Raw genomic sequence first — 72,089 nt, forward strand, 5'->3', positions numbered from 1 at the left:
ATTGACACCAAAACTAGCTGACTGCTGTCACAATCATGCACACAGGGAGAGGTGCGGTTTCTCCATTTTGCTCCAAACTTCTGCATTTTGGTATTTCTTTTAAACTACTATGCTATCACTTGAGGGGGGGGGGGGGTGTAGCAGCCGTGGACAGTAGAGCCAGGCACGGCTCTCACTGTGTTAAGTCTTAATGTTATCCCCTCATTCCCCCTCCCTCAGGAATGCAATCAGTGTATGATGCTGAGCCCCTGCCTAACAGTCCTCTGCCCAAATAAGGCTTGGCTTGTCCGTTGTAGGAAGATACCAGTTGATTTTGGGTAGAAAAAGAAGCTGTTATGCTTTGTGTGTAAACAGAGAAGTGAGGACCATCTGCGTTTCAACATCTAGCAGACAGAGAGAAAGCAAAGTCTCCTGCGATGAACCAACGAAACTAGAAGTCGAGACCAGAAATCCTTTTCAAGCTCAGACTTGAAATTGCTTAACCCCAGGCATCTTTGTGGTCAAGTACTTATTTACCTAAACTTCATTCTGTTATCTGTTTGCTGTGCTGTTGTGCTCTGTATATATATATATATATATATATATATATATATATATACACAGTATATATATATATATATATATATAGGGTACATCTTTTTTCTGTAAATATTTCTACCGCACCCTTATGACCTTTTAGTAATAAATCTTACTTTCTGAAAGTGTTGAACTGTTTCTATAGCTCTTGAATGTAACTTACGAATCCCTGCCACTAAAGAGCGCTACTATGAGTGTTTAACCCTCTGTATAACCTGTCTGTGGAGATAGCGGTATACCGACGAGTAACCAATCATCCTAGTGTAATGTTGAGTTTCATCTTTCTCTGTACAAAACGGAGGTGGTGGCAGTGTGAAGGGTTAATTAAGTAATTAACCTGACCCAGTAACAAACACTCCCAGGCTGCAGGCACGTCGATTGGGGTCCAATTAGCTGGAAAATTGGTGTGCAGGGTGCAGCTGGGTGTGGCATTGTTACACACGTGACAATTTTAGATTGGCTAGTCCTTAGGTCAGGAGTTTGGTGAGAAGGGTTGGGGTCTGACGCCACGCCCGTCACAACTGCAAGTAGAGTATATTGTCACAGGTTAAGGATAAGCAACTGTGCAAGAGAAAGGGTTATTACTCACACTGAATTAACAGTTATTAGTTTTTTATTAGCCTTAGGTTATAGTGATTCCCACTTGGCAGTTATACCACATAATACATCAAACAAACAATAATATCAGCAATAAAACAGTATCAAGAATGATAAATTAATAACGAAACAGTTAATCTGTCTGGTAGCAATTAGTGAATGTCCCCAAAGTGCACCCAATATTTAACCTGCAAAGGATGTCTCTAGCTATAAGGAAACTCTGTGGATGATCTCCATGACAGCTGTTAGCAGTTAATCAACTCCTTGCTCTCAACCTTCTGCTGGCTATGTGGTGAGGCCCAGCCTTTATGGTGGTGCACTTAAGTATCATCCCATTAAGGATTCTTCATGCAGTAGTATAGTGTTCCCAAGTGAAAGTTAGTCTCCCTCTGCTAGCAGCGGTAATGTAAAAAATAACAAGCGGTCACTCACCAGTCTTGTACAGTGAATGCCGGTCTAGGAGCTTGGCAACAGACAGTATCCTCAGTGTGAGTCTCCTCTGCTTAACTGGCTTCCAACAGGCTAGGTTGTGGTCTCTTGCATAGAGATGATGACCCTATGCTCTTTTAACACCTTCTACTACACAAAAGCTTTACTTACATTATTAATCATACAATGAAACACATAATAATGACCAGAAAAAATAAAACTAAAATTGAAGTGTCCATTTGTGCCCCTCACATTAGTAGTCAGTGGTGTTACTCTGTACATTGGTTACGTTGTATAAAAATGTCCCCTTATATAAGTAGTCAGTGGAGTGCCTCTTTACATTGGAAGTCAGTGGAAAAGTGCCCCTATAAATTGGTGGTCGACATAAAAGTGCCTCTTTTCGTTGGTGGTGCACATAAAAGTGCCCCTATAGAATTTGAATCCCTAAGTTTTACCACTGCATTGTCGATCAGTAAGCTAATGCCTTTGTGTAACATATACCAATGTGTTTTTTGTCTGGTTTTTATTTTTAAGGTACTTTTATTGTAATGTTATTTCCTCAATGAAAATTTCTTTTACCGTAACCTGAAGACCTTTAATAAAAAGAGATTATACATAAAAAAGCCACTATACATTGGTGGTCCACATAAAAGTGCCTCTATTTGGTGGTGGTGCACATAAAAGTGCCCCTATACATTGGTGGCCCATAGACTGTAAATGTGCCTCCTTACACTAGAGGTCAGAGGAAAAGACATTTACATTGGTGGTCATTAGAATAGGTGATCTTCTACAGTGAAAGTAATGACCCATTAATCTGTTAGCAATTGGAGGGAATGTTAGGTTACATTGCTCATGAAACCCTTAGCAATCTCTGGGGGAACCCCAGAGTTTCACAAAATACTGTCTGGGAAAGGTTGATCTAGACAGTGGAGGTCAATTATTAGCTACTCTATAATGAAAAATCTACTTTATACTGTTATTATTAAGGGTTAACAAAGGATGTATAATCAGTATCTCACAATTCTACAGCTGAGCAAAACTAATATATATTTGTTTCAAACTAACTATAGCTACATATCAGGTTTTCTGAAACCTTAGTTCTTGGTGCTGAACTGATAATATCTACAGATCTGAGTAATATTTAACTAAATAAAAAAGTGAAAGATAGAAGACTGTTGTAAAACAATCAAGCAATACTATTGGCCAGTTGTCAGCCATAGGTCTCACCCGAGAACTTGTGAAGACACGATTTATAGTCTGATAGCATCTCGATAAATCTTTTTGCACTTTGGGGCCGCTACGGCTGTATACACAATATACAATATCTACCAGTCCCCTTATGCTGCCAGCTTATATTGATTGAAATCTGTGCTTACTAAATGGATGCAATATAGAAATTGTACATATTTAAATAACTGGAAAAGAAAGCAACAAGGCAGACAAGATGACGATGTTTGAAAAACCTTATATCAGTAACTTTTCCGTGTGGGACTATGTTGTGTTTGGTGCCCTCTTAGTTGTTTCGGCAAGCATTGGAGTCTTCTTTGCAATTAAAGAAAGGAGAAAAAAGACATCCAATGAATTCTTGGTCGGTGGGAGACAGATGACCTGTGGACCTGTGGCTCTATCACTAACTGCTAGTTTTATGTCTGCAATTACCGTTCTGGGGGCTCCATCAGAAGTTGTCCGATATGGAGCACACTACCTCTGGTTCCTTATTGCCTATACTTTTGTGATCACAATTTCTGCTGAACTCTTTGTACCAGTATTCTACAGGTCTGGGATTACTAGCACTTATGAAGTAAGTAACAAGCAAATAAACATGATTCATCAAAATGAAATCTAAAACTATACAATAAACCCTAAATGAAGCAACATATTAAGTTTCCTTAGGGCACCTTCTAGTGTGGCTTACAAAGTATTGTCTTTATTTGATGAAGTTGAGACAGTTGAGTTCATTTAGATGCAACCAGAGTGGAAGTGGCCAGAAAGTGGAGCCCGTCCCTTGGTTACTCAGCTATTTAGAAGCTCACTAAACTAATGGGATCCATTGATGAGCAAATATTACATTTACACATTAGAGCATTAAGACCCTATTCATTTTAACAATCTTACACAAATACTACCAATTTTTTCTTACATGGTGCATGTGAACTATCCTAGCATACTTCTTTAATTTAAATTCTAGTTGTCTATGGATGAGTAGTTTCGAAATTATCAACTAGGAACAAGCTTGCAGATTAGAGAGTCAGAATGATGTATGACGTATGAACTCCCAATGTGCATGCTTGTTTGGGCCAATGACACTGAAAGTTTTGAAGCCTGTAGAATTTCATGATGGCCAAGAAATTTGTATTTTCAGAACAAGGATAAACATATATTTTTTTTAGAAAACAGGGATTTTGCAAGCACCAAAATATTAAAAAAAAAAGGAATTTGTGTAAAACACCATTTTATTAAATCCAATCTTAAAAACAAGAAGAAAGATATATTATACACAATATTATACAAAGATGGTGATGATTTGGCTGCATTTTACCAAATTTGTATTTTTATGGAACCAATGGCAGCCTTCATATTTTCTCTGAATGTTTCCTTTACAACAAATGTGATCTTTTGAAATGTATTTTTAGGATTAATATTATTTTAGTTATTAGTTTCATTATCTAGACATCCATGTTTACAGAATATAACATATGCAAATTGACCTGACCTTACCTTGACATTAGATTATTGCTTTGCTACAAGCAAGTTAATTATGATTAACCCCTTCCCGCCACTGCCTCCCGACCCTTTAACAGGATCTAAATACAGGGAGAGGAAGGCAGGAATTCCAATCATGTGACTACTGTGATTGGCAGTCACAGCAGTCACATGATCAGAAAGCGACCGATTGCTAGTATGCATTGGAGCTTGTTACTGTGCTGGGAGCATGTAAGGAGTGTGCTCTCAGCACAGAAAGGTGTTTACCTAGAGATGCATATACGCAGCCACTCGACGTTAAATCGCACATGCGGAGAGGCCATATATATGCACCAGGTGGACGGGAAGTGGTTAAAAGATCTCCATCTGACCTACATTTGACCTGGTAATTATATGGAAATGCAAATGCTGCTGGAAAATAACTTTGCAAAGAACATTTACTTACAGTAAACGTTTACTGACACAGGTTTTTACTGTAATTAAATTCTCTTTTACAAAGTGCACAAGTGCTCATTATTCCTTGCTAACTATTTCTACATAAAGTTTATGTATAAAAAAATTCACAGTGCGAATGCCTGAAGCATTTGCACATCTACCACATATAAATACTGTATTGTGTCTAAAATGTTTATTTCTCATAATAGTCAACTCCATCTAGTGGCCACAATGTGGTACTTTTCTGAAATGCCTCAATCAGGAAAATGCTGCATTATGGCCACAAGGTGTAGCTGACGATCTTAGGAAACAAACACATTAAACACAATATAGAGATTATTTGTGGCATGATGGCTGTGGGAATGCTTAAAGCGGAGCTCCACTCAAAAGGGGAAGTTCTGCTTTAAGCCTTTGCCCCCCGATCCCCATTAAGGATTGGCACCTTTGGGGAGCGGGTACCCGAATTTGACAGGTACCCGCTCCCACTTCCACTGCAATTGCTTAGGCAATTGGAAGATGTTGTCCTCCCCCCCCTCTCTTCCAGTAGTCTTCTGGGACACATGATAGGTCCCAGAAGACTACGGGGCCATTCACAAAGTACAGCGCTTCTCGCGCATGCACAGTGGGCATTGGGCTGTGAAGCAGCAAGATGTCACAGCCAGGTGCCCACACTAAAGATGCTGGTGCCAGGGAGAGAAGATGGCTGGTGAAACCAGCCATAGTGAGGATACCGCTGGACCAAGGAACAGGTAAGTGTCTGTATTTTAAAAGTCATCAGCTGTAGTTTTTGTAGCTGCTGACTTAAATGTTTTGTTTTTAGCTGGAACTCCGCTTAAAGCTAGGTTCACATATGTGGTATAGCTGTGGATCTACACCAAAATCCTTGCAGCCGCACCACCCGCACAGAGGAATGCGGACCCGCGGGCGGGTGCCATTAGTTCTAATAGCACGCCGCCCGCACTGGAAAACGCAACCATACTGGGAACCAAGGTTCCCTGTGCAGTCTGAGTTTTCTGAAGAAGTGTAGGGACTTCTTCCCTACATGTCACAGGGCACGGGAGTCCATTCAAATCAATGGGCTCTCGTGCCCGTGCAAAACATGGCCCGCACGACCACATATATGTGAATCAGGGGTAAGGCATTTGCACAGCGAATTGTTGTATAAATATATTCCATAAATTGACATAAAATACCAATGTCAAATTAAATGTGTTATATTGTTGATTTTGTATAGTCTAATATTTTTCATTAAAGTAGAATTCCAAGCTAACTAATCTTAAAAATGTTCCCTCCCCCCCCTCCTAACACCTATGTTGACGAACCTGAAAGATGAATATACTTAACTATTTTCAGGCCGCTCTGGTCCAGTCACATAATCTGGCTCTCCTGTGTCAGTCAACAGTGGCTTCAGGGGAGAGGAGGGAGCACCAACACTGGAAGGACCATAGGAGTTTATGGGGGATGTCACAACTCCCAGGCATTCCAGCCATTGTCAAGTGCTCTCTCATGCAGACACTGCTGGCTGACATAGGGGCGATCTTGTAACTGGACTGGAGTGCCCTGAAAATAGGCAAACATGTAGATTTTCTTCTTATAAAGGTTAGTCAGCATAGGTGTTAGGAGGGGGGAGGAGGCAGTTTTAGAAATAGGGATAGCCTGGAATTCAGATCCAGCATTGTATGCAATTCCAAGTTATGTATTTATTCACAGTAATCTAACATAAGATATTTTTGTTTCCTTCAGTACCTGGAATTTCGGTTTAGCAGAGCTGTCCGTTATTTTGCTACTATTATGTATATTTTACAAACGGTAAGATTCTCATATATTGAAGGGAACACTATCAGAGAAAGTAATGCTTAATGGAAACAATACAATTCTGAATCCACAAGTTATAAAAATAGGTTCACAGTAACCACAAATACAAGTTCTAAAAAAATAACTGAAGTTATTCACGAGTTGCAGGAAAGAAAATCACTAGATTCCCCCATCAACACAGTCAGTATTGATGGAGGAATCCCTCCATCAGTATTGATGTCAGTCAGTATTGGTGGGGGAATCCTGGAGCCATTGTGTTCTCCCGGCAGGGGGGCGGGGAAGCTGTCCCTGCCGGAAAAAGACAGTAATTACTGCTAGCGGCTGTAATAGCCACTAGCAATATTTGCATGTAAAATCTGACAGGCTGGTTGTACCCAAGTTGATCGATCGATCAACTTGGGTACATTCAGCCTGCCCATACATGGTTCGAATCCTGGCCGGTCCCTGCTGAACTGGCTGAAATTTGAACCATCTATGGCCGGCTGAACTCAAAGGTTGTGCTTTAATGTAGTCTTGTATCCATGCCTCATCATTTTGAAAGATATAGTTGATGTGATTCTTTCCTTTTTCCTAAAATGCCAGTTATTTTCCTTGCTTATCTACCTTAAATAAAGCATATATACATCCAGAGATGTATTTTTGAGTATGGAACCTTGGTCAGGTTGATAATTTTCATCATATTGTGGAGATTTACTTTTACTTTTATCCCATTTGAAGATTTCTCCTCAGCTCCTGTTTTGGTGACAACTAAAATTGTGCATTTCAAATTACTTTCTGTCCCAGGAATACTGATCACCTGGGCCAACAGAGAGGAGCAGCAATAAATATTTGATGAGGTTTTCAACACTTCCATGCTCCATTCAAAACTAGACATGTAGGGGTCGTGTTTTCAGCTGATACTTTTAGAGGACAGGTATGGGACATCTGATCAAAAAGGCATAGAAGAGTAAGCAATAACATTCTATCATCAGAATCCTACTTTCCTACATGAGAAGGCACACTTCTTAAACAAAACAGGACTCCAATAGAACATGTTGGTGGTACATAATGTTCTCGTGCAGTACTGACTTTATTAGGATCTATCAGAAGGGAGACTTTTCCCAAAAGGCTCTATTTTCTGTTGATACAAATAAAAATAAAAACTGGTTCTATAGCATTTTGGAACTTTTCAGATCATCGCATCCTAGGTTTGTTTAGCTTCATAAAAGAACATTTTGAGGCCAGTATGAAAAGGTCTGATAACTGCCCCTTGGTAATCACCGAGGCCTCAAATATAAAATAAAGAATTGAGGTAAATCGTCTCCAAAGTTGTGTTGTGCAAAATTTGCAGTTGTGCTCCAAAGCACAACTTTTCCCTTTTCAATTTGAACAGACTAAAGAGTGTTTAGAACTCCTTTCTTAATTTGATTGTGTTCCTGCTGAGAGCTTCACAATTTCTGTCTGTCCCGGTGACTACTGCTGGATTTTAAGTGACAACTCTTTAAGAGAGGATTTTCCTCCCTTGGGAGGAATTTTCAGACTTCAGAGGACAAAAAAAAATCTCTAAAACAGGGATTCTCATCAAAGGGACAAATCTAAATTAAAAAAAGAACTTTTGACTTTATATGTAGTTTAGCACCTAACCTATCCTATAAGGCAATCCCCTAATATTTACTCCACACTCCAACACTACACACCTAAAACTAGACCAAAAATCACTGTAGCCTTTGAGTTATCACTGGCCTCCCTAGCGCTTAACCCTTGACCCTATTCGGGGTTCAGCAAACCCAACCCCTAAAGAGAGCAGTAGTGATTAGCAAGCCAAAAAAAGTTCAGTTTGATGGACATTCCCTAAGCACTGGAAAAAAATCTTGTAATGTCTAAGTCTAAAGCTGCGCATAGATGGATTGAATGTCAGTCTGCATGTGGTTCTTCCTATTTGACAGATGTCATTCATTAGATCAACTTCTGTTGAATGGACATGCTGTAAAAATGGTCTTGATCAGTGGCTGCAGCCACAGATCATTGTACAGTGGTACCTCGGTTTACGAATGCCTCGGTTAACGTAATTTTCGGTTTGCAAATTAAAATCCATTGAAAATGATGCCTCGGTTTACAAATTGTTTTCGCAATACGAAGCAAGTTTCCCCAGGATGCATTGCACCTGGGAAGTTTATAGTACTGCCCCCCATGCATGCTGGATTCTGTGGGTAGTCTGTGGGTAGCACGTGGCATCGAGTGTGGAGGTGTTTTTCAATGCATTCCTTTGGGAAACCGCTTTTTGAATTTTTCACAATACGAACGTCCCGGAGAACACATAAAATTTTTAAACCGAGGTACCACTGTATTTTGACAGCAGCGGGAGCCACTATTAGCATTCAATATCCCAGGGGGACATCCATCCATTTGCTGGTGTGCATGGAGGTATCTGTTAATTTTTTTCTTGTTCAACTGACCGCTTATGCCCAGCTTAAGTCTATCTTAACTTTTAGCTTCTCCTAACATAGGACCCAAGCTGAATACTAACCTAACCCCTAAACTAAGCCTTAACACTAGCTAATCCATATTCTGGCCACTCAACAAGGGTTCCATTCAGACAATGCTTTGTATTTTTTCAATAAATATAAAGCATTGCCTGAGTGGAAAAAGTGGACAGTGGAAAGCTAATTCAGGCCTCTTCACCTGTATTCCCTACCCGTTTTAACTGTTGGACTGCAGATTCCCCATCCGAAAGTTAAATGAAAACTAAGGGGCTTGGGATAGTGGTGATGCCATGATCCATATATGGCAATGCCCATATTTGGGAAATGACTTGTCAATAGGTGGGAGGAGTCTGATGGAGAACTGAAAGAATTGTTCTACATCAGGTCCGCTTTACGTTTGATTGGCAGTGCACGGTAGTGGGTGGATTCAAAAACTGCTATTGTAATAAATAGCAGCCATGGATCCACCCACTGCCATGTGCTGTCAATCAAAGTAAAGAGGACCTGATAAGCTATTCTGTTAGTTACCCATCAGGCTCCACTCACCTCTTCTACAAAATGTCTTGGACATATGCCTGTGACAGCACAGTGGCTGGGAGGGAGTGTTGGGCATCGCTAGATTTTTATACCTGTCAGGTACATGAATTGGGTGCAAGCACTGAAACTTTCAGTGCTGCGCCCCAATGTAGCTCTAACGATTATCTTTTTGAATTCTCTAGAATATGTTTTAAAAACTTCTGGTTTTTTTTGAAGAGTTTGCACACAATCTTATAGGAAAACTCCACTTTTGTTAGAAAAAAAAGTAATATAGCATATAAAATTGGTTCACAATTCATTTTGTAATTTAATGTAATAAAATTACCATTCCATATCAATCTACAGCTGCTGTTATGTTTTAAACTTTAACAAAAATTCAGTGGCAACCTGGAAGGGTTCTGTATGCTGTTGGAGTTCAAAATAAAATTAGCAACTTTAAAGTGTTACTAAACCCACAACCGTAAAATCAGTCTGTATATACAGTAAAGCATGCTTGTTATACTTACTGTGGAACCTAAGGAGTTAATCATCTGCACTGTGTAAAAAACACTGTTTTATCCTGTCTTCTCTGATCCTCCTCTTCTTCCAGTGTCCCCCTCTTTTCTCCTGATAAGAAATATGTGTGGAGTAACTCATGCTCAGTTTGGTGTGTATTGCAAGAGAGTGTTTTTTTTTCTTGGGAGAGTGCGCATGTGATCAGCACAGGGCCAATCAGTACTGTCCAGAAATGAGGTCAGGGGTTTTGCATCCTCCTAGAGCAGAAAGAAAACTCCTCCTACAACCTTTAACCAGTACTCTGCTGAAATCACGAGACTGCTCTAACTGCTAATGAGAAAAGGTATTTAGCAGTTTATATTTACTAAAATAATTGAATTTCCATGTTGTGTGCACTGTGGGAGACCAGGTATAGTGAATGCAGGGTCCTGGGTTTAGTGACACTTTAAGTACAGAATGCCCCAGAATTCTAATTTCCTGCTTGATTGGCTCACTGATTTTCTCATATGTCTGCACTATTATAAAAGTAAAATATTTGGTATCCTCTCCAATTTTATTTTTGGTGAGGTACTGCTAAAGGGATACAGACATGGCAACTTTCATCTTTAGTACACTGAGAGTATACTAGGTCAGTGGTCACCAAAGTGCAACCCGGGGGCCGAATGTGGCCCTTTGCTTGTCTTTATTTGGCCCTTGGGGCACTATTCTATCCACTGACACCAGAAATGGGGCATAATTTCTGTTGCTGATACTAACACTGGGTCAGTATTCCTCCCACTGACACCAACAATGGGGCATAATTCCTTCCAGTGATACCAACGATGGGCCAATATTACTCCCACGGAAACCAATAATGAGGCACTATTCCTCCCACTGACAACAAAGAAAGGGCACAATTCCTCCCACTGGCACCAACAATGGGGCATAATTCCTTCCAGTGAGGCACTATTACTCCCACTGACCCTAGTCTGCCCCCCTAAATTCTTAAGGACAGTAAACTGGCCCTTTGTTTAGAAAGTTTGGAGATCCCTGTACTAGGTGATTAGAATAGTCTGGAAAACACACAGTGAGACAAACAAAATTTTTTGGCAACAAGGTAAAAAAGGTAGGAATCTGCAGCAAAGTTTGCTAAAATCCTTGCAACGTACAAAGATCAAACAGAGGGGAATGTATTTTTTTTCTCAGCAAAAGTAAAGTTAACATTTTATTACTGTGCATATTTAACTCTTTCAGTAAATTTCATGATAGCAGGTAGACCCTTCTTACTCTGTTTTGTAATTATCTTTTACAGATCCTCTACACTGGAGTAGTAGTATATGCACCAGCTTTGGCCTTGAATCAGGGTAAGTTAGTGATATCAACGTTTTACCTTGTCTTTACATTATAGGAATCTAGTGTAATTTTTTTTGCATTTAGAATAATCAATAATAGAAAATTTGAATTATATAGACTTTTCCTTCTTCCTCTATATTATAAAGGCAAGACTGAATTTTATCAGACCCTTTATGTCAGTGGTTCTCAACCTTCCTAATGCCGTGACCCTTTAATACAGTTCCTCATGTTGTGGTGACCCCCCAACCATAAAATTATTTACCCAGTAATTATAATTCATGAGTGTCGTTTTACCTCCAATACTGCTGCTTTCAACACAGTAGCTGCTTTTAACAGAGTAGCTGCTTTCAACACAGCAGCTGCTTTCTACACAGTAGCTGCTCTTTACACATCGGAAATATGTGTTTTCTGATGGTCTTAGGGGACCCCTGTGAAAGGGTCGTTCGACAACCAAAGGGGTCGCGACCCACAGGTTGAGAACCACTGCTTTATGTAATATAAAGAGGTAGCTACCTTAGGAATACCAGACTTGGCCCACTGCACAAGCCTTCCCACAATAGGGAATTGTGGTGTCAACATTCCGGCCTCACGTTTAAACCGAATGCTTAGGATAAAGCTGTAACTGTATAATTTAAACTTTTATATGCTTTTAATGTATTGGAGTAATATTGTTAAAATAGCTACCTATTTATTTTATATGAAGGATCCAATGTAACTTAATAGTGCATTTATAAATACATAAGGAATAGGGAAATGTCTGTATGGCTTTGGAAAAATGTGGGTATGTTTTATTATATTTAACTACTTGCCCTCCAGTGGATTTACCCCCCTTCCTGACCAGGCCATTTTTTGCGTTACGGTGCTGCATTACTTTAACTGACAATTGCGCGGTCATGCAGCGATGCACCCAAATGAAATTTGGTTCTTTTTTTCCCACAAATAGAGCTTTCTTTCGGTGGTATTTGATCGCCTGTGTGTTTTAAATTTTTTGCACTATAAACAAAAAAGACTACATTTTGAGAAAAAAAACAATATTTTTGACATTTTGTTATTAAACATGTCCAGTAAAAAAAATTTTAAAATCTAATTTTGTCATAAATTTAGGGCAAAATGTATTCTTCTCCATGTCTTTGCTAAAAAAAAAATCCCAATACGTGTAAATTAATTGGTTTACGTGAAAGTTATAACGTTTACAAAAGGCGCTATATATACTGGATTTTTTTTTTTACTAGTAATGGTGGCGATCAGTGACTTATAGCAGGACTGTGGGACTGCGGCAGGCATTCTGACATGGGGGGAACTGACTTGGTGTCACTGACATCCCCAATGACACCAATACAGTGATCAGTGCTAACAAGAAGCATTGAATCTGTACTAATGGCACTGGACAGGAAGGGGTTAACATCTGGGATGATCAAAGGGTTAACTGTGTGCTGTGTGTGTTTCGCTATGGGGGCTGTGTCTGTGCTTTCCACTTTAAGCACACTGCTTTGTATGAGAGCCATACAAAGCAGTGTGCTGGAGCTGACAGGGGAGAGAACTGTATTGTTTACATATAGTTCTCTCCCCTGTCGGTAATATTCAGTAATCACCGGGTTCTGGCTAGTGATCACTGGCTGGGACCCAGTGATTGACAGCTGAGGCCGCAAATGGCAGCACGGGTAGGGCGAGCCTGCGGCTCGCGCGTTCTCCTTACCTGGGAATGCAAATCATGTATATATACGTGATTTTGTGCACCCCTGTAGCAGTATTTCTGCTATAGGGCAGCTGTAAAGCGGTTAATAAAAGGTTGTTTTTAGTTTTAAAAAATGTGTCTGGTAGTGAATAAATAGCATGTGATCACAGTTTTGTTCGAATATGTGCTGTGATGCAGTGATTGTTAAAGTAAATTAATAAAGTATATCATATGGTAATTAAACTGTAACAATATACCTTCGCACTCACAGCAAACCATTATCTCAATTTTCCTGGAATTGGTGGATTATACAGCATTTTACACAAAGTGTCAACATTGTAAATGCATAAAAAGGTGCCATTTATTGTAGGGAAACTATATTGTTATGTTGTTAAGTGCACAAAACAGGAAAGTAATTTCCACATCTGTGAACAGATTTACCAATGTTTACTAGGGACAGGAGGTTACATTGACATTAAGAGAGTTCATGATGTGTAAAGAGTAGCCTTAGCCTTCTTAATGTTTTTTAAGTGTAAAGGCAAAACTTTTTTTTTTTTAATATAGATCAGATTTTTTTTTGCTTAGATTTAGAATATATTTTTATTATATAGTATAGGAGGTTTTTTTTAGATTAGAATATGAATTAGTTAGGACCTTGTTGATTTTTTTGCTGTATGCTGAAGACTTCACTTCCCGACCAACAGAAAGTGACAGGAAATCTCTCTAAAAAGTAAAATCCCTTCTTAGCTGTCACTGCAAAAGATATCTCCAGTGAATGGGATTTCCCTTTCTCGCTCTGAAAATTCTAAAATGTTGGATTTCCTGTCACGTTCTGGAACCAATGGTCATTAGGATAATGTAAATGGACAGTATCCCCGGCAGGGACATGGCACCTACTTTAGAAGGATCTGAACATTTATATACAATATCCAATAGAAGAAAAACTTTGGAGGTTGCGCACACTTTGTGAAGATCAGTTAAAATTTGTCAGCTGGCCGCAGCTATTTGTGACTATTCATACCACAGGTAATCACTGGCTGTACGAACAGCCAGAAATAACTGTGATCGCCAACAACCTGTCATTGAAGTGTATGGGCTCGGCAGCCGCAGCTAGCCACTCACACCTGTAATCATAGTATCAGGGATCAGTAGATTCCTGACGCTGCCACTCGCACTGTAGCAAAACGCCTGTGTACATGTAGCCTAATTCTACCAAATGGTTACCTTTTTGCTGCTATATTAAAGGATTGCTCTTGAAACAAAGATGTCCTGTCCTTTTTTCTGTGCTTTGATTGACATGTGACTGTAAAGGTAACTACGGGTTCCTATTTATGACAGGTGACAATGGGGTGAATATAGTGAAATTTCACTTTGCAAAGCATGCCCAATCTCGTACAAGGAAAAAAAAACACAGCATTTTTGCTTCCACATGATTGGAGGATAGAAGTCAGCATAGCTTCACTTCCGCCTTCACTGAACTTTGTGGAAAATTGCAACGTCCCTTGTAAAGTGGACAGTCTACTTAGTAAATCAAATCCTATGCGTCCTCTGTGTCTAGGTCTGGAGCAGGAATATTTAGGAAGACTGTTATTCTGTAAAATGTTTTATTTGCACTGAAGTCAGTATTTCCTGCTACACAAGTCTCAGGGACGGACCTTCATAGGCAAGTATAATTTTAAAAATATATCATCTGTTTGTGATTATTGTAGTTCCTTTCAATCCATTTAGCAAGAAACCTTCAGTTCAGTCATTCAAAAGCACTCAGTCCCACATAGTGTAGAAAATACCAGTATAACAGAATGTAACATTGACAATACAGTGGGGGAAATTTTTAAAGAGTGGTGCAAGCACAATTTGCACCACTCTTCAAAACATACAAAATGGAGCAGATGCTGCTCCTAATTAAAAAAAGGAGTGCAAGTCCTTTTGTTAATTAGGAGTGATCAGTTCTCTATTCTGCCATGTGTGTGATGGGCAGCACTGAGAAGGGAGAGCTAGAGCGCCATGCTTTTGATCTCCCTTCTCCTCGCCCAACTCAGAGTGGAATGGAGGCGGAGGGTTGTAAGTTGTACAGGTTCTGCTCATGTAGTGTAATCACTGCACAGGCAGAGAGAGAGTGTCAGTAGACAGCTCACATCCCATATGACAAGGTTGCATCTGGTAGGAATATGTTGCAGTTTTCTATATGGAACAGTGCCAAATGCCCTGTTACTTAGGTGCAGACCTGCACTAGTTTTCATTTCACTATGAAATAGGTAAGAATGGTGCAGATTCATGTTCCTGACAGGCCTAGTTCTATCTGCTTAGCAAAAAGGGAGAACATCACTCCTGGAAACATTTTGTTGCAGGAAACGTACTTAATTCCCTGGAATTCTCTGGAATGTGTGAGAGCACTCTACAACACCATTGCCATTCTCATACAGTTTTATAAAAGTATTTAAATATATTGTTATTATTTAATTTATTATTATTATGTTTTACAGTCACTGGATTTGATCTGTGGGGATCTGTGTTTGCCACTGGCATTGTCTGCACCTTTTACTGCACATTGGTAAGTATTCAACTTCATTTCGATATGCAGTTAGGCTTTATAACTAAGGTACCCTCCTAACCGGAACCTGTGACTGGACAGTGAAGGAGCAGCAGCAGACCAATGAGCATATCCTTTTGCCCACACTACTCTCTCCTCCTGTCAGCATGATTTTCATTAGCACTTGTTAGCATACCTTATTGGCTTCTAGTACTACCCCTTCTCAGTCTGAGTTCAGCTGCTCAGGAGATTACAATAAGCCACCACCACGTCAACTCCAGGTATTTACAGCACACTTGAATCTGCCTAGAGTTGAAGTGGTTGTAAAGGCTAATTTTGTTTTTGCTAAAATAATCAACATGGTAAACTTACCTACTCTGCACATAAGTGTTGCACTTCCTCTTCTGGGGTCCCCCGACTGCACGCCCCCCGCATCCTCCTCACAGTATTTGTTTGACAACAGCAGGAGCCAATGTTGCTCCTACAAACATGCTTCAAATGCACTGCACTTCACCGCACTGTTCTCCTTTAAAAAAAAAATATTTTACTGAATATTATAACTTGTCTTTCCCCATTCCACTTCCTGGATCTGTTCATGTGGTGTGTGGAGAGCCAGGGTACAGCCATAATGGCATACAGGCCACCTATAAATACAGAGGACTTCACAATGCTCCTGGAATGCCTTGTGCTCTGTGACCCCAAACATAAGCATTATAAGGACAAGAAAAGAAAAAGGCAGATCTGGGAGAAAAATTACAGCAAGAATTTGCCCAGATGATGAAGAAATGGACATAGACAGAAAGCAGAACACTGGTAAGTTGATTACTGCATGTGTTTATCAGGATAGCCATATCAGTTATAAATTCTTCCAGAACACAGTGCAGTTATCACATGGACCTCCAGTGATGATATGGACCCCTGTTCTGTCTGTACCAATGTTGGGACATGCTTTTCTCTACAAACTACGAAGAAATAGGGACCTCAAAGGAAATAGAAGAAAGCCAAGCCCAAAATGCATAGAAAAATGCCCTGCAACTGTATGATAAATGCAGTGCAATACGCAAGCAAACACACAAACGCACAGCCAGCGCGCATCAAGCGTAAACATGTAGTCAAAAATGCTCAGTTATGTGTAGTTTCTGGTGAGAATGGGTTCGAAAAGTATTTGGTTTGCACATGTCCTGCTCAGGGGCGGACTGACAACTCATGGGGCCCCCGGGCAATAGGGGATCATGGGGCCCCTGTGTCCTTGCCCAAACTCAAAAAAGCCTATGAAAAAGGTACCAGGGGCATCTCATGGGGCCCGCTACTGACCCCGGGGCCTCGGGCAGTGCCCGAGTTTCCAAATGGTCAGTCCGCCCCTGGTTCTGCCATATAAAGTTAAGAAACTAGAAATCTAGTACAATAAATTTCAAAAACTAGAGATCTAGGTTGGTTCAAGGGCAGAGCCAACACTATGGAGTTGAGATACTAAAGTCGAATAGACACTTTGTGAATGAAGTGAGACTCTGCTGACTTCCATCATCCAATCACATACAGGTAAAAACAGTTTCTTTGTTTTTCCTTATATTTTATTGGGTATTCTTTTCAAAGTGTAACTTCACCACATTCTCTAAGCTCTGGGGAAAATGTCATTGTAAAGTGCAACTTCCTTAGCAAAGTGAACAGCCTATTTGCCTTTAGTAAGTCAACCCTTATCACTCCAGTTTATTACCACCTACAATTCTCTAGGAGAGACTACATGAAGCCAGGCTGAAATACAATTATTTCACCTGTTACAATAATCCACTAAGTCTATTGGATATCTAGATACCTTAGGTGGTGTACTTTCAATACACATATTTTATACTACATGAGGTCAATATATCTGGTAAACCGCTTCATTTGTTTTTCGGTGAAGGCAACAGTGCTATTTGGTGCAATTGTATTCATGGCTGAATCTAGGGGGGTGCTGGGGTGGGCTATGCTCCCCAGATTTTAGTTGTGTTCCCCCCCCTCCCAAAGCCAACCCTAACCTGCTACTATACTGCCCTAACCTGCCACTGTGCTGTCCTAATCTGACACTATACAACCCTAATCTGATACTTTCCAGCTCTAGTTTGACACTATACTGTCCTAGCCTGACACTATATTGTCCTTGACTGACACTATACTGATCTCAGGTATGCATTGTGTGGGGATGAGGTGCTCCTGTGCCTGTGCCCAGGCTGTGACCAGTGAAGGGATGGCAGAAGGAGCTGTGCCCCTGTCCTCTGCCCTGCCAGCAATGACCCGTGTCCTCTACCCTGATGACCTCCAATCCTCTGCCCCCCTTACATTTTTTACTGCACCCCATATCGGACAGGCCAGATCTGGCCCTGATTGTATCCTTTAAATACTCACTTATGAAGAGGCAATTCTTGCACTGTGGTGTACTGTATATGTCTCTTTATCAGGTAAACACTCTGTTGTAGCTTATTTGGCTTCCATTACATAAAGAATATAAAGAACATTATTTCAGTGGTTCAATGTATGGTGTTTTTTTCTTGTTTGTTTGTAGACGTTGAAATGATTCGATCTGTGAGCTGCTTTTAGTATTAAAGTGCAGGTTTATTTATAGTTATTTGTATACAGTAGCTTACTTTCCAATAATTGACTTTTTCCTCTGTGGATTCTAACCTGAAATTACATTGCTATTGTTATGTAATCAGTGCTATTCTTTTTACTTAGGGAGGGCTCAAGGCGGTTGTATGGACAGATGCTTTTCAGATGGTTGTGATGGTTGTTGGATTTTTATCAGTTCTTGTTGAGGGCACCATCCAAAATGGAGGTCCAAGCGAAGTATGGAAGACAGCTATGAATGGAACACGCTTGGACATTGTTGAGTAAATATCAAGCAAAGATAATTAATTTCTAACGGACTTCAAAGTTAAGCTGAACAAAATAATAATGAAAAGAATAAATGTTAAATAACATTTTTTTGTTTAATAACATATTTAAATTGAAATTATGATAAGACGATGGTGTTTCAGAGGAGATACAAATGCAGAAGCTGGTTTTACTTTAATTAATTGCTGTCATTTCTGAATAAGTACAGTGGGGATTGAAAGTTTGGGCACCCCAGCTAAAAATTTGTATTAATGTGCATAAAGAAGCCAAGGAAAGATGGAAAAATCTCCAAAAGGCATCAAATTACAGATTAGACATTCTTATAATATGTCAACAAAAGTTAGATTTTATTTCCATCATTTACACTTTCAAAATAGCGGAAAACAAAAAAATGGCATCTGCAAAAGTTTGGGCACCCTGCAGAGTTAATATCTTGTACTGCCCCCTTTGGCAAGTATCACAGCTTGTAAACGCTTTTTGTAGCCAGCCAAGAGTCTTTCAATTCTTGTTTGAGGTATCTTTGCTCATACTTCCTTACAAAAGTCTTCCAGTTCTTTGAGATTTCTGGGCTGTCTGTCACGCATTGCTCTTTTAAGGTCTATCCATAGATTTTCAATTATGTTGAGGTCAGGAGATTGTGAAGGCCATGGCAAAACCTTCAGTTTACGCCTCTTGATGTAATCCCCCGTGGATTTTGAGGTGTGTTTAGGATCATTATCTATTTGTAGAAGCCATCCTCTCTTTAACTTCAGCTTTTTCACAGATGGCATCAAGTTACCATCCAAAATTTGCTGAAATTTTATTGAATCCATTTTTCCTTCTACTCGTGAGATGTTCCCTGTGCCACTGGCTGCAACACAACCCCAAAGCATGATTGATCCAACCCCATGCTAAACAGTTGGACAGAGGTTCTTTTCATTAAATTCTGTGCCCCTTCTTCTGCAAACGTACCTTTGCTCATTCCGGCCAAAAAGTTCAATTTTAACCTCATCGGTCCACAGAACTTGTTTCCAAAATGCATCAGGCTTGTCTATATGTTCATTTGCAAAGTTCAAACGATGATTTTTGTGCTGAGGACGTAGAAGAGGTTTTCTTCTGATGACTCTTCCATGAAGACCATATTTGTACAATTATCTCTTTATAGTGGAATAGAGTACCACAACTCCAGTGTCTGCCAGATCTTTCTGGAGGGATCGTGCAGTCAAACGTGGGTTTTGAATTGTTTTTCTCACAATCCTGCGAGCTGTTCTGTCTGATATTTTTCTTGTTCTTCCAGATCTTGCTTTAACTTCCACTGTTCCTGATGACTACCATTTCTTAAATACATTCCGAACAGAGGATATTGACATCTGAAAATGCTTTGCTATCTTCTGATAGCCTTCTCCAGCTTTGTGAGCGTCAACTATTTTCAGTTTCAGTTTTCTAGACAACTGCTTAGAAGAACCCATGGTGCTGATTGTTGGGGCAAGGTCAGATGAGTCTGGGCATTTAAAACCTTTGAGATTGACATCACCTGGTCTGCCCAGACGATGATTGAGAACAATCCATGACACTGGCAGGTCTCAGCTTGGCAAAGGGGGCAGTGCATGCTATAAATTCTGCAGGGTGCCCAAACATTTGCAGACGCAATTTTTTTTGTTTTCTGTTATTTTGAAAGTGTAAATGATGGAAATAAAATCTAACTTTTGTTGACATATTATAAGAATGTCTAATCTGTTATTTGATGCCTTTTGGAGATTTTTCCATCTTTCCTTGGCTTCTTTATGCACATTAATACAAATTTTTAGCTGGGGTGCCCACACTTTCGATCCCCACTGTAGTTGAAAATCTGAAGCTTTTTCCAGAGGCCCCAGTGAAGAAGCCATCTACATGCAAGCCTGCAAGGAGGGGCCTTCTCTATTAAGTGTTTACGGAGAAATATGCAATGCATGTGCAGACCCGGGGACCTATTGGCTCATAGGAAGCTGAGATCGTGGCTTGCTAAGCATAGAGTCAATTGCTCCTGGTTTACGTCACCTATAAATTGAAGTCTGTAGTTCATGGTACAGATAGCATGGGGAGAGTGAGTGTGTTGTTAGGATTTAAATAGATGAAAGTATTGACATCCTGAACTGCAATCTGTCTAGACAGTTCAGACAGTGTTGTGGTGTCAGATTTACCTAAAAAGACACCATAATTACTTTTAAACTGTATATTTTATTACTACTTTTTTAAATATATGTATAATAATCACCATTAGCATCTCTAGTGAGTCTAACCTACACTATTCTGTCAAGGGAGTCTATTGCAATCTTCAGCATCCAAAACTCCCAGTTGTGACTGATGCCTGTGTCTACCCCCTGCCTACTGTGCCCCTCTTCCCCCTCCAGCCGCTACAGTATTAGCATGTCTTTGTAATGTAATGACAGTAACTCTTTAAAGGGTTGGTTCACCTTCAGAAATGAACTCCCTACACCCTATCAACCCCCTGTACTTACCTCAATGGGTGATACAGTTTTATCACCCACGCAGCCCAGTTCAGCAGCCCTAGCATTTGAAAACCATGCTGTGCTTCTTTAGGAACACAGGCATGGACCAGAGCGGTTCTGATTAGCCAGTGCCAGTTCTGATCAATCTTAATTGCTCTGATCCATCTCGGTTTCCCTAGGGAAAAAAGAGGAAGAAGAGCATGGTTTTCAAACTCCAGGTCCTGGGCTGCATGCAAAGTAATACTCTATAACTCAAGGAGGTAAGTACAGAGAGCACCATAGGTGTATAGTGTCAAATCAACTTTTCATTTTTCATCCCTTGTTAACAGCTTAATGAGCAGGGCAGGGATGAGTCACTGGTTGTTAGGACGCCAGCAAGTGTCAGCTCCCTGACAACCGGCATCTCCAAGCTGGAACTGTCACATTTAGCAGTGGTAGGAATGTCATGGTGGAAACCTCCAGCTCTCGCTGCAGCCAGAGGTCCAGTATGCAGTGAAAAAGGTGCAAATAATGTGTTAAATACCACAAAATAAAAAAATTAACACATGCAGTATTTAACACTTTATGAATGAATTGCTTGCTTCCTAGATACCGCATGAGTTTTTTTTAACACAAAAATTATTTTACTATATCTCTATGTGAACTGACTTATGTATCCCATCTGGGAAATTTCCTTTCACTTCCTGTACTGGGTATAGCTGATAACACTCTTTGAGATTCCAATGTAGCAGAGGCAGAGGGCACAGGAAGTTTTTAGCTAACTGGATTATGAGCTTGATATAGCAAAATGATTTCAACTGAATATTTAAAGTGGTTATATTAGCTGTTTTTATTCCTAAAATATCAAACATGTTATACTGATGTAATGCCCTCCAAGTTAGCTGGATAGGCTGCTTCTTGTTTTGTTTTTTTAGACAGAAGCTGAGCAGCAACCTGGGATGAGTCAGCCTATGAGTGAGGCAGGAGTTCACCTCAAGTCAAGCTAGGAGGCTCTAACAGGTCAGGCCTTCTGGAGCCCTTTCACCTCTCCAGAATCTTGAGAACTTTCTGGAGAAGGGGTGGAGGTGGGAAGGAGGTCCACATCTGCATGTTTGATGGACCCTGGCCAATCCCCTGGCAGGAGGCTGAGCATGGTGTCTAGGGCAACCCTCAAATTTGGCAGAGCCTAGGGAGCAGGGGCAAGGTGTCGGGTGGAAGATGGAGTGAGGATCTGGAGTTTGGAGCCCGGGAAGGGTCCCCAGGGAGGGAGGCTACAGGCAGCTTGCTGGAGAAGAGGGACTCTACTGCTACACCGTCTCCTAGGGAGGACATCCTGAGCAGCAGGGAATGAGCCAGCCCAGCAAAAGGCCTGAAGGCGGCCACCAACCCACCAAGCTGACAGGAAAGGACAGTGTGAGTACTCTTGCACCCCCTGGGCCAGATAAGGGTAGAGAGTAGTCAGGTGGAAAACCCAACTAGCTTCTCATCCGAGACTGCTATTTTAAAATGGCAGCTTCTGGGCCCCCTTGCCCAGGGATACCCTCAAGGCAACTTGTTGCTGTTCATATTTTAGTGCATAGTTGCTAAGGTGAGTGTCCTCAAATTTTACAGTGTCTCTGGCATCCCATATATCCTTAGATCCCAACCAAGTTCTTAACCCCTCAATAAAATCACAAAACCAAGCACAATGACTGTTCTTTGACTCCAGTGTGTAAAATATATGTTGCCTGGCTGTGCACAACTTAAGGCGGACCCAAAACTCAGCAACTCCTAAGGGGGAAGTGCTGCACTTACCTGCACTGTAAAAAGTAATTGCACAGAGCAGCTCCAAACCTCCTCTTCTGGGTTCCCCCACCAATGCTTTCTGCTCCTCCTTTTCTGTGTCTGCCACCATAGGAAGCTTCTTCTTATGGGAGCAGCTGTGCAGGCTTGCTCCAGAGCTGGCCTGTATGCATCCATAGACACATACAGCGTGGCTCGGCCCACGCCCCGTTCTTTGCTCAAGAAATGTGATTGACAGCAGCAGGAACCAATGGCTTCCATTTTTGCCTCTGTGTCTTGTAAATGCAGGGAAAGAGTATTTGGGAAGGGGGGCATACTGCTACTGGAACTATTTTTACTTTAATAAACAAAATTTTGACATTAGAACCACTTTAACATACTCAAAAGGAACAAATAAGGGAAGTTCCTATATTTTAGCTTCAACTTCAAATTATTATTATTATAATACAGGATTTATATAGAGACAACAGTTTGCACAGCACTTTACAAAATGAAGGTAGACATTACAGGTACAATACAATTTGGTAGAAGAGGAAACAGAGAGCCCTGCTCATTAGAGCTTACAATCTAGGAGATCAAGTGAATGACATATTGTTTTATGTTTTTGTGTATATTGTGAAGAGTTTTTAAGAAATTTCACTGTGAACTGTTTGCAATGACAATAAATCTCATTTTGGCTTATCTTATCTTATTTTAGCTTACCTAATGTATTATTATTTTTTATAGTTTTAGTGTAGATCCACTAAGAAGACATACCTTCTGGACTATTGCGGTTGGAGGGACATTTACATGGCTAGGCATTTATGGGGTCAACCAGTCAACTATTCAGAGATGCATTTCCTGCAAATCAGAAAAACATGCAAAACTGTAAGTTTTTACATCTTTAGATCTTCTGAAACCACTTGACAAAACATACCTTAGTGACCTGTAACTCAATCAAGCATATACTATAAGAATTATTTTCAAATATCTGTTTTTTAAGTAAGATTCCTTATGCCGCACCAAAATGTTTTACTGCGTTATTGTTAATGGTTTGTGCTGTTACTTTTCAAACAGAAAGAGAAAAAATCTATCATTTACCCCAATGTAAACACATAAAAACAATATATTTTATTTCATCTCTTATATCATTTTCTGTGCATTTTTCTGAGTGCCCAGGTCCAAAAATGGGGTTGATATGAAATAGGTTTGAGTGGCGTAATTCAGGCAAATTTTAAATTACTAAAAAATACCAAATTGACAATTTCTGCCAGGTAAATTCGTTTAGGTGTTTTTTTTTGGGGGGTGTATTGAGGGTAGATTTGTTTATTCCATATGTCCAGTTTTAGCTGGATATATACTTTAGCTATATCAAAACTGCATTTTTTCATATAGGTTTGTAGAGCCAAATCAGGAAAATAATCATATAGGCAGATTAAAAAAAACAACTCATCTACTCTGTAGTCTTTGGCTAACAAAGCTTGTGGCCTTTCTTCCAGAAGACTTTCTACACAGAATGATAGTCACTCTTATATTGATATGGGAGGAATTTTGTTTTGTATATAATTAATGTTACAATCTTACCAACATATGCCATAAATAGCACTTACATATAGAGTACAGTACACTACATTAGTCTAGGATAGAACAAATTGTGCAAAATTGTTTTACAGCTGTAAATTATCTCTGGCAGATTCCAATTATTAAAATTCAGTTTGCTGTCATTTCCAGATAATGAATAGGGTCTTATCTTTACTTAAAAGCTTGAACTCTTTCTGCTGCATCTGTAACTTTCTGTCTAGATTAGATTCTGCTCACTTGACAAATATAAAGATAAACTACAAAAGAATAATGGTGATATTGTAATTTTATTATTGATAATACAAAAAAATGTATATAAACAATTTAATACCCATGGTAGATATGCATGGTAGACATGCAATCATTTAACAAAGACAATGAAGTTGGTTGGGGCACGTAAACAGAATGATCCATTCATTTTTATAAGCTGGGGAATATTTTGCATCCTAAGTAAAAAGAATCCATAATGCAAATGGACAGTCTAACCATGTGTTAACATTGATGTGTAGATCCAATACAATTCCGCCAGGGATACCACAATCATCTTTCAGCTCTTAACAAAAGATGGCCTAAAAAACACGTGCCTTTTCTGCATTCATTGATCATGAAAAAAGCACCTCCAGCAGGAAGAATCAGACACCTTTTGCATTACTAAGCCATGAATGTGGGAATGGGATTTTTGTTCTGCTATAGTTTCATAGTGTAGCTAGGTTCTGGGCTACAGCAATATGGAGATGGAGACATTGCCTTTTATTCTTCTGTTCCCCTGCCCCCCAGGGGCGGACTGACCATTTGGAAACTCGGGCACTGCCCGAGTGCCCGGGGTCAGTAGGGGGCCCCATGAGATGCCCCTGGTACCTTTTTTCACAGGCTTTTTTGAGTTTGGGCAAGGACACAGGGGCTCCATGATCCCCTATTGCCCGGGGGCCCCATGAGTTGTCAGTCCACCCCTGCTGCCCCCTCTGCTACCATCCTCTTCTTTATGACAGTGCATAGCCAGTCGGTCTAGGACTAGCATCACTGTCATAACCGCGCTCTGGCAGTAAAGTTCCAGCACTCAGTAGATTAACTATATTACTGCTCACTGCTGCATTTGAGGTGGTCTTGCTATTATTTATTCTGATCTGGATGCCAAATGTAATCTTGTGCCTAGTCCTTACTGCTAATCACTTTGTATGCTAAGTTGTGTTATTACCATTGTTAATCCGTTTTATGCTTGCCTAGCTACCAAGCATATTGGGTGACAGTATATAAAGTTTGCCTTTACTACTTGGTTTGGTGCCTGGTTTCTTTGGTATAGTGCAACTATTGAGTACTAAGTATTACTTTCAGTTATATCCTGTAATATTGTATGTTTGTACACTCAACGTGGTGTGTTAGAGGGGCTGAGGTTTTTTGGAATAGTTCGGGGCAAAGAACAGTGGACCCATCTTAATCAGCGGCTCCTATGGTTGTAGCGCTACACTTGAGAAGTAAGAAACCAGCAATTTACCCAATCTGCCAATATCAGCTGACCTAACAGAAACGTTCTAATTAAAAAAGCTGAATCAGTTTAAGAACTGTGTCTCATTGTAGCTCACAGGTGTCAAACTTCCTCCCTCCAGTTGTCAAGGAACTACAAGTTACATCATACCTTTGCCGTTGGGAGTCATGCTTGGAATTGTCAGCCTGGCAATGCCTCATGGGATTTGTAGTTCTGCAGCAGCTGGAGGGCCGCAGATTGACACACTGTAGCTAATACAATAATAGGTGATTATTCAATAAGATAAAATCCATTTCTTTAAAAGACATCAATATAATTTTGGAAACTAAGCTAATTGTCTTTGCTTAAAAAAATAAATATATATATATATATATATATATATATATATATATATATATAAAAGAAACAGAGATTCCATTGAAATAGTTTAAGATCCTCAAAGAATCTTTAATTTATTAAAATAAACATACTGTACTCACAAAACTGCTATAAAGTCACAAAAAAAGAAAAGAGGTCCGGACGGCTACACTCCAATTAATCCACTTTATTGAACAATGCATAAAACCAATGACAAATAGTGCAAATACAGTGGGGGACTAGCAGGTAGATGCATTTCACAGTAAGAACAGCATTTAAACATTACATCTATAAAGTCACACTTATCACATAATTTGCATAAGAAACATTGCACTTCTTTGTTCATTAGTGCTTCATTCGAAGATCAAACTCTAATATCCTTTCTAAAATGTTTCGAGGCAACACCTCTTCATCAAGGCCCTGTGAACGGATGCATTCAACAGTAGATGAGGGGTTCCTTAAAAACCTATGTGAGAAGCACATCTTGATATCACTTTTGTGATATAATATATATAATATATATATATATTATAGATTGTTTAAAGGATCTCACATGATGCCAGTGTGCTTTTCAGTTTCTTTTACAGTTTTTCTGAGGATTTCCCGCTCTGGAGAGAAGTGCTAAGAAGTGGTTGTTTTTTTCTACTGCATTATGTTAAAGAAAAAGACTGCTAATTAGAACTTTGACAGACATAGATTTATAGATTATATTGCTGTTGAGCGCTGACATTAGTTTATTAATTTTGTGTATGTATATAAATATATTATGCTGATCCTATACTTCTTCTTTCAGAGCCTTATATCTTAACCTGGTAGGACTGTGGGTGATCTTGGTTTGCGCTGTGTTCTCTGGCTTGGTCATGTATGCACACTACCAAGGTTGTGATCCTTGGACTGCAGGATTTATAAGTGCTCCTGACCAGGTACATGATCAGCAAAACTTTAGCACAGTAAAAGTTTTGCTTCTTCTCCATTTAACTCTGAGATTTCCACTGTGCATACTTAAGCAATTATTAACCTTACATCTGGCCTTTGCACTAAGAAATGAAGACTTTTTTTTACACTAATACACCACTCTGCAAACACACACATTTTATATTATATATAAAATAAAAAAGAATATAATCAAAAAGTTAATTTATTTCAGTAATTCAATTCAATAAGTGAAAGTCATATACTATATAGATTCATTACACACAGAAAAAGTCCAATATTGTAGACTCATGGGGGTTTATTTACTAAAGCTGGAGAGTCCAAAATCAGACTCCCTTCTGCATAGAAACCAATCAGCTTCCAGGTTTCATTGCCAAAGCTTCACTGAACAAGCTGAGGTTAGAAGCTGATTGGTTTCTATGCAGAAGGGAGTCTGATTTTGGACTCTCCAGCTTTAGTAAATAAACCCCATGGTGTCACACTCTAATCAGGTAATTAACTCAAAACACCTGTAAAGGTTTCCTGGGCCTTTAAATGGTCTCTCTCTCTGGTTCAGTAGGTTACACAATCATGGGGAAGACTTCTGACTTGACAGTTGTCCAGAAGACACTTATTGACACCCTCCACAATGAGGGTAAATTACAAAAGGTAATGGCTAAAGTAGTTGCCTGTTCACAGATTGCTGTATCCAAGCATATTAATGGAAAGTTGAATGGAAGGAAAAAGAGTGGTAGAAAAAGGTGCACAAACAACAGAGATAACCACAGCTTTGAGAGGACTGTGAAGCAAAGGCCATTCAAGAATTTGGGGGAGATTCACAAAGAGTGGACTACGCCTGGTGTCAGATCTTCAAGAGCCACCACACACAGACGTATCCAGGACATGGGCTACAACTGTCGCATTTCTTGTGCCAAGCCATTCTTTAACCAGAGACAACGTCAGAAGTGTCTTTACTGGGGTAAGGAGAAGGACTGGACTGTTGCTCAGTGGTCCAAAGTCCTCTTTTCGGATGAAAATACATTTTGCATTTCATTTAGAAATCAAGGTCTGAAGGACGAGGAGGAGGGGCACAGAATCCAAGTTGCACGAGGTCCAGTGTGACGTTTTCACATTCAGTCATGATTTGGGGAGCCACGTCATCTGCTGGTGGTGGTCCACTGTGTTTTATCAAGTCCAAAGTAAGCGCAGCCCTCTACCAAGATATATAGCACTTATAGAGCACTTCATGCTTCCCTCTGCTGACCAGCTATATGCAGATGGTGATTTCATTTTTCGATTGGCCAGCAAACTCACCTGACCTAAACCTCATAGAGAATATATGAAAGATGAGAGACACCAGACCCAACAATGCAAACAAGCTGAAACCCACTATCAAAGCAACCTGGGCTTCCATAACACCTCAGCAGTGCCACAGGCTGATCGCCTCCATGCGATGCCGCATTCATGTAGTAATTCATGCAAAAGGAGCCTCGACCAAGTATTGAGTGCATGCTATACTGTACATGGACATACTTTTCAGTAAGCCAACATTTCTGTATGAAAAATCCTTTTGTTTATTGGTCCTATGTAATATTTTAATTTTCTGAGTTACTGAATTTTGGTTTTCACTAGCTGTAAGCCATTATCATCAAAATTAAAATAAATAAATGCTTGAAATATATCACTCTTTGTGGAACAAATCTATATAAAATATAAGTTTCACTTTTTGAATTGAATTACTGAAATAAATTAACATTTTGATGATATTCTAATTTATTGAGATGCACCTGTATATTTAGATAGATAGATAGATAGATAGATAGTATATATTGGTTGATGTAGCCTTATGAGCTCAGAATTTAGTACTGTGTTCCTTATGTTTAAATACTGGTACTGGTACCCACAAACACCCTTCCAGCTCTGGCTCCTATTTTATTAAATTCTGTGTGTACAAAATCCAGCAGAGTTTGTCTCTCTCTGAGTTATTGCATGCAAAGGTTTATGTTAGCTGTTATTTTTTTTAGTGCAATAACTCTTAACAATGGAACAAAAGTCTTCTTTACTAATCCTCCGTCTATAAACAGAGATGTAATTGCTATAAGTATGCCATGCCTTATCTTTGTTGCCTGCATGAAAAAGGCCAATATTAAAAGTAACTTTCAAGATATAAATATTGGACCTTAAATTGCTGATATTTCTTTGAAGGTGCAAACCCCGGGACAATGATTTTTATCTTTCCTTGGCTACATACTGTGGCTCTGACCCTGCACAAGCATGCATGTCAGATACCTCAACAATTCACAGGTTTCCTGCTTGTCCTGATAAACGCACAACTACACTGCATCTGAGCACCATAAACCTAAAATGCTATTTATTTTGTTTTTAATATTCAAAGCAAACCCCACTGACAATAGAATGTAGACAAAACAAGTGCTGGTTAAAAAAAATGGACAAGGTCCTCTTTCCCCACAACTCTGGGCGGTAGTTGTGGGGGGTGACTTATAGGAATCTGGAAGCCCCTTTAACAAAGATCCTGCCCCCCACCAAGTGAATAAGTATGGGAAACATAGAACCCCTAGTCATTCACCAATAAAATGGCAAAAGTAAATAAAAACCCCAGAGACAGTGTTTGACAAGTCCTATATGAAAATAAATAAATAAATAAATGTGCCCCAAAGTAGATCCAACATCAATCATGATAAGTGCCAACCCGTATGAACAGAAACGTGACCCCACAACCATGTTTACCTGTCATTCAGCAAGTGGCATATCTCATGGAGAAACACTCGCCAAATGACAGGTAAACATGGGGCGGGGTCACCTGGTGACATCACCAGGTTACCCCGTCCCTATGTTTACCTGTCAGTCTGCAAGTGTCTTTCCACGGGACACATCATGTTTGACGGGCAGTGGGGGTTTTTTTTCGGGTTTTTTTCATGCGGTTCAGCGTTCTTCGTGATTTGGGGGACATTTGTTTTTGGGAGGTTTTTTAATAAAGGACTTGTCAAAAACTGACATTTTTTGGGGTGAATGAGTAGGGGAACTATGTACCCCTACTCATTCACATGGGGTGCAGGATATGGGGGCCCCCTTGTTAAAGTCGCCTCTGCATCCCCAAAACCATTGCCTAGGGTTGTGGGGAAGAGGCTTTTGTCCTCATCAACATGATTTGGGGGGCATTTATTTTTGTGTATTTTTTTAATGAGGGACTTGTCAAAAACTGACTTTTTTGTGAATGAGTAGGGGTACTACGTACCCCTACTCATTCACATAGGGGGACATGATCTGGGGGCCCCCTTGTTAAAGTCACACCTGCATCCCCAAAAACACTGCCCAGGGTTGTGGGGAAGAGCCCTTTGTCCTCATCAACATAGGGACAAGGTGCTGTGGGGGGGAGCCCCCCTCCCCAAAAGCACCCACCCATATGAGGGCTTGTGGCCTGGTATGGTTCAGGGGGCGCTAACTCATACCCCCCTCCCTTTCCTTGCCTGCAGGGGTGCATGCTCAGATAAGGGTGTGGTATAGATATTGGGGGGGAATACCATAATTTTAAAAAACCTAATTTGGAATGGGATTCCCCTTAGAATCCATACCAAATATAAGGGTCTGGCATAGATTTTGGGGGGGACCCCATGCAACTTTTTTTTTTAATTTTGGAGTGGGGTTCCCCTCAAAACCTACAGCAGACCCGAAGGGCCTGGTATGAATTGGGGGGGAAACCCACTCTGTTTTAAAAATAAAATAAAAAATTAACCGACATTTTACATTCCGTTGTTAGCTGGGAATCTGTCCACTCCTTAACAACCAGTTATTCACAATGAATTTGGATCCGTCCAAAAATAGAATAAAGAATTTGGAAAAGTTTTCAAATCCACCAGCTCTAATATGCAAAATGAATCCCAGATATGAACAGGACTAGCACAACGAAAATTAATAAACAAAATATCAACCTAATGAATGCATCTGACATGAAACGAAAACGAAAATTTCTTTTGTGCACATGTCCAAGAAACAGTGTGCAGTGGCAGTGGTTTGTTTGTCAACAATCCCTATGTGATCGCCATGACTGGCCGTCATAGTGATCACCTAATCAGGAACTATGCAGCTTGTTTCCCAATTGTTAGTTTGAACATGATACATTGGCATGGCATTAATGGCATGGTACTTACCATATGTGTATACAACGCAAGTATAGTTCCATCTTTAATAATCTTATAAATCAAATTATTTTATATACAGTAGATAGGACAAGTGTCTAATCAAAATTTCTATTTTGCAGATGATGCCCTACTTTGTCATGAACTTATTTGAAAAAATGCCTGGACTTCCGGGTCTCTTTGTGGCATGTGCTTTTAGTGGTACATTGAGGTAACCATTCAGTGTTTTAAAATAATTATTATTATATCTGTTAAATAAAGGTAGGATGCAGATCTTATGTTTGCTGGTAATACATATTTGGGCTAATTTGCCAAAAAAGAGTTGAGAATAATACATTTTCACAATAAAGGTTGTGTTTTTTCGAATATTCCCTTCAATTATCTAAATATGTGCAGATACAATATGTAACCAGGAATTGCTTTTCACATTATTGGATAACTGAAGTGAATATTCAAACAAATTCAAACAAATTCATTGTATGAAGATTCTCAACTAATTTAGTAAATCAGCCTCAATGTTGTAGAGTCGCTCGGTCTGCTGCTTGTTTCTCTGTCTTCTTCTTTTCTAATTAAAAGGAACTTGTCGAAATATGTATGATAGGCTAGATTTGGTCCTGATATAAACAAAGTAGCTGGAAGTTAGAATGACCGAATGGCTGAGCTCCTGTTACTTTGTATGAACGATGTACACTTACCCACAGCCTTGGAATCCCAGTGATGACAAACGCCAAAGGGATGTCATGACATAGCAGAGTAGAATTGGTATATTTTCAGGTAGAGATAGATGAAGGAACAGAACTTTTTACCAAGATTTAAAGATACTCTGTCACCACACTTTCCAATATCTACCACATCTTTTTGTAATCTGCACACTATTTATCTATACTAGCTCCCTCTTCTGCGACAATTTGCTCTCTATAAGCAGATTTGTTAATGCTGCTTAATAGTGATGGGCCAAAAAAAACCCCTGTTCAGTTCGCGGTCGAACATTCCAACCTACCAAAAGTTCGACCGCGAGCACAGGGACAATTTACTGAGTGGTATCTTACCGCATCTGAGTAAGATACCGCTCAGCTACTAAAATACTGCATGAGTTATATTATTAAGTCATGTTGTATTTTAGTAGTGAAACATTCTTTAATGTTTCAGCTGTCAGTGGGGTTCAATGAATTGTCGGCATTGCCCAGCAATTAAAATTTGTTTTAAAAAACGGCGTGCATTCCCCCTCCCATCTATACTAAGCCATTTGAGTCTGGTATGGATTTTGAGGGGAACTCCCATGCCAAAATTAAAAAAAAAATGGTGTGGGGGTCTCCCACAAAATCCATACCAGACCCTTATCCGACCATGCAGCCTGGCAGGTCAGGAAAGGATGGGACAAGCGAGTGCCCCCCCCGAACCAAAACAGGCCCGGGCCACATGCCCCCCCAAAGCACCTTGTCCCCATGTTAATGGGCCTCTTCCCCACAACTCTGGCCGGTTGTTGTGGGGGTCTGCAGGTAGGAGGTTTATCGGAATCTGGAAGTCTCCTTTAACAAGGAGGCCCCCAGATCCCGGCATCCCTATGTTAATGAGTATGCGGTACCCATTCACAAAACAAAGTGTAGTAAAAAATGACAGGAGACAGTCCTTTATTAAAAACAAAAAATAAAAAAAAGTCCCCTGAAGTAGATCCAATGTCAATCACAATGCCCGCCGCCACTGCTGATCCGAAAAAAGAAAAAAGCACTCCGCTCTTGACGCTGGCTCCCAGCTGTCTGACAGCTGTGCCATGATGACAGTTCTTAGCCACTTGCCCTCCGGAAGATTTACCCCCCTTTCTGACCAGGCCATTTTTTTCTGTTCGGCAATGCTCTCTTTCAACTGGTAATTGCGAGATTGTGCAATACTGTACCCAAACAAAATTTATGTCCTTTTTTCGGACAAATAGAGCTCTTTTTTGGTGGTATTTGATCACCTCTGCGGTTTTTACTTTTTGTGCTATAAACATAAAAAGACCGAAAAGTTTGAAGAAAAAAAACAGTATTTTTCACTTTTGGTTATAAAAAATATCCAATAAACTCAGTCATACATTTAGGCCAAAATGTATTCTACTACATGTCTTTGGTAAGAAAAAAATCCCAATACATATATATTAATTGGTTTGTGTAAAAGTTATAGCGTCTACAATCTATGGTATATGTATCGGAATTTCCACAGTTTTTACTTTCTGACTGCCTATCACATTTTTAGGGAGGCTAAAAAGCCAGGGCAGTACAAAGCTCCCAAAAATTACCTCTTTTTGGAAAGTAGACACCTTAAAGATTTTGCAGAGAGGCATGTTGAGTCCATGGAACATTTTATTTTTTGCCTCAAATTTTTAGAAAATGAAATTTTTATTTTATTTTATTTTTTTTACACAAAGTTGTCATTTAAATGATATATTGCTCAAGCATGCCATGGCTATATGTGGAATAACACCCCAAACACATTCTCCTACTTCTCTCAAGTATGGGGATACCACATGTGAAAGACTTTTTGGCAGCCTAGCTACATTCAGGCCCCCAAAATCCAATGACCACCTCCAGGTTTTCAAAGGGCATATTTCCTCATATTACCTCCTCACTACCTATCACAGTTTCTGAGCAAGATGCCAAGATTGTACAAACACCATTCTAAATTACCCCTTTTTTGGAAAGTAGACACCCCAAGGAATTTGATAAGAAGCATGGTGAGTATTTTACAGATATCATTTTTGTCACAGGGTTTTGAAAAGAAAAAAAGAAATGAAAAGAATACATTTTTGTTTTCTTTCTTCATTTTCCAAAAGCATGTGGCAATCTGCAAAATATTCACCATGTTTCTCAGCAAATACCTTGGAGTGTCTACTTTCCAAAAAGGGGTAATTTGGAGGGGTTGCTTCTACTATCCTGGCATTTCAGAGCCAACATTAGAAGCTCCTGCCACACATCACCCACTCTTGAAGACCAAGCCTTTTCTGACACTTTTTGTTCACGTGAAAAAATAGGTATTTTTGCTAGAAAATTACTTTGAACCCCCAAACATTATATTTTTTTAAAGCAGAGGCCCTAGTATTTGCGCAGCGATTTTTCAAGTGCAAATCTTTTGGGAAAAAAACCCTTTTTAGAATTCTAATGCACAAAAACACAATATATCGCCCAATTGTTTGATAAAATATAACAGATGATGTTACGCTGAGTAAATAGATACCAAACATCACATGCTTTAAAATGTTGCATCCCTGTGCAATGGCGACAAAGTACATACATATTTAATATCGATAGGCGATTTTTTTAAAAGCCTTTACAGGTCACCAGTTTATATTTACACAGGAGATCTAGTGCTATAATTACTGCCCTCGATCTGACATTCATGGTGATACCTCACATGCATGGTGCAACTGCTGTTTATATACTGGCACAGGGTCAACGCTTGTGCACGCAGGTGCACACACGGTCAGGGGGCGAGGGTGCTTTTATCTATTTTTTTAGTTATTTGGATTTTTTTTATTATTTTTACACTGTCTTTTTCATTTTTATTTCTTTTATCACTTTTATTGCTATCACAGGGAATGTAAATATGTAAATGCAATAGGCATTGATAGGTATTCTTTTTTGAGAAATCTGGGGTCTATTAGACTCTAGATATCTCCTCTGCCCTTACATCATCTGATCGATAGCGGTGTGATCAGATGCTTTCCCAATTTACAAATGGCACTGTTAAAGTCCGGTGAAAAGGAAATGATGAAATGCTCATGGCTTCTGGTCTCTTAGACCATAGAGATGATTGGAGCCATTCTGGTCTCTGATCAGCTCTATAGTCAGCCAGCAGAACTTCCAGCTGCAATCTTGGATTCCCCTGTGGGACAGGAGAGCCCAAGAAAACTGTGAAGGCAGCAGGAGGGGGGAATGTCCATTCATGCTGCTCATAAAAACAATTCAGCAGCTAATTGGCCACTAGGATTGATTTTACATGAAAGCCGAGCACCAGCTGAAAAAATGATACCAGGATGATGCCTGTAGCTGCAGGCATCATCCCGGTATAACCACTCAAATTCCAGCGACGTACCAGTACATTGCTGGTCCATGTTGAGCATATATGTAACAGCAGAGAACATTCGATTTGATGAATAGGGTCTATGGACCAATATGACTTCAATTCAGTCTTTTTTGAAATGCCCATGTTAGGGGTTAGGCCAAAAAAAGTTTTAAATTCAGAAACCATGAAAGATTTCCATGCGAAGTGTCTGGATAGAGCTGAATTTGGGTGGACTGATGTATTGTTGTGCATATAAATTGCTTTAGCCCACAATCAATTGATACAAATCTTTTGTGAATAACAGCAGAGGAGCTACATGCCAGTACTGGCAGCTAACGGGGCTGACCCTGCTAACACTGTGTTTTTGGGGACACTATACAAAGGAGGCACTAGTATAGTTCTGTTCATTATCATTATATTGATCCATACAAACACTATACTAGTAATGGGGGTAATCAGCAACCTATAGGGTGAGTGCCATAGTGTGCGGGCAATCTAACGCTAGCTGACGCTGGCTGGGAAGGGCATGAACTGACCTGACGCTATCTGATGTTGATAGTGGCAGTAATACAAGAATCAGTGAAAAATTCTATATACTGACACTGTACTAATGGCACTGGCTGGGTGATGGGGCGATCGAAGGGTTAATAGGGGTGATCAAATGGTTAATGTGCTAATCTAATGTGTGAGTGTAAATTGTAGTGCTTTTACTGGGTGCCGTATTCTCTCTTCTCTCCCTGGACCAACCGGGGGGGGGGGGGCAGCGAGGGGCGGAGGTGTGCTCACACCCTGAAATAGGAAGTGATGTAAGATTACGTCTCTTCGCCCAGAGTTGCTGCTCGCCTGCAAAATGCGAGTAAGCGATTGTCAAGTAGTTAAAAAAAAAACCCTTAAAAACTAAAAAAAAAAAAATTCTCAATATGGTGTTTTTATTTTATTTTTAAAATACTTTTATCAGAATAGTACAATGTTACCATGAGTGTGTGTGTGTGTGAGTGTGCGTGGGGGGGGGATGATCAGGGCTTTTTTTTTTTACACTTTGCTTTGCAGGAAAAATAAAGATAATTTCTCCTGCAATGCAAAGCTTGCTGTCATGAACCTAACTCATTCATGAATTGTCACAATGAGTTAGGTTTTTGACAGCTCAAGATAGTGATCTGTGATTGGCTGGAACTGGTCACGTGGTATAGGGTGCTGTGATTAGTCCCATCTATCATGTAACAGCTGTGGTGCAATCACAGCTCGCTAGGAAGAGAAGCAGAGCTGTTATGAATCAGATTGATTCATAACAGGTTTGCTTACCTTGTAATCATGTGATCACATAGCAATCACATGATCACCGGGTCCCCTTTACCGGGATCTTCATTCCACTGTGTCCGCTGGACACAGCAGTTGTGGTTGGGGAGCTCTGTTCGCCTCCTCGGGTGTGCAGTGCCTCCCTGTGTTAGTACAGCCAGAGCGATGTACCCGTATGTCGCTTTGCCTGTAGCTGCCACCTGGCCGCAGTACATTGAGGGCAGGCAGGTGCCCAGGAAGAGGTTAAATACTGTGATGATGTGACAAGGGGGCCCCTTGTGATGTCATCATGTGCTGTGATGGGCCAAAGCATTGCACCTGGCCTGTGGTCAGGTGCATTGCTTTGGCCAATCACAATGCACTGTCAGGGTGCAGTACATTGTGGGGCATGGCGGGCGAATAGCCCGCCGTACTCCCTTACCGTTCGTGTGTTCAGCAAACACACGAATGGCCCATGTTTGAGTCGAACTTACATTTGACTCAAACATAAAGTCCATCACTACTGCTTAACTAATACACAGCAAACGTTTATGTAGAGTCAGAGGCCTGGACAAACAAGACCCCAGTCCCAAGGGCAATGGCCATATCTGTCTGAAACTGCTGCTGCAAGCAAAGTCTCACATGATTGATAGTGACAGTCACTGGGTACTAAACTCATCTCTTATTGTAGCTCTGCTGATGTTGTGAGTCTTTGATCACAGTAGCGGAGTGATGTGGCAGTGGCCATAAGGAGGTGGGGGCATGGCAGCAGGCAATCTGGAAGTTCAAGGCTTCAACATTGATTTATTGTTAGATAGGTGGTTCTGGTAAATCTGCTTATACTGCACATATTGCGGAAGCAGAGGGAGTTAGTGTGTATGACAGTGCTAATCATGTCATGATATGATAAGTGAATATTGCACAGACTGCAAAAATATGGTTAGCAGATGTAGGAAAATGTGGTGTCAGGGTCATTTAATGTGGGAACACTGGCAACAATGAAAACATTTGCAACTGAAAAAAATGTGAAATATTTGACCTGATATAACTAGAGCAGTTAAAATAATGTGATGTATTGATTTAAAACTGAAATCCAGGTATGGCAATTTTTAGATAGTTACATTGGTCCATCTTAGTATGGAGTGGTGTCGCTTAGGGGGTGCGGACCGCACCTTGGTGACATACCCTACAGGTTTGACACCATATAGAGGGCCACAGGAATTTTTTTCAGCTGAAAAGTATCATAACAGAGTTCTGCCACCTCCAGCTCTAGCCCTGTGTTTTCCTCTCACTGGTTGTTGTGTTGTCACTTCTAAATACAGAAGCGAAGCCGGCTCCTGCATTTAGAAGTGACAGCACAAACTCTCCGGGTGATGCGGCAGCACTGAAGAATCATCCTCCCCTCCTGGGCCAGGCGCAGCTGAGCCTGAGCTGGTGTGATGTGGGGGACGCTGGGTGGGCCATCCATCCAGGCATGATGCCGTGCCGGGCTGCTCGCTGCAATTGCCAGAACCCACACCCACAGCATCTTCCCTGTGGCCACTCCAAACAGGCAAATCCCATGACATTGCTGGACACTGGTGCAGGGCGTCCATACTGCTGCATACAATTGCCAGAATCCACAGTAACTCCCACGCGGGGCTGCGGTCATCCTATCAAGAAGATCCAGATTCCAACAAACTTCAGGAGAGTTCCAATGCCATCAAGATACATTGCATTGTCTGCTTTACTGACTTTGTATTGTCGGATGTCTCCCTCATTGCAGCTTCAGCTCTCCTCCCCCCATGCTGATCCCCGCCATACACCATACCAGCGTCCTGATTATTGCTATACCTCATAACAGCTGATCACCACCATACCCCATACCAGTGCCCTGATCACCACCATATACCTTACCAGTGCCTTGATCACTGCCATACATCATACCAGCATCCTGATCACTGCCATACATCATACCAGCATCCTGATCACCGTCATACATCACACTAGCATCCTGATCACCATCATACATCACACTAGCATCCTGATCACCACTAGTTACTTGATAGTTGTAAACTTCACTAATATTGCCATTGTATGCAGTGTTATATGGGAAAACATATTAATTGTGGGGGGGGGACACGATGTTTTACCACACCAGTTGACACGAACCCTAATGACGCCACTGTTGGTATGTATGTATGTGGCTTATCTGTGGAATCCCTATGGAAGCTGGAAATTGCTGCAGCAGACACTGCTACTCCAGTGATCTCCACTAGCTTCCAGGTCCTGTTCTGAGTGGCTGCCCTGATGCATTGTGATCACAGGAGGTCACTTGCTCGGCCTGGACACCATTCAGGGAACATTTTGCATTTTCTCAATTAATTTAACCAGTCCTAACATTTCTCTCCAATATGTCAAAAATCAGCATTTTTTTGTTAGAAAAACACTTTAAACCCCCAAACGTTATATATTGTTTTAAGCAGCGGCCCTGAAGAATAAAATGGTGGGTGTTGCAATTTTTTAATGTCACAAGCTTTTGCGCAGTGGTTTTTCAAACACAACTTTTTGGGAACAAATAGACTTTAATGAAATTTAGTAATTTAGTAAAATCTAAAAGAGGATGTTACGTCGGGTAAATAGATACCAAACATTCCACACTTTTAAACTGTGCATGCCCGTGGAATGGCGACAAACTACATTCAATTATCCATAGTTGTCACTTTAAAAGCTTTTAAAGGTTACCACTTTAGGTTTAAACTGAAGATCTAGAGCTAGAATTATTGCTCTCGCTATAACCTTCACAGTGATGTATGAGCATAGGGAGACAGGACACTTAAATTTTTTTTGTTGTATTATTTGATTTAAATTTTTTCTTTATTTTTACACTATACCTTTACATTTTTTTTAATCACTTTCATTGCTATCACAAGGGATGAACAACATCTATGTGATAGTATGGCCCATGACAGGTCCTTTTTATAGAGGTCTCAAAGAACCCACATCTCTCTTCCGGCCTCCAAAGCAGCAGAGAAAACTGAGATCAGTTGAATCTGCTGCTACATAAGCTAGCATGCCTTGTAAAGAAACAAATCGAAACTTAAAGTGACAAAATCCTCGCAGCGATTACCGAGATATTACCCTTCCAATCCAGCAATGTTCTGGTATGTCACTGGTGGTCAAAGTATTCTATTATTGAACAAGATAAAGTGACAGGACAGTGGTGTCACAATGACCACCTAATCCAGTAAGAGAGCACTTTGCATTCACTGAGAAAATGGAAAGTGTTCCCTGAATGGCACCCGTACCAATCAGTAAGCAGTATACCTGGAATTTAGCCTTAACAAAAAGCAATGGCTGTATCAGCCCACAACAATCAATCATGACTAGTCTAAAATGGTGATAAAATTCCAAACTGGTTTCTATGGAGGACAAACAAGTGCTAATTAGTATTCAGACTATTGTGTTTTTATCCGCTATGTCCTGTGAAAGTGTATGTATAGCCAATTTAATTTTTCAATTTTTAATAGAACAGGTACAGGTTTAAAGCCTTGTCAATTTATTTGTTGTTATCTTGATGTCTTTTTCGGGAAAATTTCCCTTCACTTTCTGTCTACAGACACAACAGGAAATCTCCACAAAAATACGTTTGGATTTGGTCCAAGTGAACTGTTTAAAGTTCAAGTAAACCTGGAATTAGGCTTTAAATTACAATGGTCACCAAGACAATCAGAAAGGATGAATATACCTAGCAGGAATAAAAACAGCAGAAAAAAACCCCAAAACAACTTAATAGAGGCCTTCCTTACTCTATTTAAACCTGAAAAGTTTAGGGTATGCATACATATATGTGTATATTTCTTAATGAGTTTGAATATTTTGTTTTAATTGCAGCACAGTAGCTGCAAGCATCAATGCTCTTGCTACAGTAACCTATGAAGACATTGTTAAGAACATTTTCAAGAACATTTCTGACAAGAAGGGTACCTGGATTAGCAAAGGCTTGTGTGAGTGCTAATTATTTTGATTTAGAGGGAATTTTTTAATGTTGTTTTAAAGGGAATGTATATGTACATTTATATATTTATTATGGTCAGGGCTAAAAAATAAACAAGGTTGGAGCACTTATCCCCGGAGGAGCTGCTCGGGTAGAGAATGGACATAGGGCAGTAAACCTATTCTACAGCATGCAATAACAGTGGTGAAGGGCGTGCAGTTCTGCATGCTTGCTCTGGGTGCTAGATAAACCTGAGCTGGTACTGGGTAAGGTATCAAAAAATAGACTGCTTGACTGCAAGTAAAGTATATATACTGTATTGTCACAGGTTTAGGGTAAATACCCATGCATGAATGAATGAGTCAGTAGAGGAAATCCATTTTTAGTAACAGTGAGTTAACTGCTATGAACATTGAATTGTGGCAACCCAATCTTAACAATTATACCACAAAGGTTGGTGCAATGGCTTAATATTACTAGGTAGATGGTCAGTCTCTCCCACACTGCTAGCAGCAATAATTAAACACAGCAAGCGGCCACTCACCAGTCCAGAGCACACAGAAAACCCAGTCTGGATACATGGCTGTTAGTGTGTCTAATGGCTCTGCATTCAGGGTAAATGTGGCCATGATGTGCATTATAACACTTGTTTCAATGTACCTGAGCCCTAAAGTGAACCTAAAGTTTTAAATACTTGAATATTGATATATTCCTAATAAGTGGTACACTAACTTTAACAAGCCATCACTGACCTCTGTAGCTGCAGGTGCTGTGGAGCAATTTATCCTCAAATTTTACAGCAGGAATTCTAAAGTCATTCAAAACATTCACTTTTGCTTTTCAGCTCAACCCTCCCAGCAAATCACCCTTCTATTACGTTATGTAACAAAAAGTAGGTACTCTGGGAGAGATGGAGGGCAGAGCTGCTGAGAAAGATGACTTGGATGACTTCAGAACTTCTGCTGTTGTTGGAGATAAGGGGGGATGGGAAGCACGGAACAGCTAAAATATACAGAATCCTCACAGAATTAGACACAAATACTAAACCAATGCACATAGTAAAATGGGAAAGAGATATGGGGGTGGTATTGGATGAAGAAAAACAAAAAAAAATAAACAGATTAGTTCACGAAAGTGTAAGTTTGAGAGAAGTAGAAATAAATTATAAATGTTTGACAAGATGGCACATTACACCGAGTGTAGAATGTAAGATAAGTAGGGAAAAATCACAATGGTGTTGGCGAGAGTGTGGGGAAGTGGGGACAGTGTATCATATATGGTGGGAATGTCCAAAAATTCAAATATTCTGGAAAACAATAGTACATTTAATAGAGACCATTACTGAAATGAATATCGGGTTAGATCCAGGGATGTGTTTGTTGCACAGCTCAAGGCTATCAGTTAGCAAATATAAGAAATTGGGTTTAGGGTATTATATGAACGCAGTAAAGAGTCTGATCCCCAAGTATTGGAAGAAAAAAGAAGTACGAAAGGAGGAGGATTGGATAGAAAGAGTAAATTGGATTAGTAAGATGGAGAAGTTATACTATATGCAGGAAGACAAGATGGAGGTTTTTTTCGCGAAATGGGAAAAATGGGAAAAGTTTGTAACAAATGCGAGAAAGTGAAATGTAGAAGGATATAGAATTGATAGATGGATAGGAAATGCTTGCTTTGGGGAAAAAAAAAAGGGTAGTAAAAAATGCAGAGTGGGAGGGGGTTCTGGGGGGGGGGGGGGTACAGTTCTAAGAAGGGGAAAAATAAAGTAATAAGAAACATTGTATATTTATTATGAATGAGACGAAAGTGGGTTTTTTTGTGTTTTTTGTTATTACTGTGAAAAAAATAATAAATATTTAAATTAAAAAAAAAAAAAAAAAGAACTTCTGCTGTGAAATTTGAGAATAAATTGCTCAAAAGTGCCTGAAACTACAGAGTTCACTGAGAGCTTGTTTTACTGCTCGACCACAGAGTTTGCTCAAAGTCAGCCTTCTGATTAAATAATATCAATTGGTTGGAAGCCACTACAAATAAAGAAAAACACAAAATATTTTGCCACTTGCCCTTCGAAAGATTTACCCCCTTGACAATGTAACTATTGGCACTGGCTGGGTGGTGGGGTGATCAAAAGGAGAAAAGGGGTGATCAAAGGGTTAAATGTGGTAATCTGACATGTGCATGTAAAATGTAGTGCTTTCACTCACACTGCGTTGTTCTCTCTTCTCTCTGTGGACTGACAGGGGGGGTGGGGGGAGGGGGGTGCAGGTGCATTCATGATCCAAAATAGAAAGCGATGTAAGGTTACGTCGTTTTGCCCAGAGCTGCTGCTCACCCGCACAAGCTATCATATGGTCTTATGTCATGGCTATAAATTTCATAACTTACAATGTTGAAACTTCAATAAAATAAATAATTTGGAAAAAGGTCAGTCCACCCAAAGATGATACCCAGTTACTGGTAGCTGGTGGCAATTGTAACTACCTGTCAACTTCTTGCGTTTTCCAGTGACTCATAAAGTGACATTTCTAAACTTAGATCAGTAGTCCTTGGTGCAACAGCTTAGCCCCAGTATCTTTTGGTACAGAGCTGTCATTGCATGTGTTAAAATTGGAGCTGTAGCTTCCGCCATGTGAAGGGGGAGGGTAACATTTTTAGGTGTTTATTGTTGTGTTACTTTGCAACCTAGGTTCCTCAAGAGGAGTTGTAGGACTTAAATATCTTGGTATCGCAACTGTTATGCTCAATACTGCCACTGGCAAGACATAACAAACCACTTAAAATTTTAGCTCACATATCTTTTAATCTGCTATAGCCATTGGAAGGACATTTCTCACTCAGGGTTGGATTTATCATTTATTTTATATTACACAGCATAGAACATGGAAATTAAGCATAGGATATGAGAGGTTTGAGAGTGTTCCAGTCTATTAACATCCACCAGTAACTGAAATATTGGTTACAGCTTAATTCATCCTGCTGTGGACTGTAGTAGAGACCATCTCACTCTTTGGTACCTGAAGATAAGTCAGGAGGACCTACAGCAGAAAGAGTTGTGGATGTCTCAGGAGCTATAAGAAAGCAGGGAGTGTTCAACCTTTTAACTTCAGCCTAAAAATACAGTATCAGTTTCAGCTCAACTGACCTTTATAACTGGAAGGTTACATTGTTGTCTTTGTTACAAATGTTTTACCTTCATTTCTAATGCTGCAGGTGTGCTGTTTGGTGCATTGTGTACTGGAATGGCTGTAGTCGCATCATTTATGGGTGGTGTTGTACAGGTAAGTGAGGCTGGCATTCAAAAGCTGAAATTCCAATCTGAGTTTGTTAATATTTTTAATTATTTTTCAAAATGGAGCCCTGCAAGCCAGGAACTGGAACCCATGATATCTGGTTTACTAATATGTATCTGTAAATGTATATATCATGACAAAGTACCTCTGTAAAATATAGTCCTGTTTTTATCTGTACTATATGTTTCCAGCTAATATTACCCTGTTGATATTACAGCATGCAAAGACAGTTTAGACAATTTTGTATGTTCAATATTTGTACCAAGTACTTGGGGATAAACCCTTGGCCTCCTTCACATGGGGCAGACCTGTCAGCAGTCCGCTTGCTCAGGGAGGGTCAACAGGTCCATGTCTGCTCTGCTTATGCAGAATGGACACGGATACAGCCTGCTGACCTCTATGGACAGTCAGATGGAAACGGACCACCTGTCTGTTTCCTTCTGACTGCCATCCAATCTGATCTGATGGACAGAAGGGGAACAGATCCCTATCTATCTCTTTTTGGTGGATTGGAAGAGATAGCATGTCGGCCCGGCATGTGTCCATTTACACCCACAGCACCATAGAGGAGAATAAAGGTTCCGATTGGGTCCAACTGAAAAACAGGCAGGCGGACCCGATCAGAATGTTCGTATGAAAGGGTCTTTCTTGTTCCAGCATGACTGTGCTCCTGGCACAGTCCAAGGCTTGATGGGCTTGGTTGGTTTGATGCTGAAGAAGGCACAACCGCAACAATATTGAATACCTTTGGGATTAATAGGAATGCTGAGGGCAAAGTCTTCCCATCCACCAACAGTGCCTGACTTCACAAATGCTCTTTGGGCTGAATGGGCACAAAGTCCCACAGACACAATCCGAGTGCTTGTGGAAAGCCTTGCAGAAGAATGGACGGTGTTTCAGCCTCAAAAGGGAAGTGGGGGGTGCTAACTCAATATTAATGACAATAGTTCTCAAACAGGATGTCCAAAAGCCAATAAAGGTGAGGGAATCGGTTGTCCACAAACTTTTTGCCATAACTTTTGTATGACAGAATCAATACTTTAAATTATCAATGTTTAACCATGAATGATTTGAATGCTAGCTCGCCTGAAGCCACAACTGTATTCCTATTACTGAAATGTTTGTCTTTCCAGGCCGCTCTTAGCATCCACGGGATGTGTGGTGGCCCCATGTTAGGATTGTTCTCTTTGGGAATTTTGTTCCCATGGACTAATTGGAAGGTAAATTATATATTATACTAATTAGAGTATTTGGTCACTTTAGTTCAAATGTTTTTTTATTGAAAAAATTTTAACAAAACAAGGTATAATGTGACAGTACAGTTCACATTGAGTATAGCAAGGTATGTATTCAGTAGTTTCCCTACCATTTGGCTAGGGACAGCATCAATATAGGTTTTGCTTACCTGAGAGGTATACTTGGTGTAGTGTGAACCAGGATTGGGTAAGGTGTTACGTATAGAGAGAGTAAGGGATAGGAGAGGGTTAGGGGGAGGAGGAGGGGGGGAGTGTATAGGAAGGGGGGAGAACTAAGCACGAGTCAATTACAAAGGTTCTTATATAGTATGGTTATATGGGTATCAATTTACAGTACAGTTGGGGTTTTGTAGCCATCGAGACCATTGGTATTCACATTTCTGATAAGAGGATTTATGAAGTGCTGATCTCTTTTCCATCTCCCATTGAAACTTAAGGTCAGTAAGGAGATCTGAGAGAGAGGGAGTGTTAGACGATTTCCATAATTTGGCAATGTTGATTTTGGAGGCTGCTAATGTGTGTATGATGATAATGTGAGAATCTGTAGGGAATTTTTCGATCCCTATGTGTAGGAGTGCTAAAGCTGGGTTTTATTTGGTCACTTTAATATTCTCTAATAATCATATGTGCTGAGCAATGAGATTGAGAGTGCCACTGTATTATCTTACGATTTTTTCCATTGGAAAGCAAGTGATCATCAACTGGTGGTCATAAGCGCACCACAGGATATACCTAGAAGATTGTCGCTACAATGACCACCCCAGTAGAATGTCAATACATTGGTCCTTATTGAGCATTTGAAGACCAGTGGGGCCAGTGTGATAATAGTCACAATTAATGACCCTATTTAATTTAATGGTTCAAAGAGTAGACAGTATCTAACATTTCCATAGTAACCAGTAATCATATTTCATTTTTTCATGGTTAAGATTCACTTAAGAGAGCTTTTTTGTTGCAAAATGTTACTGAAGTTTTTTAAGTTGTGATTCCTCTTTGAATAACCCCACATACTGTATACTGTATATAACGTGAAGTTTATTTTGTTATTGCCATTAAATATAAAATATAACAGACTTAAACCACAGGAGCTCAGACTGACCAAGGAACAAGTATACACATCCAATCTATTCTGGCATTCACCAGGGTTGCTAGAAAACCAGTCTGGGCCTGGATCTGAGCTAGGCTGCATGATCAGTACACATTTTATAGACAGGGTACCTGCCTAGAGGAAAATAAGAATGGATATCAAGTAATAGGCCCTATAGTCTGTGGATCTGATAGTGGCCATGTGGGTTATGAAGGTCGCCATTGTGCCACAGTTGATTTGTGCACTGTAGTAGCAACAGTCACAGCATATACAGTACATCAAATGCACAAAATGTACTAACAACATTCTGTAATTATGACTATAATTACTGCTTGGTATAAAACCTTAAACAATTATCCATCCAAGTGTAGTTTTGTGTACCTATTACATTATGAATTTCTTAGAATGATATAACTTATCAATCACACTACTGAATTTTGTTAACTTTTCTTTAAAGGGTTAATCCACAGCAAACTGATATCTTAGGTTTTGTTTAGGCCACTTAGGCCAAGTATAATCCATGTACTTGTGTCCATGTGTCTGCATACCTGCTGTGGCCAATATAAGGGGTTCCCACAACGGTGAACAGAAAAATTCTGAAGGACTGCTATATAAAATAGAAAAACTAAAGAAAAGTGGAATGACTAAAATATGTGTTATGTACAATTTGTAGGGAGCTCTGGGAGGTGTCTTGACTGGATTCGTTATGTCATTTTGGGTTGCAATTGGAGCATTTATATATCCTGCTCCAGATGTCAAGACCCTGCCACTATTACTAAGGACAGATGAATGCATTCTACTAAACGTAACTGCCAATGCAACGATGTCTACACCTTTACTTACCACATTGTCTGCTACTACTGCGCCAGAACGGTGAGATTACATATTCTGCTATTTTTATTACTTAGATGTTGAATTTAAAGTTGAACTCAAGGATTACCTTCAGTCTTGCAGAGTTGTAAAGGTTCCTCTCCTGTACTTAAAATGAATATTCCAAGTTCACTGCACACTATGAGCAGTTCACAATGTTCATTAACCATTTGAGTACCAGCTTGTATAACCCCTTCATTGCAAGGCCATTTTTCAGTACTATGATAGTTTGAATGACAATTATTCTGTCATGAAACACTGTACCCAATTAAATTGTATATCATTGCTTGGGACAGGCATTCTTTTAGTTGCAATTAAAATTGAACCAAACACCTTTTTTCATTTTGGATAGAGTAAGGTTATGACCCTTGTCAGGTATTTTTAGACATCTGTGCCCTGTTGGGGAGATATTTTTCACTTCCTGTCCCATAGCCAAAACAGGAAGTGAGGGCAATTCCTGGTTGCACCAGGGTCACTATAACATGTCCACCATTGAAAGATTTCCTCTCTATTACTTTTCTAAGGAGGGCCAAAAATTTTTAATTTCTTTGCACTTTCACTTTTGATGATAATAGTTGACATAACAAATAAAGAAGGTGAATCTCCCTAGCAGGGGCACAGACAGCAATAAAAACCTGACTGGTGTTCTAATTCCTCTTTGCTTTATCCAAAAGCAAAAAAAAAAAAAAAAAAAGGTTTTGCCTTCAGTTAGGGCTCATTCACATGTGAGGTTTGGGGGGCAGTAAAACCAGGCGGTTAGGACAATAACATATAGCCACTCACCGCTGTACACATGCTGTGCTTTGAGGTGCCAAAATATTATAACCGCATGTCACATTCAATGGGTGGTCTCCAAATGTGTCTTATGCAGTGCTACAGGGCTGCGCCCCAACCATGTGCAATGCAAGCAATATAGGTACCTTAGTTTGGGAATTATAGGGTTAAATCAGGCAGTAAGAAGGCTAAAATTGGGTAATGTATTGTGTTTTAATTAACTTTATTGTTTTTTTCACTGACATTTTGAGCTTCCTAGACCTTTGCGTTAATATTGTGTGACATTAAAAAATTGGAACTACCACTATTTTATGCTCTAGGACACAGGTGTCAAACTGACAGCCATCCAGCTGTTGCGAAACTACAAGTCCCATGAGGCATTGCAAGATTGACAGTAACAAGCATGACTCCCAAAGGTATAGGCATGGTGGAATTTGCAGTTCACAACAGCTGGAGGGCCGCCAGTTTGACACCCCTGCTCTAGGGTGTCTGCTTTCAGAAAATATATGTTTTGGTGTAGGTAATCTTCAGGCCTAAAATTATTTTTTAAATGTGTGCAAACAATGCAAAACTGGCTCTGGCAGCAAAAAGGTGTAATACAGACCTTGCTCCGGCAGGGTCCCTTACGTGGTTTGACCAGTTCCACAAAGCCTTCTCACCAAGACAAGGTCACACTCCAGGCCCTGCATTGTACATGATTGCAGAAAAAAAGGAGAGCGCCTGGCGAAGCGGGGGTAAACTTAGTAATACAGCCTTTTATGAGTGTTTAACCCTTGCAGTGTGGCGGGGGGGAGATGGGCTTTAATATGCTATGGGGGAGATTTACTAAAAGGGGAGCACTCAGAATCTGGTGCAGCTGTGCATGGTAGCCAATCAGCTTCTAACCTAAGCTTGTTCAATTAAGCTTTGATAATAAAACCTGGAAGCTGATTGGTTTCTGTGTAGAGCTGCACCAAATTCTTATGCACCACTTTTAAAAGAGAAGTATGAGATTTTGTCTTTTTCCCAAATCATGCTTACCTAGGTTCTCACAGACGCTCTGAGCAGAGAGCGATGACTGTCAGTCACCGCTCTCTGCTCTGCCATCCCCCAAGATCACTGGAGCGCTGGGCTGTGGAGGGGGGGAGTTAGCTCGTTGAGAGGCCGAGCCAAGTGCAGCTCCAGACATCAGCTGACAGTGGGATTCAGCCTGCTGTCAGCTGAAAACAGATCACAGGAGTGCAGAACAAGCTGCACTCCTGTGATCCACAGGAGAAGTACAGTCTAAAGAGCTTTGGCTGTACTTCTTTAATAAATCTCCCCCTATGAATGAAAGGCCCTGAGCTAACGCCCATTCATTCATAGTAAGTCCTCAGGCTTCCAGTGACATTGGCCATCATCCAAATTTAAAGACTGAAGACTGAAGAAATCTTGTGGAGAAAGATAAGTATGGCTGGGGACTACAGTGGATTGAAGGTGAATATTGCAAGCCTATTTACACAATGCTGGATTTGGGTTAGATTATTGTTATCAAGATGCAGTTGAAATTACTTAGGCAATGAAGAATACGGTAGTTCTGTTCATGTTAGCAATTATATTTTCTTTCTCTACAGGTCTGTTTTGGCAGATAACTGGTACAGTATATCTTACCTCTACTACAGTGCTGTTGGCTATATAAGCTGCACCGTTGTAGGATTATTGATCAGTTTTATAACAGGTGAGAATTCTGTCTGCTTATATTTTATTAGTTAAGAACTCTGCCTGTAAACTCCCTTAATGGCAGTTGAATTTTAGAGGCACAACAAAAATATACTCACTCATTGTTATGTGGAAGAAAATAAATCAACAGAGCTATGCCTTTTTCGAAGCATCCTATATTAAAGCAGGTCAGAATCAAGTGTGAAGGAAGTGTCCAGTAGGGGTTTCCCAAGCACCACTTATAAAAATAAAAAATCAGTGGCCATCCTATAAAGGTGGTCACAGAAAATCAGTGGCCATACAATAAGGGTGGTCAAAGAAAATCAGTGGCCATCCAATAGGGGTGGTCACAGAAAATCAGTGGCCATACTATAAGAGTGGTCACAGAAAATCAATGGCCATACTTTAACCTCCCTGGCGGTATTCCCGAGTATAGCTCGGGGTAAAGTTTCAGTACCACAAGTGGTAACCCCGAGCTACACTCGGGCTTACCATGCGGCGCTGCTCTGGGATCCCTCCATCACTTACCTTGTCCTGCGCTCCCACGATGTCCCTTCTGCAGTGTCCCTGGCAATGTAATCCAGCCGATGCCGGCATCTGTCATCTGGGTTCCGTTCCCTGCGAGCGTCGGGACGTATGGGGGACGGAACGGTGGGAAATTTGAAAATGACAAAAAGTGACATTCACTAAAATAAATCAACAGAGCTATGCCTTTTTCGAAGCATGTTATATTAAAGCAGGTCAGAATCAAGTGTGAAGGAAGTCTCCAGTAGGGGTTTCCCAAGCACCACTTATAAAAATAAAAAATCAGTGGCCATCCTATAAAGGTGGTCACAGAAAATCAGTGGCCATACAATAAGGGTGGTCACAGAAAATCAGTGGCCATCCAATAAGGGTGGTCAAAGAAAATCAGTGGCCATCCAATAGGGGTGGTCACAGAAAATCAGTGGCCATACTAGAAGAGTGGTGACAGAAAATCAATGGCCATACTTTAACCTCCCTGGTGGTATTCCCGAGTGTAGCTCGGGGTAAAGTTTCAGTACCACAAGCGGTAACCCCGAGCTACACTCGGGCTTACCATGCGGCGCTGCTCTGGGATCCCTCGATCACTTACCTTGTCCTACGCTCCCGCGATGTCCCTCCTGCAGTGTCCCCGGCAATGTAATCCGGCCGATGCCGGCATCTGTCATCTGGGTTCTGTTCCCTGCGAGCGTCGGGACGCACGGGGGACGAAACGGTGGGAAATTTGAAAATGACAAAAAGTGACATTCACTAAATACACTAAAATCACATAGTAAAACATTACTGTACCAAATCATTTCACATACATTTTGTCCCGAGTGCTTTGTTCTGTGCCCTGCCTGCATTTTTACTGTTCTTTCTGCCTGGAAAATGAGAAACATCCATGGTGTCCAAAAAGTGTCCCTTTAGGTCAAAAGCGGGTTTAGATCAGCTAGAGAACAGCGATAGTAAATCAGAACCACTTGCAGAATTGAGTGATAATGATTCGTGGGGAAATTCGTCATCAGACACTGAAAACGATTTTGCGACTTTGCTCAGTGATATGCGAACTTGGTGCTATATTTCAAATTTCAGTGTTTTTGGTTTGATTATATTATTGAATTAAATTTATTATTATTATATTATTATTTTTTATGATTATTTATTAAATTATAATTTATGATTTCGTGTTTCAAGTTTTATCCTACCCGGGATGTTTACTAGACTCTTGTTCGGACAGATTTCAGTGAGTTATTCCTAAAAATGACAGGCCTACAATAAAAAAAAACATATTTCCATGCAAAAAAATGTACCGCTTTGAGCACAGAAATATGGACATAATCATACCGCTAGGGAGCTTTAGAGTGATCATAGAAATTATTGCAGTGTTATTTCCATCCACAGTTATAATATAACCTTCAATAACATCAGTGCCTGTGGGGGTAAATTCAATAACTACTTCCCCATATAAATCAAAATATATAGTATAATAAGTTAAGACACAATAAAACTGTGGAGGGGCTGCAATCTCTCAACGTGTTTGTTGATGCGCTTTTTCAGGAGAGGGGTATTCTAGATGGTACAGAAGAAAAAACAACAAACATGTAGTGACCAGTACATAGAGGCTGATTTACTAAAACTGGAGAGTACAAAATCTGGTGCAGCTCTTTAGAGAAAGCAATCAGCTTCCAAGTTTTTCATCAAAGCTTAATTGAACAAGCTGAAGTGATGAATGGGAGCGCTAAAAAGAAGTCTGCTTTGTGGTAGTCTTGTGAGATCCTCTAGTGCAGTGGTCGGCAAGCCGCGGCTCGCGAGCCACATGCGGCTCTTTACACATTTTAATGCGGCTCTTCTGTGTGCCGGGCGCCCGCACCCCTCCCTCCTCTCGGGCGGCCGCCCCAAAAGTCAGGATTCTGCAGCTAGCCCAGCAATGGGCAAACTACGGCCCGCGGGCCGTATACGGCCTGGCGGACCTTTTAATCCCGCGGAGCGTGGCAAACATTGGCTGTCAGGATGTAGGCGGAGCAGCGTGATGAACTCCTCTCCTCTCACGGTCCGCCCTGAAGACCGGAACGGCGCGGGAACACGGCGAGAGGAACGCGCGGAGCAAAGGTAAGTGAATTGACACAATATGGGGAATGAATTACTATAGGAGGGATGAATTACTATGGGGGATGAATTACTATGGGGGATGAATTACTATATGGGGGATGAATTACTATGGGGGATGAATTACTATATGGGGGATGAATTACTATGGGGGATGAATTACTATATGGGGGATGAATTACTATGGGGGATGAATTACTATATGGGGGATTAATTACTATGGGGGATGAATTACTATATGGGGGATGAATTACTATGGGGGATGAATTACTATATGGGGGATGAATTACTATATGGGGGATGAATTACTATATGGGGGATGAATTACTATGGGGGATGAATTACTATATGGGGGATGAATTACTATGGGGGATGAATTACTTTATGGGGGATGTATTTTCAGTTTTAAAAATGTGGCTCTCAAAATAAATTTCAATCGTGGTTTTGGCGAGATTTGGCTCAGTTGAAAAAAAAGGTTGCCCACCACTGCTCTAGTGTCATTCCCACAGCTGTAGTCAATGTCAGTCTCCCACTTCACCTGGTTCCTTTGATTTTCCCAAACATTATTTCCTTCTCCAGTGTTCTCTCTCTTCTGACAGTGTGACCAAAATAGGACAGTCACAACGTCATCATTTGAGCGTCTAGTGACATAGTTAGTTTGGTCTCTTCCAAAATCCATCTATTAGTTCTATGGGCTGTCCACGGCACACATATAATTCTTCTCCAGCATCAAGGGGATCAAATACTTTCCCTCATGAACATGCAGATCAGTCATCATATGTTAGACGTGCATTTCTGCTGAATTTGTTGTTGCTATTCTGTCTCAGAGTTACAATAAATCTACCATTCGATTATATTTATAGGTATGAATAAACATAATCCATGCAAGATCCAACAATAATAGTGATAGTATATTTCTGCTAATAAATTACACATGTAATATTCATATAAAAATGTTTAAAAAATGCATTCGGATGTACAGATACAGCACACCTCTCAATCCCTAAGAAAGATCTAAGCTCCACATTCTGGACCAAGTCCTATTCCCCGTCCACTCCTGCACCCAGCTAACCCATGTTGAGGGCATGTAACCTGGCATGGCTCCTTTCCTGGGCAGCCAGGCTACATGCTCATTGAAGGGTCTGTTATGGATTTTAGGAGTGCCCCATACTTTTTTTGCACAGGGTACCCCAACGGGTCCAATATGGATTTTAGGAGGGAAGACCCCAACATTTTTTATTTGTTTTTTTTTTGTTTTTGCATGCCCCTTAACCCACTCATGATGGAGGGTAAAACAAATTCTAATGCCTGAACACATTTTTGCAACTTTGACATGTCGTAGGAAAACAGTACATATCATTGCAACTATTTAGTGTACCCAAATGAATTATACCTTGTTTTTTTAAGGACACATTAGGCTTTCATTTGATTATAACTCATGATAGATATGTCACAATTTTTTTATTATCAAAGAAAAACTAGCGCAAAATAGCAACACAATAAATTAAAATAAAAAATAGCTGTATATTTCTTGCTATTACCATAGCCTACTGCCAAAGAACAGCCCACAATAAATTCTTCTGCTCTTGGCGATTGCAGTGATGCCACATACTGAATGTGTATGTTATTTGCTCTTTGTACCCATAGTAGGGCCCAGAAACAAAAGTATGAATTTTGTTTTGGTTTTTTTAAACCTACCTAAAGCACATGGACACTGATACTCACAATGATACTAAAAAATTTTTTTTTTAAATCTCACCTAAAATACACTGGCCCTGGCATTTGACCCTGATTTTTTTTCACTCTGACCGTGACCCTTGACCATAACATTGACCCTCACCCCAGCTGACCCTGACCTAGATCAAACCATGATCTTGCTCTTACTTCTTTCTTTCTTTTTTACACATACTTCTATGTACAATGTATCTTTTTCTCCATTTAAGAAGAGAAACACTCTTAGTATTAAGGTAAAAAACCTTCAGCATGCAGCTCTCCCCCCCCCCCCCCCCATTGGTTCCTACTGCTGTTAATCACAACCAGTGAGACAGGGGCTCAGGAGTGGCATGCACATGTGCCCTCATAGCAAGTGCCTTGCGATGGTGGGCAATCAACAGGGAGAAGGGGCCAGGAGCACCGGCGGGGGACCCCAGAAAATGAGGATCGGGCAGCCCTGTGCAAAACCATTACACAGAGCGTAAGTGTGACATGTTTGTTTGTTTTTTTAAATAAAATATTAACCTTTACAATCATTTTAATGTATGTAGTCGTCCCTCATAACTGAGGTCCAGTTGATATGTTACACTTACATAATTTTACAACTAATTACATCAGCAAATGTTTTAAGACACCTTTTCATGGGATTAAGTATTGTAAGCAGCAATTTTACTAATCTCTTTCTAGAATGAAAGCGTACGTAAACCCTAACATTGTAAAACAATCCCTTCAGTTTAAAACAGAAATGAAAAGCAAAACATTTGTGTATATCTACCTGATTTCCTTTTTTTTATATAAATGATCACATTCCCTCTGTTCCCAGCAGCACACAGTGGTGGTGGTTGGAGAAGGGGGGAGGGAGCAGCACACTGGTCTTCCCATTGATAGGCTGTGCAAGGGAGGGGGGAGGAGGGGACTGTCAGTATAAGTCTGATCATGGAAGGAGAGCTGGCTGAGTTCTAAGCACAGCTAGAGACCTGACCATGCTGTGTTCTCCTGCCTAGTGTGGTCAGTTTTTATTGGAAAGCAGAGAGACTGGCAGGAACACCAGGGATTTAACACAAAAGGAAGCAAAACAAAGATAACAGGATACTTTTTTCATACAAGTACATGGTACAACAGGCACATATCAGGAATATGAAATGTTGGGTTTACATATTCTTTAAGTAGATTTAGTCCTCTTAGTAAATTTTTAAATGGTAGAGGTGCAAAGAATGATACAATGTACTCTAAATAATAACGTGAGCATGAAGCAAGTTGCTTGTAAATCAACAAAAATAAAATGTATTTGTTTAAATGTCACAAAGGTCCCCAACATGGAAAGAATATTAGGCCACTGCTGATAAGACCAGTCTGCAATCTGGTCTGCTTCTGGTCAGAGAAGTACAAGAAAAAGTGTTGGTGCGGAGTTCCCCATGATGAACCTGATGAAGAGCTGGTGAGTGTTCTTCTAATAGACAGACCAGGGTTTAGAACTGAAAAGTCTCACCTGTCTCTGGGCCAAGGCTTTCTAATATTCTGTGATCCGTGGACTATTTTAAACCATCCACTATGCATTTTACTTTGGCCCACTCCTCTCATTGAGTGGACACAGATTGTGTGAACACTTAGTTGCTGCTTCACTATATTTTCATCTGGCATATTTGGTCATTTACTGCTTCTCATCAATGTTTTGCTCTTTGATCTTCCTATCTGCTCTCCTTAGTTTATTTTTTAAAGTGTTACTAAACCCACAACAGTAAAATCAATCTATAAATGCAGGAAAGCATGCTTGTTGTACCTACTTTGGAACCTAAAGGGTTAATCCTCCACATTGTGTAAAAAGAATGTTAGATCCTGTCTTCTCTGAGTCTCTCCTTGTTCCACAGTCCCTAATCCATCTGCTGATAGTACAGAGCTCTAGGGGTCATTCTGCTCATGCTCAGTTTAGTGTGTATAGCTAGAGAAGTTTTTTTTAACTTTGGGAGGGCGCGTGTGATCAGCACAGGGCCAATTGGCACTGTCCAGACAGAGGGTCAGGGGTTATGCTATCTTAGGACAGACAGAGGAGAATGAAAACTCCTCCTACAAGCTTTATCCAGTGCTCTGCTGGACACTGATAGAAGTCACAAGACTGCTCTAACTGCTGATAAGAGAAAGTAATATAGCAGATATTTACTAAAATAATTGCATTTCCATGTTCTGTGTACTGTGGGAGATAAATGCAGGGTCCTGGGTTTAGTAGCACTTTAATAGCAAAATGCAACAACACTTTAGTTAAAGAGCTTCTCAACCATCTTCATCTTTGTATCTGGCTCTGCCTTCTTCACAATGGCATTCTCCAATGTTGCTTTCTTTATCTTCATGGCATTTTTAACTATCTATCCCTCTGAGGCTTTCCCCAGTATTCCTCAATGTTAGGTGCCAACAGTCAATATAATTGTTCTTCTTCAAACCATACCAGCTCACAAAGTCTATTCCACTAGCTGTGTCTGAGGCATTCCTTGCTTAAAGTGTATGAAAAGACAAGACTTTTCTTTTTGATTTTGGATAAAGTAGAGAATAGTTAGACCCTTCTTCTGGTTTTTATAGTTGTCCGTGTTCTTGCTAGTGAGATTCACTACCTCTGTTTTTCCTGGTGACCATTGCTGCTGGACTGAAAGTGATGGAAAATCAAACATTTTGAGTCATCACCAGGGTAGAAATAGAGAGGAAATCATCCAATGAGGAATCTTGTTCTGAGGACAACTGGTTAAGAGGGGATTTCTCTCACTTTGGAGATATTTCTTTTCTCTTAGCCAGGCCATACACACACATGTAAATGTTGTGTAATTCCTGATGAACCAGTCATAATTTGCTAAGTGGTTTAATACCTTTTGACCCTTAATGGTTTTAATTTAAGCATCTTCCAGACTTAGAATGGTTATACCACCTTAATAAGCACAGGATTCCTATTATTTCATAGGCTGAGATGATATAATCAAAGTTACTGGATTGAAGTTCATAAACTGATCTTTGAGTGAAAAATGGGGATAGCTTTTTTTGAAAAATATACTGTTGTCGAATATTGTGACGTGTTAGGAAATGTTTAATGCAGGTCCACTTAAAGGGCTTGCTTTTGTCATCATGCAAAAATTTGCCATTACTAGAAAAACCTCTTACTAATGTCTGCAAATACTTTCTACATATCTGCTTTTTATAGGATCATAATGGTTTGAAGAAAGACATTTCAATGATGCCAGTGACAGACAAACCAGAAGAACAAGTGTGTGAAAATGACTCCATCCGAAAACCTCCACCTGGCTATAATGAAGAAGAAAAATCATATACAAATACGAATGTAGATAAAGAATGTCATATGTAATAGCACAATGCCCATTCTGTTTACTGCAGCACTGGGAGGTGTGCAGCATCCATAAGATGTTCAATGCATTTGAGTGTTTCTCTGCTGAATCTTCATCATTTATTTATACACTGGAAGTGCTGCTGTGAATGGCATCAACTGTATAGTATTTATCCTTTTTTATGCATCCTACAGTTCATGTAATTTACAACAGCAAAATAATAGCTGGAGGGTTGAAAATCAGAAATACTTAAGGAATTACATTTTTGTTGCTAAATATGAGATGAAAGGCACCTTTAGAATGTGATACACTTGTAGCACTCACACCTGAAAGGCCCCGGATAGCCAGGCACACAGCAAGAGTCACGGTTTCCAGCTCAGTAAACAGTCTAGGGGCTGGGGTTTTTTTTTACATTTTTTGTTGAATAAACATGGATGGGGTACAGGGAACTCTGGGATACTCCATTAACACTGTACAGTAATAAGAAGACACTCTTCACTTTGTAACTATATAGAACAGTCCCTTTGGAAGAAGCCAAGAGGTTGGAGAGCATTGAGAAACCATACAAAATGTCCTGGTCCTTCCTATATCAGCCAGTCATTTCTCCTGTGAACTCTCCAGACCAGGTCCTCAGGGAAATTCCTTAATTAGTTCCAGATTTTCAGCAAGACAGGCCATCCAGCTCTGGCATACCTGGGACCTCAATGAGCACATGTAGAACTTCAGCTGGGCTTCCTAGAATAGCAGCAGCCCTTTAGCCTAAGAACTTCTCCTCCTAGACAAGAACAAGGCAGCTCCAGACCCCAGCCTATTTATGTACTCAACAGCCACCTACTGGTCACTCTCCCCCAGGGATTGGCTGAGACAACATAAATATTCAGTTTGATGATTTGCCTTTCCAGCCCACTACATTCTAGCATTCTCCAAAAGGCAAGGAAAACAATTAAAGCAGTCAGTGAAGTCCAGGACAGCTCAAAACAATCACACTCTGCTCCACTCATTACAGAGTAAAAAAACTAAATTTACTTAACCAACCTAGCAACCTATCTAAGAGGGTGCTACACATACACAATTGAATACCCAATACTTCCAGGGTTTCAGCAGGTACCAAGATGTTCATGCAATTAATATGTACATATAAATTCCTCCTAGAGTGCACAATCCAGGCCTTATGCAAGGCCACAAATATTCAAAGCCTTCCCCCCTACTCCAACCATTACTAGCTCCATTGTTATTGGGGTTTTTTCTCCCTGGTTGTGATGATCCGACATTGCTTTGAACACAATTCCAGCTCTGGACTAGCAATACATTTATTGGAGCCAAAAAAAACTGCCTCTCTCTCTTCATTGTACCCAAGACATGTCGATTCAGACAATCCCAATTTGTTTAAAACGTGGCTTGCATAAAGAGTGGCAGAATGTAAACTTTACACATAGTAATTGCACACTATTAATTCAACATATTTTTAAAATCAAACATCTATCTATTGGGTACAAGTTTGGGTCCAGCATTGGAAAATTGGTTGCTCGTTATGAGAGAGGGATGTCTTACCCTAGGCCCCCATCACATTAGCCCTCCCACTAACCCTACCCAATGTAAATTTAAAGTTTATGTATAGACAAAATATTTTTATTTCATTTTGGATAAAGTAGAGAATAGATAAAACTCCTTTCAGATAATTTTTTTTGTTGCCTGTGTCCCATTGGGGACATTTCCCTTCACCCCCTGTACAGGAAATGTAACAAATTTAAAGGGATTCCCTTTTTATATGGCGTTGTCCCCGTTGGAAGAATTACATTCACCACCAATTTTTGGATTTCCAATAACTTTCTATCTTGGTGACTAAGCCATCTATTCGATATCAGTACCGGTACTTTTCAGGCTCATGATGTGGATGGTCAGTAGTTCCTCTTGCAGTCAAATTATAGCTTTGTGATAAAACACAATACACACAAGGACTTGGGCTGTGTTAATACTTTTCTGCACAACCATTAAAAGCATTCACCACAGAGGTGAATAGAGTTTTCATTGCTCAAGGATAAATCTGTACCCGCTATACATACCAACCTCTCTATGCCAGTAAAGCTGGCCATACACATGGCAACTTCTTAGTCATTTGCAATAACCAGCTAAATCAATAGGGGCAACCCACCAACATCACTTCCACATAAATATTTTTTATTGGTAGATTGCCTTGATCCGTTCAATTATTTTTGCAGCTGAAACTTGATTTAAAAATAAGTAAAAATAGCTATCTTGTGTATGGCCAACATAATGGATATGTTTCTGCTTTCATTTCATTTATGGATGTATTTTAACATCATACTAGCTCTATTGGCATGTTTGATGGCCTTTTTTGAACTCCATTCCCTTTACAACTGGAATGTATCATCATCATTTTTATGAAACACCAGGGCAGAATGAGTTATTAACAAAGATCTATTGTCTACTTTATATGATAAGTGACCATAATGCCATACAATTCGCCAGTCTAAAGGCTGTAGAAGAAAATATGGCAACATGTTATTTGAGCTGCAGGGAGATTTGTAACTCTTCTTAGCAGCTGAACATTTTTCTCTTTTTCATACTATACCAGTGGATTTAGCCATGAGAGTGGCCAGGCAAGTCAAAAATAAGATTTAAAACATGCAAGTTGTTTTTAAAGAATGCTTCCAAATTATAACTCGTATCCAGACATTGTTTAGGAACAGCCAAAATAAAAGTTATTTTAAAAGAATTCTTGGTTCAGCCTTGTGAATGTTTGGGTTATTTGGACGAAAGAACTAAAAAAAACAGGTTGTTTTTTCTAAACTGTGGTATGTAATCAGTAGTAACCTGGGTTTGGTTAGGGAATCTGAACCCTATTGGAGTCAATTGGAGTTGAATCCTAACAAAAGAAAAAAAGAAAAGGCCATTTTCTAGACTAATAGGCATGAAATTAACAAAAAATGGCATGGTGGATGAGCACTGCCCTGGGAAACATGGATGTAGGCAGCTTTAACAACCATTGGTAGTACAGGAAACCAATGGTAGTAACACGGGTAAATGTTTGGGTGCCGGTCTGAATGCTCAAACAGTTAGGGTCCTTTCACACACGTGTTCTATATATCCATTTTTCATCTGTCTGTTTACGGATGAACAACGGACACCCATGTATTTCTATGGACTAAAGGATGTAAACAGATGAGACATGTTTGTTATGTAAAAAAAGTCCTTTAGAATCAATTTAATAGTTGCTCTGATACAGCCTATTAATTTTCAAATCAAACTGTTAATTTTCTTTGGTTTCCTGTTTGTAAGATCAGTGGCTGCTATGCCTCCTATTCCCTCAGCCACTGGTCTTGGCACATCTCTTCTGTAGTTCCTTCCCCAAGAAGCAGTGATGTAATTCAGCCCCGCTTGCAGTGGTGGGCGTACTAAGACTATTAGATATATTCAACATGTACAGGCCTAGTGTACCCACCCGCATTCAATGCAATTCCCTGTGGTTGATTGGAACTGTAATTTCCTTTTACTGCAGAGAGAGAGAAGAGGGTATGATGTAATCCCTGCTGTTACACCTCCTCTTAACTGTTTAGTGTTTTGTGTAGGGGCGTATTAATGGATAATTTTTTGCCTGTCCTGGAATTCTTCTTTAACCAGTTGCCGACCGCAGATAGCCGAATGATGGCTAGACTGCGGCCGGCCAGTTCTGGGAAGGCGTCATATGACGTCCTCCCAGAGCGCGCGCCCCAGGGTGCGCGCCCCCCAGGGTGCGCACCCGGCGATCTCCGTGATCGCTGTGTCCTACGGACACAGCTGATCACGTGATGTGGTAAAAGGCCAATCACAGCGGCTTTTTACCATGTGATCAGCCGTGTCCAATGACACGCTGATCACAGGGAAATACAACTGCCGGTTCTCGGCAGTACTTTCCCCACGTTCTGACAGTGTGAGGAAAGTGCAGCCGAGAACCAGCAATTGCATTTCCCTGTGATCAGCGTGTCATTGGAGCAGGGATCGGCACCGATCATCAGGGCACTGATCATTAGTGCCCTGATGATCGGTGCCCAGCAGTGCCACCCACCAGTTCCACCCAACTGTGCCCAGCAGTGCCGCCCACCAGTGCCCAGTGGTGCCACCCACCAGTGCCCAGCAGTGCCAACCACCTGTGCCCATCAGTGCCACCCACCTGTGTCACCCACCTGTGCCCATCAGTGCCACCCACCTGTGCCCATCAGTGCAGCCCAGCAATGCTGCCAGTCAGTGCCCAGCAGTTGTGCCAGTCAGTGCCCAGCAGTTGTGCCAGTCAGTGCCCAGCAGTTGTGCCAGTTAGTGCCCAGTAGTGCCGCCAGTCAGTGCCCAGCAGTGGCGCCAGTCAGTGCCGCCAATCAGTGCTGACTATCAGTACCCATCATCGATGCCGCCTATCAGTTCCACCTATCAGTGCCGCCTATCCATGCCACCTCATTAGTGCTGCCTATCAGTGCCGCCTATCAGTGCCACCTATCAGTGCTCTTCAGTGCTGCCTATCAGTGCTCTTCAGTGCTGCCTATCAGTGCCCATCAGTGCTGCCTATCAGTGCCCATCAGTACTGCCTATCAGTGCCCATCAGTGTTTCCTATCAGTGCAGCCTCATCAACGCACATCAGTAAAGGAGAAAGATTACCTGTTTGCAAAATTTTATAATAGAAACAAAGAAACCTTTTTTTTTTTTTTTTTGCTCTTTTTTTGTTTATAGCGCAAAAAGTAAAACACCCAGCGGCAAGTAAATACCACCAAAAGAAAGCTCTATTTGTGAGAAAAAAAATTATAATAATTTCATATGGGTACAATGTTGCATGACCACACAATTGACATTCAAAGTGCGACAGCGCTGAAAGCTGAAAATTGGCCTGGTAAGGACGGGGGTATAAGTGCCCCGTAGGCAAGTGGTTAAGGTCCCCCCCCCACTTCAAGGGTAAAGTCTAAATACCTTTTATCATCAGCAGTTAGAGAAGTCTTGTGACTTCTATCAGTGTCCAGCCGAGCACCAGTTAAAGCTTCTAGGAGGAGTTTTCTTTCTGCTCTAGGAGGATGCAGAACCCCTGACCTCTGTGTGGACAGTGCTTATTGGCCCTGCGCTGATCACATGCACTTTCCCAAGAAAAAAAAAAACCTCTCTACAAATACACACCAAACTGAGCATGTGCAGAGTGACTCCACAGATATGTCTTATCAGGAGATAAGAGGGGGGCACTGAAAGAAGGGGAGGATCAGATAATTCAGGATCAAACAGCGTTTTTACACAATGCAGAGGATTAACCCTTTAGGTTCCACAGTGAGTATAACAAGCATGCCTTACTGCATATACAGACTGATTTTATAGTTGTGGGTTTAGTAAAACTTTAAAGACCAACTCAAGTTAACTTTTTTAAGCAGTTACGGCGACAGTTTTTTCTATTTAGGTGAAAAAGGATAAAACCATATAAATAAAAGCTGACTGTTAGTAACCCTTTAACCCTTGCAGCATGAGGGCCCCACAGCAGGGATATTTTTTGTTGGTTCCCTAAAGATTGGCTTTAACTAGTTGCCGACCGCAGAGAGCCGAATGACGGCTGCACTGCGGCCAGCCAGTTCCGGGTGGACGTCATATGACGTCCTCCCAGAACGCGCTCTCCTGCGCGGCCCAGGGGGCACGCACCCGGTGATCTCCGTGAATGCTGTGTCCTACGGACACAGCTGATCACGTGATGTGGTAAAAGGCCAATCACAGCGGCCTTTTACCACGTGATCAGCGGTGTCCAATGACACGCTGATCAGAGGGAAATGCAAGTGCCGGTTCTCGGCTGCACTTTCCTCATGCTGTCAGATCGTGAGGAAAGTACTGCCGAGAACCGGCAGTTGTCAGAGCGGGGATCGGCACCGATCATCAGGGCACTGATGATCAGTGCCCTGATGATCGGTGCCCAGCAGTGCCACCCGCAAGTTCCGCCCACCTGTGCCCAGCAGTGCGCCCACTAGCTCCGCCCACCTGTACCCAGCAGGGCACCCACCTGTGCCACTCTGCAGTGTCACACACCTGTGCCCAGAAGTGCCACCTACCTGTGCCCAGCAGTGCCACCCACCTGTGCCCACCCACCTGTGCCCACCAGTGCCACCCACCTGTGCCCACCCACCAGTGCAGCCCAGCAGTGCTGCCAGTCAGTGCCACCAGTCAGTGTCCAGCGGTTGTGCCAGTCAGTGCCGCCAGTCAGTGCCCAGCAGTGATGCCAGTCAGTGCCGTCTATCAGTACCCATCATCAGTGTCACCTATCAGTGCCGCCTATCAGTGCTGCATATTAGTGCCGCCTATCCGTGACACCTCATTAGTGCTGTCTATCAGTGCCGCCTATCCGTGCCACCTCATTAGTACTGCCTATCAGTGCCCTTTAGTGCTGCCTATCAGTGCCCATCAGTGCTGCCTATCATTGCCCATCAGTGCTGCCTCATCAACGCACATCAGTGAAGGAGAAAAATTAACTGTTTGAAAATTTTTATAATAGAAACAAACTTTTTTTTTTCAAATTTTTTGCAGTTTTTTTATTTATAGCGCAAAAAGTAAAGCGCCCAGTGGCGATTAAATACCACCAAAAGAAAGCTCTATTTGTGAGAAAAAAATGATCAAAATGTCATATGGGTACAATGTTGCATGACCGCGCAATTGTCAATCAAAGTGCAGCAGCGCTGAAAGCTGAAAATTGGCCTGGTAAATAAGGGGGTATAAGTGCCCAGTAGGCAAGTGGTTAAATCTCTTGGGGTTTTTATTGCTATACGATAGGTTTACCCTCACTTCCTATTCTGCTGACATTTTAACTAAAAAGCAGGGGGGAAATCTGCAACAGGGACAGGCAGAAATACAAATCCAACAGTGATTCTAGTCTTCTCCTATTCCACTACAGAAAAACAGTTTTTTATTTATGTCTGTGTTGCTGTTGGGGAGTTTACCTCACTTTCTGTCTGTTAAAATGGAGAGGAAGTCAGGAAGGGGTTCTAACTCCTCCCAACAGTATCCAAAACTAGAAAAATACATATCTGGCTTAACATGTTCTTTAATTATTCTGATGCTGCTATCCACCTTCAGTTTTCACATCAGAGAACTTCCCCTTTTCTTGGTTTCCCACCAAATCTCCTCAACTTATTTTTCAGTAAAAAAAGAAATGGACAACCCTTTCCTATCACATGACCAAAAAGTAGGTCAGGTGACAGCGATATCCTCCTATCCCGTTTTCTCAGCTGCCATGTAGCGCTGAAGGGCCCAAATGGGCATGCTGATTGTTTGTCCAGGCTTCTTTCCCCACACTAGTGTAGCAGCAGCCAGGCACACAGTAACAGTCACCCTTCTGGCTCAATGAACAGTCTACGGGTATCTTTTTAATGCTTTATAGTAGGTTAAACTTGGATAAGGTATAGGGAGACTTTGGGATACTCCAGAAAACACCAGAAAAATTCTCACTTTCTCAAACTTCTTAGTACAGTCTCTCCAGCAGCAACTAAGGGACAGAGCAATAAAAACGCACAATAGGAAATGTCCCACTTTAAGTGTAGCGCTACCCCCGCAGGAGCCTCAGAATTTTGGGTGCCTCTTTGCACAGCCATGCAATATGCATTTTCCACTCTTCCACCCAAAGTCAGTAGACAGTCCATGAGCTTAGTTTTTGTTGTTTTATTAGGGGTTAACAACTTGGATGCTCAATGGAACTTAAACAACTTGGAAGACAACCTAGGTACAAAAAGGCAAACATCCAGCAAAAAGCCTAAAACAACAGATCCTAGGCTCTCTACTCCTTCGGGAGTGGCTCTTATCAGCAACCCAGCTACATCCCAACTCCTCCACTTAACCCACTCCTCCACTTAACCACTTTTTTTTCACTCACACAGTGCACACAGTCCTCCACCCACACCGACGGGATCATCCTGGACCTCGTTTTCTCTCATCTCTGCACCCCCCACAACCTCACAAACACCCCTTTCCCTCTCTCTGACCACAACCTCATTATGTTCTCCATCTCCGCGTCCTCTAAACACCTCCCCCCCAAATGTTAAACCATCACCAGCTGTAACCTCTGCAACCTGAACCCGGCCCCTCTCCACTCTGCAGCTGACTGTCTTTACTACAGTATCCTTCCACTGTCATGCCCTGACCTGGCCACTACTGCGTGAAACGACTCACTGTCAGCTGCCTTAGACTCCTTAGCACCCCTAACCACATGCATCATTAGACCCCAACCGCTTCAACCCTGGCAGAATGACCACACTATCTTAAATCTTAAACGACGCAGTTGCACGCTGGAGCGATTATGGCGCAAAACCAGATCCCCTCGAGCGTTCTCCCTCTACAAATCCGCCTTCCTCACCTACACCTCCTCCCTCCACGCTGCCAAACAAGCCTACTTCGTAACCCTTATCAACCCCCTCTCCACCTGTCCTTGCCGGCTCTTCTCCACTTTCAACTCCCTACTCTCCCACCCCCCCCACCTCCACCCAGTACCTTACTCTCCGATCATGAGATTGCCAATCACTTCCAAAACAAGATTGACGCAATCCGTAAGGACATCGCCAATGCTCAATCTACCTCCCCACCTAGCCTCCCTCCCACTATAACCCCATCAACTCTCCCCTCCTCTGACCTGGCAACCACTCTGCCCCCCACCACACCTAACATCCCGCACACTATAACCACCCCAACACTCCACTCCTTCAGCCTTGCTACCACTGAGGAGGTCACTAAGGTCTTCGCAGAAGCCCACCTCACCACTTGCCCCCTTGACCCTGTCCCCACACAACTCCTCGGGTCACCCTCCTCCTCCATCCTATGCTCCCTCACCCACATCTTCAATCTCTCCCTCTCTACTGGCACATTCCCCTCCCCCCTAAAGCACGTGCACATCACCCCCATACTCAAAAAACCCTCCCTGGACCCCACCGACCTGAACAACCTTAGGGCCATCTCCCTGCTGCCATTTACATCCAAGCTCCTTGAGCGCCTAGTCTACAATCGCCTAAGCTCCCACCTCACTGACAACAACCTCCTCGATCCACTACAGTCTAGCTTCCGTACCCTACACTCCACCGAAACCGCCCTACTCAAAATCACTAATGACCTGCTAACCGCCAAAGCTAATCGCCACTACTCAGTCCTCCTACTCCTCGACCTCTCCGCGGCCTTCTACACAGTCGACCACCCCCTCCTCCTTAATAAACTACACTCCCTTGGCATCAGAGACTCTGCTCTCTCCTGGCTCTTCTCCTATCTATCCCAATGCTCCTTCAGTGTTACCGATAACACTACCACCTCCCCCTCTCTGTTGGGGTCCCCCAAGGCTCTGTCCTCGGGCCCCTTCTCTTCTCCATCTACACCTCCTCCCTTGGCAAACTGATACACTCCCACGGCTTCAACTATCACCTCTACGCCGATGACACGCAAATTTACCTCTCCTCACCTCACCCCTTCAGTCTCCGCCCATATCACCCACCTACTGAACGACATATCAGACTTGATGTCGCTCCATTTCCTCAAATTGAAACTTTCCAAAACTGAGCTCCTAATTTTTCCCCCAGCCCGCGCCCCCCCCATCCTCTCCATCACGACCAACAATGCCACCATCAGTCCCACCCCGCAAGCCAAAGTCCTAGGTGTCACTCTAGACTCAAACCTGTCCTTCCAACCCCATGTCCAATTGCTGGCAAACTCATGCAGGCTCCACCTCCACAACATCTCCAAAATACGTACGTTCCTAACCCCAGACACTACTAAACAACTCGTTCACTCCCTTATTATCTCACGTCTGGACTACTGCAACTCCCTTCTCGCCGGCCTACCCCAACACAGGCTATCCCCGCTTCAGTCTATCCTGAACTCAGCGGCCAGACTCATCCACCTTACCAACCGCTCCACTTCTCCCACTCCCCTCTGTCATTCCCTCCACTGGCTTCCGATTGCCCAAAGCATTAAATTCAAACTACTAACACTGACATACAAAGACATTCATAGCGCTGCCCCAAACTACCTCACCGACCTGATACCCAAATACCACCCAACCCGTACTCTTCGCTCCTCACAAGACCTCCTACTTTCTAGCTCCCTGGTCTCCTCCTCCCACTCCCTACTGCAAGACTTCCCCCATCCTCTGGAACTCACTGTCACCTACCCTCCTCACCTTTAGGCGCACCCTGAAAACCCATCTCTTCAGGGAAGCCTACCCCACCCTCACCTAACAGCCGATCTCCTCCACTTCTCCTACCACTCCATCCCCCACAACCACTTCCTCCTGTACCACTATCCCCTCCCTCCTAGATTGTAAGCTCGAAAGAGCAGGGCCCTCGAACCCCTTGTGTATTGTTTTGTTACTGTATTGTCTCATGTACTGTCCCCCACTATAATGTACAGCGCTGAGCAAACCTTTTGGCGCTATATAAATACTGTATAATAATAATCTTCTGAAGAATCGACATACAGCCTTTACAAGGTTCCCTTAAATAAACCTCCTTAGAACCGAGATGAAAATCTCCTTATCCAGGAATTCCAAGACACACAAAGAATGCAGTCCCAGGAAGAACTAGTTGGGTATTGCACCTGACCACCCTCTCCCTTGAAGGCCGAGGGGGTTTAGAAGTAATCAAACTGTCCTGTTTCTGTAGCTGTAAAGGTGAAGCTACTTTCAGGGCTAACACTGGGCTGGCTTCTTCCCCTGCTATCAGGCTGTCCTTTCCTGTAGACTGCAAACTGTGGAGGTCCCTCTTTCCAGCTCCCAGCCTGTAGGTAGACCCCCTTCCCCCCTTCCTCTGGAGCCTCTTCCCAGGCTCTACACCAGCAGCACTTCCTGACCTAGCCACCATGCCCGGCTTCTTGCCTGGGGATTGGCCAGATTCCCCTAAGTATGCAGCTCAGCCCCTCCTTACCTCAACCTACTGGCTTCTAGAAATTTCTCCAAGTCTCTAGAGCAGGGGGAGGTAACAGAGAAATGATCTGTAGAGTCATCCAACTTTACGTTGAAGTAACCTTGCTGACTCACTCCCAGGCTGACTCACACCCAGGCTTCTAACTGTACAAAAAACTGTCTACATTGGAGGGCATTACATAAGCAAGCTGTAGAACTGATGCACAAGGCATGGAAAAAGCAAACAATCACTTTGATCCTAGGTCTGTACTCACAAATATCCCTGGATACTTGGATGTCTCTTTCCAATTTCAGCCAGACATTTCTCCTGTGAACTCTCCAGACCAGATCCTCAGTAAAAATCCCTGAATCAGTTCCAGCAAGGTCCAAAATAGCTGGAACCTTGATGAGCACGAGAACAGGCTCCACAGCTCTGGCTGAGCTGGGACCTCAAGGAGCACTTATGAAACTTTATCTTTACTGACTAGAAGGGCAGCAGCCCTTCAAGCTGGAAATTTCTCCTCCTGGACAAGACAGGGCAGCCCCAGACCCCAGACTACTCATGCACTTCCCCTGACACCTTCTGGCCACCCTTCCCTATAGATTGGCTAAGACAACATAAATATTCAGGTTGCTGTTTTGCCTTTCTACCCCACTACATTCTAGAATCCTCTAGAAGGCATTATGCATTTGGGAACAGCATGCACCACTACAACAACCCCCGCCTTTATAGATCATATAGCACAGGGACTGTAGCAGCTACACTGATAATTGGAAATTGTTCTCTTTGAGGCTTTAACCATTTATGTTTATACCAAGGATGTGACACCCCCTCCCCCCCAATTATATGAACTTTTATGTTACCAATAGACTGTTTTCAGTAAAGACCTTAAAAAATGACAAGAAACCCTCATTATTATTTTGTTGCACAAGAGGGGTACTGGAGAAGGCCTCATAGAGGCTGAGGGCACAGCCTATACCTGGGAGTGTTGTAGCAGACGACTCTGGTCAGAACTGGAAGATGGTCTGGTGAAGGAGATCCTCTCACTGGAGTGGCTGGACAGGTTCCACAGGAGCAATTACTGTACAAGGATTTCTGGGCTATTGTTCTAAGCTCCTCAGATATAGAACGGGGTTTACCTATAGACCAGAGAAAGCAAGGCCTTGCAACATCTTAAGTGAAGTGAACTCCCAATGAGGCCTATTTGGCTGGAGAAGTAACTGGAATCAGTGCATGAGTTTGAGCCGGTGGAGTGGAGTTGGATCATGCCACTCCATCCCTGCAAAGCTGCAGCTTTATGGATCTGGGCTGGGAACTAGCTAAACAACTTGGTTCCTAGGTGTCCTAGATAGATAATCCATCACAAATAGTGCAATAAAAAGCTCACAGGGGTTCTAAGCCTTCCTATTGTAGCACTACCCCCTTGCACACAGGAGACAGTAACAGTCCTTGAGGTTTTTTTTTATTAGGGGTATTAACCTTGGATGGGTTTTAGGGGTGTATGGGATTCCTAAAGAACAGTAAACTGAGGACAACTCCTTAACAACTATGTACAAGTCCAAAGACAGAAAATTCTCTTCTTGGAGAGCTCTCCAGTCTCTCCTAGCGTATCACCCCAGATCCCAGATGAATCCTTCCCTTATCCAGCAGTACTGGGTGAATCCCTGGGCAAGGGGACCCGGAATCTGTCTGTTTAAATCAAACAGTCCCAGATGGGGGCTAGTCAGGTTACCCACTCAAATGCCCTTTCCCCTTATTCGGCCCAGGGGGTGCAGGACTACTCACTCTTCCTCTCCTGTGAGCTTGTTGGGTTCCTGGCTGCTTTCAGGCCTTCCACTGGGCTGGCTCCTTTCCTCTCTCAGGGACCTGCTGAAGTTGAGAGATCCTCCTTTCAACTTCATCCTGGAGGTAGGCCCCTTCCCACTGGACCCTCCTCCCGGGCTCCTGCATCCCAGCCTCTCACTCCATCTTCCACCCAAACTCTCCTGCCTCTGAGCAGGCTCTGTCACATTTAAAGGCTGCCCTGGCCCCATGCCAAGACTTCTGCTTGGGGATTGGTCAGAGTGCCTTTAGTGTGCAGGTCATCCTTTCCTCACCCCCACCCAATGAGTTCTAGAGACTTTTCCAAGTCTTTAGATCAGGCAGCGGCCCTGACCTAAATTTGACCCCACTGACTCAGGCTGCTACTCAGCCCTACTATATAAAAAAAACTAGCTAGCTCCCCCAGCTAACTAGAGGGGGCTACATTAAACTATTATGTTTGTTGCTATTTGTTCATCTTCACACCCACAAGTAGATAACAGCCTCTTTAGAGATCAGTGATTTACTCAGGAAAGAATTAGTACAGAACAAATTTACCCCACAGCAAATGATTCCATACAAGATTGCATGGAGTATTCCCTTAGTCTTCATAAAGTGTTTGGGTGCAGGAAACATTTTCAAGCTTTATCATTCCTCCTTCATTTCTTTCCTTTGCTTTGTCAGTATACTACTATCCCCTAAGGAAGCTCTTAGATGCTTATGGATTTTAATGTGGAGATGAATGAATAAATAGATTTTCTACTTACAATGAAGAATGTTCCTGACGACATCATTCTGTTGTGTATTATATAAATCTTTAGTTATCTCTGCACAATTTTATAAATGGATTCTGTAAATTTGGCTTATGGTACATGCACAGGAGGTTCCCCAATTCTAAAAGAGAACTTTACTTTTGTATAGTTATCATTTAAGTTATGTTCCCCCTCTCTGGCTGGTTCTTCTGCATATACACAATGATGATCACATCGAATCCTATTAATTACTATGGAAAGACAATCTATCTTTGGAATACATATTAAGACAGTCCCTATATAGGGAAAAATGCACAGAAGAAGCTAGGGTCTTCCTAGGGACCATTCAAAGGTGGCTGTGTGCTCATCATGGCCTGGGCTGCACAATTTGGATCTTGGAGGAGTGTGGAAATGGGGAGTGCTGGGAGGGGCATAACTTAAAAGATAACTATACAAAAGCATCACACCTTTCTGGGGAGAACATATAAAATGACAGGATGGTTATCTAGCTATGTAACACAGGTGCAGCATACTGTTCATCATCCAACACTCAGACTAAATGTAATACTGTTGCACATTTTGGGAGTTTTCTATAGTTTGTTCCCCATCTGGTGTTCATGGCCGTGAATGTTTTCAGGAACCAGAGGGCAGATAAGTTTTTCATGATTCCTCCTTCAATTTTTAAAAAACTGTGTCCTGTAGTAAATCAATATGGGAGGTAGCATTTAAATTTTAATTCTGACATAATCCATATTATATGGGATTTTTGACAAAGTTGTTGTCGCTATCTGGACACCGCCTTTAGAAATGTCATGCAGCCTCACTAGAGTGCATGCATGTGAAGTTCTACTCCTGTAGGAGCTGCTAGGATATTGAACAGGCCTTCCCCACTTTTTTCTAACGGCCAGACCCAAATTAGCTTCACAGTCAGGTGCACACACTATTTCGCTCGTTGTTTCAATTATCACTCTAGGGGCTGTTGTTTTGTAGTTTTATTGTTGGAGAACTTGGATAGGAGGATTTAGTGTGATACTTCAAGAATAGAACTATTTACAACTGAGGACTCTGATCTCTGGTTGAGCTTTAGGTGAAGTCCTTGCTGGGAGCAGATGGAAGTAGTAGGAAGTAGTAGGAAGTAGCTAGTAGTGACAGTAATAGTAAAGCTGAGCAAAGTCCTTGAGTAGTAGTGTAAGCTGGACAAAGCTCCTTGGAACACTAGTTAAGTGTTCCTTTGACCGGCCCCTTAGCTGACTGTCTAGCACATCAGAGTTGAGGTTAACAGCAACATTCTATGGGATCCTTAAGCATGTCTGTACTCACAAGGCCCAAAAGAACAGCCTCTTCTCCGTAATACCAGACCAGATTCCCAGTAGACACCACCTCAGTTAACTTTCTGAAGAACCAGGTCACTCTCTCGCTAACGTCAGGCCCTCAGGTCACCCACCTGAAGCGGCATGGTAGCAGGTGCCCAGGAGGAAAGAGTTCCCTCCCTGGGCTGGAACTCTCTTCTCTACAAAAGACCCAGCGCTCAGTGTGCTCAAAGAATAAATACCCTCTCACATCATCAGGGCCACACTCCCCGGGATTGGCTGGAGCTGCATTTATATACATGCTGTGT

The 72,089-nt window shown here is 41.5% G+C and overlaps 1 protein-coding gene across 1 annotated transcript; it reads left to right on the plus strand.

The window, feature by feature from the left end:
• The first annotated feature begins 2,886 nt into the window (after nucleotides 1–2,886).
• SLC5A12 (solute carrier family 5 member 12) lies at nucleotides 2,887–59,778 on the plus strand. Its single transcript, XM_089654964.1, has 15 exons — nucleotides 2,887–3,403; nucleotides 6,484–6,549; nucleotides 11,341–11,392; nucleotides 15,540–15,607; nucleotides 18,296–18,450; nucleotides 23,410–23,550; nucleotides 26,877–27,006; nucleotides 31,275–31,363; nucleotides 40,339–40,451; nucleotides 43,652–43,719; nucleotides 44,865–44,951; nucleotides 46,748–46,947; nucleotides 49,311–49,414; nucleotides 55,026–55,156; nucleotides 56,900–59,778. Exons 1-15 carry the CDS (start codon nucleotides 3,047–3,049, stop codon nucleotides 57,059–57,061), a joined length of 1,923 nt encoding a protein of 640 aa, XP_089511090.1. The 5' UTR covers nucleotides 2,887–3,046; the 3' UTR covers nucleotides 57,062–59,778.
• Nucleotides 59,779–72,089: the final 12,311 nt, after the last annotated feature.

This window comes from Staurois parvus, unplaced genomic scaffold (genome assembly GCF_062004578.1).
Source record: "Staurois parvus isolate SC_StPar_1 unplaced genomic scaffold, SC_StPar_1.0 ptg000818l, whole genome shotgun sequence".
Classification (NCBI taxonomy): domain Eukaryota; kingdom Metazoa; phylum Chordata; class Amphibia; order Anura; family Ranidae; genus Staurois; species Staurois parvus.

Coding starts and splice junctions, on each gene's coding strand:
- SLC5A12 (XM_089654964.1), top strand. CDS start 3,047: ATGACGATGTTTGAAAAACCTTATATCAGTAACTTTTCCGTGTGGGAC. Junction 27,007..31,274: donor TTATAAGTGCTCCTGACCAG/GTACATGATCAG, acceptor TCTATTTTGCAG/ATGATGCCCTACTTTGTCAT. Junction 43,720..44,864: donor TTATGGGTGGTGTTGTACAG/GTAAGTGAGGCT, acceptor TTGTCTTTCCAG/GCCGCTCTTAGCATCCACGG.